Source organism: Crocodylus siamensis, chromosome 3, assembly GCF_052110815.1.
Source record: "Crocodylus siamensis isolate JL-2025a chromosome 3, ASM5211081v1, whole genome shotgun sequence".
Classification (NCBI taxonomy): Eukaryota; Metazoa; Chordata; order Crocodylia; family Crocodylidae; genus Crocodylus; species Crocodylus siamensis.
The window spans coordinates 35,519,383-35,573,028 of record NC_143397.1 but is presented as its reverse complement, the minus strand read 5'-3'; the positions used below and the strand labels follow the sequence as shown (position 1 = coordinate 35,573,028).

The following is a 53,646-nucleotide window of genomic DNA, read 5'->3' as shown; positions in this document are numbered from 1 at the left end:
ATATGGGTGGCAAATTGCCTGATGGGATGCACCCAGAGAGTGGTGGTGGATGGGTCAGTAGCAACCTGGAAGGATGTGGGCAGTGTTGTTCCCTAGAGCTCGGTCCTTGGGTCAGTGCTGTTCAACACTTCATCAAATCTTCATCAGTGATTTGGACACGGGTGTAGTGAACACACTGTTCTAGTTTGCAGATGACACCAAATTATGGGGCAAAGCAGACACACTAGAGGGCAGGGAGTGGATTCAGGTGGATTTGGACAAGCTGAAAAAGTGGGCAGACCAAAATAAGATGCAGTTTAACAAGGGTAAGTGCAGAGTACTGCACCTCAGGAGAAGGAATCATCAACACACACAAAGATTGGGGGATGACTTTCTAAGCAGCACAGCAGCAGAAAGGGATCTCAGAGTCGTAGTTGACTCAAAGATGAATGTGAGTTGACAATGTGACAAACTGATCAATAGAGCTAACTGTACTCCATCATGCATGGATAGGTGCATTGCAAACAGGTCTGGGGGGTGATACTTCCCTCTATGAGGCACTGGTAAGGCCACAGCTGGACTTCTGCAGACTGTTTTGGGCGCTGCACTTCAAGAAGGACGTGGATAGCTTTCAGAGGATCCAGAGGAGGGCCACTTATATGATTAGGGGCCTGTAGGATAGTCCTGTGAGGAGAGGTTGAGGGACCTGGATCTTTTTAGCCTCCGCAGGAGAAGGCTGAGAGGGGATTTGGTAGCCATCTACAAATTTGTGGGGGAGGGGGGACAAGCAAGGAATAGGAGATACTCTGTTTACAAAGGTGCCCCTTGGAGAAACTAGAAACAACAGCCACAAACTGGCAGAGAGCAAATTTAGACTAGACATAAGGAAGAACTTCTTTATGGTAAGGGTTACCAGAATCTGGAATGGGCTTTCAAGGGAGGTGGTACTCTCCCCTACCTTGGGGGTCTTTAAGAAGAGGCTGGACAAACAGCTGGCTGCAGTCATCTGACCCCAGTGCTCTTTCCTGCCCACGGCAGGGGGTCAGACTCCATGATCTGCTGAGGTCCCTTCTGACCCTGAAATCTATGAAGATCAGTACTGTCAGCACATGTCTGCGTGGTCAGACTAGCAGAGATAAAGAGCACTTGTAGTTCCTTTCTTTTTCAATGGAAGCTGTGGTTAGTTTCAAGGTTAGACGTCTAAATTTGAGTGTAGGAAATCCTATAGCTACTTCATCTGGATTAGCTTTCCTGCATCGTGGCTTTGTTAGACCTCTCAAATCAAATGTGATTTCTCTATCTAACCTTCCTCTCCACTGCCTGCCCCCCTTTGCTATTTATTTGTATCACTATACCACATAGAAGTGGTAAGTGTGGACCAGGACATGATTTGAGAGGATATACTATGTTTACTCAAATCTAAGATAAGATAACCCTCCAATAATTATAAACCTTTGATGTACAGAATCTAATTATTGGAGACTCATCTTTAATTCATCCCTCCCACTGCTGCAGAGGGGCAGGCAGTGGGGAAGCAGGTCATGTGGAGAGGTCAAGCAGCTTGCCTCCTGCCACATCTGCCCTGTGCCTCTGCTCTGTGCCAGCAGGCTCTGTCCCCATTCTAGCCTGGGATACTGAGTGGGGCCCAGGCCTGGGGCCCCATAGCAGCCATGTGGGATATGTACTGCTGCTATGGAGCCAGGCTGGGAATGTGCCACTGCTTAGTGCCCTAGGCTGCAGCATGTATAGAGTTTGCTGGCATAGAGCAAGAGTAATGGGGGAAGAAGAGGAGCAGGCAGGAAACCAGAGGCTGTGTGGCGGAAGGCTGGGGAGAGGCTGCAGGGGAGAGATGGCAGGCCACAGCAGCTCTCTTCTCTCCCCTCCCCCTCGTCCCCTCCCCCCACTCTGTTCTAAGACAAGAGTCTTCCTCCTCCTTCGGAGGGGGGGGACACTGACTACAACCTCATCTTTGTATCGAGTAATATGGTATAAATGGAACAAAAGATAGTGTCAGTCTTTCAGCTGAGGACTATAAAGGGATCCAGACAGGGGAATACAAGGATAGTACTGGGCAGTGTGACAGATGGTAAATTGCAGTCATACTGAGACTACCTACAACAACCCCCTAATTCTGGGATTTAAAGGATAGTGAAAGGATTGCAATTGGTTATAATTGGCACCTGGGGGCAGCATGAGAGGAACTAAATTTGAAACTGGTAAGTGGGCAATGGAGGCTGGTAACATGAGCCAAATGGACATGTGAGGTTAGTATCTTGATACAGAATAAGTGATGAGAAGTAAAGTAAGTAGCTTATGCTTAATGGAGTCAGTGGAGGAGCTCCAGTAGAGGGGTGATGCTGCCGAAGTCATAGCAATAGGGTAGGAGGATAATCTTTGAAGCATCATTGTAAAATAGATATCACCTTGCCAATATACATGTTAAGGCCATAGAGAATGTTGCAGTAGTGATACCCCGCTCTGCCAGGCTTGAGATCCATGATTACATATGAGTGAGGCAGGCCACAATGGAGAAGCAAGCTGAGGTCCCCTGGTACTATCTAGCTTTATGATTACATTTAAACATGGTCTGACATTCAGATCTGTTTCGGGAAGTGATCATGAAGTGACACAGTAAGGTTCTGTTCATATTACTTGTCCAAACAATGATTTCCATATCAATTGTGCTTCAGGTACAAGTAAAAACATGTTTTAATTACCAGTCAGGAAGTTTCAGTTGGGATCTAGTCCAACTAAGGTCTTTGCTTCTCCTGTGTCACATAAGAAGCTTTACAGGTCAAAGTAGACCTGCAGTTACTGCACAACAGCCATTAGATTAGCCCCCCCCGCAGTGATGCCTGTGGAGTGATACTGCTTAGGTATGAGTAACTGGAACTTGATACAGAATGGTGCTGACGGTGCATGGAATGGAATAAAATCTATCTTGTATCTTAACTGTTGGCTCTGGAGCTGTACTGCTCTAAGAGTGGTAAAAATAAACCTCTCATTTGAGTTGCTCAAGTGAGCAGATCCACCTCTGAGGATGGAAACAGAAGTTGCCTTTCCTTGTCTTTTGAGCTGCCATACATTTTTTTAATGGCAGCATAAAGGTGAAATAGATCAGACTCTTTGTTGCTCCATAAATGCCCAGAATTCATGACTGTGACAAAGGTAGTAATAGCTTGTGTTGCTTTATTGCAGTAGATGTCTGTTTGCTTGGCAGTGGGAGAGCATGTGCAGTCAGAGTTGCCTGCCCCCGCTACAGTCTGATCTTACACACCCCAGGGAATTCTGTGTAGGATTGGGCCCTTCAAGCTCCTGGAGTGCCTTCCTGACTTTCCTCTCTTACAGAGACATGCCCTGGGGAATCTTGGGGTGCATGTCTGTAAGCAGGGAAAGCCAGGGTTTCTCTGCCTACTGAGACATACTCTTGGACCTCCCAGGCATGTTACCATAAGCAGGCAAAGCCCAGGATTCCCTGCTTAAGGAAACATGCTGGGGAAAGCCTAAAGTTACCTGCTTATGGAGGTGCATCCCCGGGATATCCCAGCATGCCTCCATAAGTGTGGAATCCTGGACTTTCCCATTTAGAGAGATGCCCCTGGGAGGCATGGGGAAGCACAGGATCTGAGGGACCCCCACCTCCCTGTGCCTCCGAGTTGGAACCTGTCCCATGCTGATCCATGCTTCACATGGAGACACAGGTCAGTGGGGGTCCTCATGTGGAAGCACACAGGAGGTAGGGACTTGCATTCACATGTCACCTTCCTCAGACCTGTCCCATATCCCCCCACAGCTGATCTACTTCAGTTTGACAATGTCTGTTTCTGCCCTGAGTACATAAAGAGAGTGGATCTGATAAATTGGTGAGTATCATTTGTACAGTAAACTTTTTCACAGCAGAACCATAGTACCACAATCACACTGCTGTCCAACAAAGTTTGGCCTTATCTATGCAGCCAGTGAACCCGTGTTGTTATAGAGGTCCCAAAGGAGTCATTCTGTCTTGTATAAACACACAGTGGGAGTGCTCCAGCTATCATACAATCTAAGGTCCTGATCTACAGAGTGACACATGAATGTAGTGTTTGCAAGATTAGGACCAATAACAGTTGAAGTGAGGTAGGTGGATGTAATGAATTCACAGAGCAGCAGGCATGTGGTATGGGAATTTCAACTTTTTGTTAATGCATTTTCTTTTTGTTCCTGGGGCAGATGACAGGAGAAAAGGATACTGGCAAAATGCATGTTAGTGTCAGATTGATTGTCAGATTGTCTGTCCCCCATCTGTTTGTTCTGCAGTGCTCAGATGGCAGATCTAAAAGCAGCTGGGAAGCTATCTGGTGTAGGAAAAATCCTGGATGGAGTAAAACCAGCATATCTAGCTCTCTGCCACCAGCCCTCTTCCGCTCCTACTCTTCAGCAGGCAGAGGGAACATATTGAGGGTAGCACAGGGATACAGAATCCCATGGTTCAATGTCTTATGCTTGAGTAATTTGGAGCCAGTTGCTCTGGTTGGTAGAACTTGCAGGTCCTGGGATCTGGTGGAGTAGAGTCACCCTCCCCCACCTTCAAGCTCTGCAACCAGCATAATTCAGTCAGATTCACTGACCTGGCTTAGTATTTATGCATTTTAAAATACGGATCTACTCTGGCCTCTCACATGAACACTGTATTAGGTAGATCTTTGGCATGTTTCTTTCTCAGAAATCTCTGTGTTTCAGTACTTTTCTGCATTACTTCTCCAAGCTTGTATTCAGTCTGTTTTAGCACAGTTGTGACTTAACCATTCCTACCTGAAGTATAAAATATTATTTACTAGACACCATCAAAATATGTAGATTTTTAAAATGTTTCTTTGAAAATGTCAAGTTTGCATGAATTTTCAGTCTCATTAGAAAATATGGCAGACATGACAGGTCCGTTATGTTGACAAGCTGTAAACTATGCTTCAAGGTGGACTTGAGAGTTCAAAGCCATGTCTGTTAATGAAGAAAACCAAGCAAATACATTCTGAACACATATGGACCTACTTGAAACATCATCATGATTTCACATGATCAAAAAATTTCATTCAGAAACTTCTTTGGAGACATTATCAATGAGGTCTAGTTAAAATTATATTAACTGTTCAGGGGAGGCTTTCCACTGTTAATATTAAACAGCTGTGGGTATGAAACAGACTCCAGAAAAAAATTAGTTTGATGCTGAATACTTCCATTCTACAAAAGAAATATATTTAGCCAGACATGGCCTAACTACAACAAATGTGAGATGCAAATGTTTATCACACTGAGCCCACGTTTGCTTTTTCTGAGCCTGCACTGGAAGTCTGGATAAGGGCTGGCACATCAAACAAGCCAGTGGCATGCATGACAGCCAGCTGATAGCGTGTTAGAAGGTTTATTTCCTTTCATGCCATCATATGATATGACACATCATATGCACAAGAAAATAACTGGGCTTTGAAGACACAGTATGCATAGCTTCCAGCTTTGGGCTGTGTTTTGCATCAACAAAATAAAAAGGCTGAAACGTCATGGAAACTTGCTGGCTGTGAGAAGCTGTTATTCAGCTGGGCTCTCACCTCTTGAGCTCATGACCTTCGGTGCAGCTGTGCCACATAATCAGTTAATCCAAGTAACCCACCCTGAATGCTCGGAATTCTATCTCCAGGTTTCAGATAATCCAGGATTCCTCTGCTGTGGCTAGGAACTAGCTAGCCTGTTTCCCCAGGAATCTCGTGAACTGTACAAATGTCTAGGCAAAACTAAAGTGCTATAATTCACCACCTCTGCCTTTTTGGTGGTGCATCCACTTTGCATCCCAAACTCCTTGTTTTTTTCTTCTGCTAAGCTTTGCAACTATTCCCAAATCCTGTCTTGTGTGCTCAAGTGACTTTCTTAGTACTTGTCTGCCGAAGACAGACTCATGCTTGGCAGCTCTGTATGCCTAAGGACTTGCTAGTTTAATTTGCTTAACAAATCAACCTCCACTGAAAGATCTAGTTAGGCATCATCCTTAGAAATAATTCCTGCTAGTATCTTTGATCATTAAAATTCCAAGCAACTGAATTCTTAATTTGCCTGGTTAATACATTCAGTGACAAACCATGGGATGGACTTCCTGCAAGCTGATGTGCTATGCAGCAGGAGCTGAAGGCAAGTGGAACCATCATAACAATACTAATTATGATCAGTCTAGTGACAGGCTGTGTCTATACTCCATGGCTTTAAGTTGAAGAAATAAATAAGGCCCCGCCCACAATGGCCAAAGAAACTGGAATATCCCTAACCAGTTTTCCAGTGTGGAAAGAGTGAAAAATGTAATCCATCTTCACAGTAAGGGTAATCATTGACCTTTTCATATTTTTTCCCTTGTCACTAAGACTAAAAACTCTTTTGACATGTACTATGGCATCATTGGTTTGTGGTTTGGCTATAGCAGCACATGGGAACTAATTGCCAATTAAATGTCTAACATTTTGCAAGAAAAACAGATTGCCTCGGATTGAGGAAAATGACTTCTTTCAGTGGAGATAACAGCCATGATCCATGCTGCTTCCTGCAAAATGTTAGACTTTTTCAAAAATAGAAACAATAAAATACCTGTCTTCAGTTGTTAACATATGCTCTGAGTTAACTGCATGGTCACAGGACTATGCTTGAAATAATCTTAAGGTTATTAAAAGAATGTTAGCAATGATGTAGCACAGGGGTTTTCAAACTTTGTAAAGGAGTGTACTCTTGGGTACACGTCTGACAGAGTGGGGGGTGTGGGGTGGCAACGACTGGATGCCAAGCAGAGGGGGGCTTGCATGTGGCAGCACAGGGTGGTGGATGGCAGCAGCCGCAGCGGTGTGTGAACTCCACCCCCTCCCCACCCAGCCAGCCTGACAGCGCATGCGCAGCCCATCAAGAGGAGCCGCTCCCCTCGCCTCCCCCCTCCCCCAGCCGTGTTCCTGGGAGGTGGCAGTGCTCCATCCCTGCCCACCCATGTGAGTGCCCATCCCTTTCTATGTACCCCTGAGGATACACGTACCTCTAGTTGACAAGCCCTGATGTAGTATATTAAAAAAAATCACCATTTCACTGGAATAAAAAATTAGTCCTGGTTTGTCTTGGCTAAAAAGGTCACATTATCAGTGGCATTGTTGCTTCATGCCAGTTTCCCTCTGTAGAGTGTGCTTAAGGTGAGTCTTTGGTTTGCACGAAGTCACCAGGATGGGGAATAGGCAGGTTTCAAGCCTGGCTTGTAGCTTTCTGGGGTTGGTACCAAACAATCTCCTCCTCAATATTTAATGGCCGATTTGTGTTCTGTAGAGATTAGTAATTGGAATGTTTTTTTGTTCATGGATACCATTTGCATGCAGAAACCAGAACATTTCTACGTGGGAAGTACCTACAGAATTCAAGAATGCCCTTCACATCTTACTTTTAGGGGCAAAATCTACATCCGCTGGCAAGGATGAGTGCTTTTGTCTTCCATTGGGGATGTCAGGAAACTAGGTAGTCCTGATGCTATTCCCAGTGCTGCCAAGTTCCCAGTGGCTCTCTTTAAATCCATCTCTTGGAGGGGAAGGAAAAGGAGGATTAATAGTGCTGAATGCTGACAGGTTCAGAAACATCTTAGGGGAAATGTGCAGAGGGCTAAAGAGGGATGGAGCTGTAGGACAGATCTTCCATGCTCATTCACATCTCACCAAAACCAAGTATCAAACGTGTCGTAGAGAGGATGCTATGGAACAAATGTCATGTGGCTGCTACAGACTGGAAGCCTGATAGAACAGGTGCTGAAGGAGGGAAGGGAAGGAGACTGGGATTTGGGAGGCTGTTATAAAGATTCAGGGTGGCTTGACAGATTGTGCCAAGCTAGGAGTAGGTGAGGGAAGGACATAAAAGGCATAGGTGGGTGTAACAATTGTATCACTATTGAAAGATCCCAATACAAGCTATTGGGATATAACTGTTAGGTCTGTGTGAGCCTGTAGGGAATACAAATGAAGCAGAACAGCTTCAACTTTAACTTTGCTTCATTCAGGGTCAAAGTAAGTGATTTATCTCACTAGTATTGTTATGGATATAACATTAGGATTGTGACAGCTGCCGCATGCTCCCCAGTTGCAGCTCCCTTTTCCCTTTTAAAGCAGTTAAAATGTACACTGGTCTATATTCATAGGAAACCAATTGTGCATTGTCTCTAGCTTCAGAGATCTAGTTGACTTCAAAAGGAGCTGGAGCATACCTTCAGGTTACTGCACATCTCTAATGCCCAGACCTTAGAGGTATGTGCCAGAGGTAACATACAGTACTATGGTGCCTTGCAATTGGAAATGGTGCGTTTTTTCTCACTAATCTCACTCTGTTGGTACCGCTTCTTTTCTGATTGGGTTCCCACTCCCTCTGCCCTCCATTAGTCACTGCAGTAAGATGCTTCTGGATTTCAGAAAAGCTACTAGATTTTTCTCTTCTGAAGAAACTCTTCCCCTGAAGACTTCCTGCTTTGATGTAAAACAGTGTATTATGAACTGATCCAAAAAGGACAGGTCTTCTATTTAAAAGGCTAACAACTAAAGTGTTTTATTTAACAACTAAAAGTATTGTTTGCTTTTTATCTTGCCATTGCCTCAGCCCTTTCTCAGTACTGTCACCCCTTTCTTTAATCACAAGCCACAGAAGTGACTAGTTAGAGTATCATTAGCTCTTTAAATGAAATAGAAGGTACACCTGTTAGGTTTCACCTTCAAGCTGATAGAATTAGTGGCATCTTCGTTTATACCTCATACAAACAAGAATTAGGATTTTGTGCAGGTCATTGGCTGTCATGGTGGTGCCAGGCAGGTGGGCTGAGCTTGTGTGTTGAAGTCACAGTGTCTGAGTTACCCTGAAGTTTCCAGTGTCTTCTTGGTCTGCTCTGCTGGATGGGGAGGTAAGCCTGAATCCTGCCTCAGGCAGGCTACAGCTGAGGAAGCCAAAGAGTCTGGTGACAAGTTGAGGCCATCAGACCCTTGACTCCACTGCAGGCCAGAGTCACCATTCTGGCGCTGCTGGAGCCAGAGCCAGGAAACGGTCAGCCCATAACGGGAGTTGGCTGGAAAGCTGACAGTGTTCTCTTGGAACCCTGATGGTGTTTTACTGGAAGCTGGTCAAAGCAATAGTGAAATATTTTCAGCTCAACAGATTAGCATTTTCCAACTAAACCAAAACCAGATGATTCCCCTATAATCAACCACTTTCTCCTTCACCATATCCCAACTATTAGGAAAACCTGGAGTCTGACCTTGTAAAACCAGCACTGTTTGGATCTAGGGTTTTGGCTCCATAAATCCATGGAGTTTGAATCCCAAACTGAAATTCAAATCTATCCTTTAAAAAATAGCTTGTCTTTTTTTAAGCTGTGAACCAAAAATACTTGTCTTGAGATGTACTGTTGTAGTGGAATCTTAGTCTGAAGAAAACATGATGGACCTTGGGCAAAATTAGCTTTGGTACAGAGGTTTTTTATGGTAGCATTTTAGTGATTTAACCCTTTCAGTCCTTTCCTTGGTTATTTGATGGTCCTGTAGGATTCTGCTAGGGCAATAGAAGCTTAAGGACTTTAGCTGTACTTATCAACATATATTTGAAGAAAAATGTTTTTACCTTGAAACTGAACCTGAAAATATGGAATCATCTTACATGCAGGGTCAACTTATAATCAGCAATAAGGGAGATAATGGTCATAGAATAAACTAAGTGCCAATTGAAGAGTAAAATGAAAGGTGAAACAGCTATTTAATGTTTGGACTTTAAGTCCTTTTTTAAATACACAGGGGGCAAAAAGAAGGTCCCGGGTAACGTGGGGCCCTTGCAGGACGCGTTGGGAAATTTGGTCTTCACACCAGATGACAAAGCTAACATGTTTAATGATTTCTTTGCCTCTGTCTTCCTAAGTAGGGACCAGAACAGCCACCTCCCTGCTGGGCCCCCTTGGGCCCCAGGGGAGGCACACCTGGGCCAAAGGTTAGCGTGGAACTAGTTAGGGGGCTTCTGGAGGGGCTGGACATGTTCAAGTCAGCCAGCCCGGACGATCTCCATCCTACAGTCCTAAAGGAATTGGCCGAGGTCATTGCAGGACTTCTGGCACAGCTTTACAAGCACTCATGGTGCTCTGGTGTGGTCCCGGAGGACTGGAAGAGGGCCAACGTGGTTCCCATCTTCAAAAAGGGGAGGAAGGAGGACTCAGGGAACTATAGGCCAGTTAGTCTTACCTCGATCCTAGGCAAGCTGTTTGAGAACATTATGCTGGCACACAGCCACGAGAGGCCAGCAGGAGACTGCATGCTTAGGGGCAACCAACACAGGTTCATCAGTGGCAGGTCCTATCAGACCAACCTGGTGGCCTTCTATGATAAGATTACCAGATCATTAGATGCAGGGGTAGCAGTGGACATAGTCTTCGTGGACTTCTGAAAGGCATTCAACACTGTCTCTCACCCCGTTCTCATTAAGAAACTGGGGGACTGTGGTGTCGATGCCCACACAGTCAACTGGGTCACCAACTGGCTGGAGGGCCGCACCCAGAGGGTGGTAGTGGATGGGTCCTTCTCAACCTGGAAGGACGTGGGCAGTGGGGTTCTGCAGGGCTCGGTCCTCAGGCCCGCACTGTTCAACATCTTCATCAGCGATTTGGATGAGGGGGTAAAAAGCACCCTGTTCAAATTTGCTGACGACACTAAGATGTGGGGGGGATGTTTACACACTAGAAGGAAGCATCAGGCTTCAATCAGACCTAGACAGGCTACAAGGGTGGGTGGATGTGAATAGGATGGGTTTCAACACAGACAAGTGCAAGGTGATGCACCTGGGGAGGAACAACCGGCACCATACCTACTGGTTGGGGAACTCCCCTCTTGTCAGCACGGAGGTGGAAAAGGATCTTGGAGTCATCATTGACTCCAAGATGAACATGGGCCGGCAGTGTGGGGAGGCAGTCAGGAAGGCCAACCTTACCTTGTCATGCATCCACAGATGCATCTCAAGCAGGTCCAAGGAGGTGATCCTCCCCCTCTATGTGATGCTAGTCAGGCCGCAGCTGGAGTACTGCGTCTAGTTCTGGGCACTGCACTTCAAGAAGGATGTGGACAGCATGGAGAGGGTCCAGAGGAGGGCCACTCGCATGATCAGGGGACAGCAGGGCAGGCCTTACGAGGAGAGGCTACAGGACCTGAACCTGTTCAGCCTCCACAAGAGAAGGCTGAGGGGGGATCTAGTGGCCTGTTATAAACTAGTCAGGGGGGGATCAGCAGGCATTGGGGGAATCACTATTCCCCCGTGCATTGCCAGGAGTGACCAGGAATAATGGTCACAAGCTGGCAGAGGGCAGGTTTAGGTTAGATATCAGGAAGCGCTACTTCATGGTCAGGGCGGCTAGGATCTGGAACCAACTTCCAAGAGAAGTGGTGCTGGCTCCTACCCTGGGGGTTTTTAAGAGGAGGTTGGATGAACATCTTGCTGGGGTCGTTTGACCCCAGCATTATTTCCTGCCATGGCGGGGTGTCGGACTAGATGATCTACTCAGGTCCCTTCCAATCGTAGAAACTATGAAACTATAAATGCTGACATTTGTAGAAGATAAAATCACGAGGGAATATTTTTGCTGCTTGATGCATATTTCTATATTTACATGGAATACTACAGAAGTGAAGCAGCTGACTCAGACATTACTGTATTTTTTCACATACATCATATACCTCCCCCAAATCAGCCCTCCCCACATTGAGGTGCTTGTATTAAGCAAGGAAGCTTTCTGCCCAGGGTTGCAAGTACTCTGGTTTGATTCCTGCTTGAGAGTGCAACAGCTGTGGTATTACTTTTCAGGCAGCTGAGGGAGTACTTAACAATCCAATTACCTTACAGTTCCCAGGAATCTTCTTGGTCTGCTCTGCTGAAGAGGGAAGTAGGATGATCATCCACAGGTGGACTGTGTTAAGTATGGTTTAATTTACTTAATCTGCATGGACTACAGATTCTTATCCCATTCTCTGGATTACCTTTTGTGACCTGTTTGTTCCTATGGGTTCTTCGCTTGTATGCCTCGCAGCACTCCCCTTTCTGCTTTCCCATCTACTCTAATCACTCACTCCACTTTATACTCTGCTCTGTGCTGTTGTTTCACAGCATGTGATGAAGTGAACTTGGGTTCATAAAAGTTTGTGCTCACACTCTGTTTTATTTAGTTTATAAATGTGTTATTTACCCTACCTTTTGACTAACCTCAGACTAACATGGCTAACTACCTCTCACACACAACATTACTGAAGTTCCAGTGTAAGTTAGGGAAAAGAATTCAAGTCCAAATCTAGAGAACTGTTAAAATTCTCCTATCTTAATTTCATTTACTTTGAAACAAAGAAATCAAGATTTTATCTTTCCACACCCTTTATTCTGAGGCCCAGCTTCTGTTTTTCATGTTATTTCATCAGATACAATTTCAGTATTAATTTCAACCTGTTAATTTATTTAAGATTTCCAATAACAATGGACACTAAACATAAGGTAACACTGTGCTGGGAATAAAGACTGTCGTTTACCTTTCCAGTAGCTGTAGCTTTTTGAATTGTTGTTCTGTATATGTGGATCCAACTCATGTTGCACAGATACTCCGTGTATAGAGTATTTATGCCATCAGTGTCTGCTGGCGGTCATGAATGTACAGTAAAAGCTCTGTTGTCTGGCATCACCCAGGAATGAGGGATGCCAGATAACAAAATATGCTGGTTAATTGAGTGGCCCTGGATGCTGCTTCTCCTGCTGCTTCTCCTGCTGCTTCTCCTGCTGCATCTGGGGTGTCCCTCTGTCCCTCCTACAGCATTGCCGCCTCTCCCGCAGGCCCTGTGGGACAGAGAGGCGGGCCCTGCACAGCATGTTATGCCCCTGGGCTGTGCGGGCTCAGATAAACCAAAGTGCCACAGCAGGCACTTCCAGTTTCACTTTATCTTACAAGTCGGCATGCTGGTTAGTAGAGCATGCCAGCTAACAGAACTTTTACTGTACTTTACAAACGCAACCATCACCCAGTTCTTTCTCTGCTCAGAGTTCAAATGACAAAACTTCAAGGTGTGAGGAGAAAGGGTATGTATTCTACAATCCGCTCTATGGAATATCTTTAAGGACTAGCTGTGTTAAAGGGTGACAGATTTTTTTTTTTAGTTGAGTCTCCAACACCTGGCATTTACAGTAGTGTAATGGTGGGGCGAGGGGGCGGGGTGCGAAGGAATCGAAGCAGCAGCTTTCTGTATTAGGACTGCAGAACTTCTGCTCTGAGCTGTGCAGTTCCAAAGCATGGGGATTAATATGTGTGATCAAAGCAGTTACCAAAGCATGGGGATTAATATGTGTGATCAGCTCTCCATTGTCACTTCTCAACATATTTTGGCTACAGGGTCTCTACTACAATGTGCTGACAATATTACTTGCACTCTGGTTAAATAAGCTACAGCAGCAGATTGTTCTTATGTAATAAGTAACCTGTCTCCTCTAACTGGAAAGCCTTTGCACTGAAACAAGAGTTTTTCTGGATCTGTCACTATATGCCACAAAGGGAAAGTGATTTGCATGTCTGTTGTTTTAGTATCAGAATAGCCCCTAACAACTAAGGTGTGTACCATCACTTTCCCAAAGGCATGAAATCTTGGAAAAAATACTGGTAAGGGCACTTAGGGCATGCCCATATTGCAGGCTTATTGCATTACATGAGACCAAGCTGAACACAGTGTAGTATCTGCCAAAACATAACTAGTGTTGCTGTGTGAGTGTGGCACAGCTGTGCGACTGTGAGAGAGAAATGTTAAACAGCAGATTAATTAGAGCAACAGCAATGCCACACACAGATGGCAGTGCTACTTCCTGTTTGGGAAGAAGTATGCACAGATCCTCCTCAAATTCATGGCATTTATTACTTTTTGCTACCAGGCTACCAAAATGCTTTATAACAACTACTACCTACAGTATAAATTAACTATAAAAGGTAAGCTATGCCAAGGACACTGGAGATATTCTGATTCCTTACCAAAGCAGAGTAAAAAGGAAGGGAATGGTGATGGGGTCACTTTGCTCTGTATGTGCCCTTGGGTTTGGGAGGAACATGACAGATGCAGAGTGCAGGGATAACTCCTTTTGTAGTCCGTTGGTTTAAACAGTCTGAACTCTTATGTGGAGGATGTGTAAGCACCAGGAGAGGGCTGTACATATACAGGTACTTGAACTGTGTCACGGGGGCACTTGGGTGCCCTGTGTCTGGGAAGAAGTAAGGGCAGCTGCTACACTTTAAGGCCGCCCAGGTGCCGGTTGCTGGGGCAACCAGGCAGTCATGTGACCAGAAGGGGACAGGGATGGGCCTTTATAAACAGCCCAGGCTGGAGCCTAGAGGGCAGTTCTCTTCTGGCAGCTGCAGGAGCTTTGTGGGAGAGCTGAGCAGACACTGTTGATGGTTGCAGCCTGAGCACCCAGACTGGCTGCATGAGGATATGGGGTAGGGAGGGCCCTAAAGGAGGTATGGTAGAGAGCCAGCATGGCACAGAGTTGACACTATAAGCCAGGAGGCTTCTTGCTGTTATGTTGCAGCTGTTTGGCTCATGGTTTAGTTATGGTTACACCGGAGGACCAGGTGAGGCTGTAGGGGTGTGAGGAGGCCTCACGGGAGCTCCCCAATAATCTGGGGGTTCCTGGTGCCCAGTGGGGCACAGTGAGCGGTGCTGGGTGGGCACAGCTTTTTTGCGCCAGTAGGGTGCATGTTGGGGGGGGGTGTTGACCCCTGCCCTGTGGGGTGAGTTGGGGAGAAGCCATAGTAGGGCAAGTGACCCAGATGGTGGTCCAGGCACAGCTGCGGCCACCTGAGCCCCAACTGGGTGTAGGACCAGAAAAGGGTCCCGGAGGGCCCCGCAGTGCTGGGGACTCTAAAAGGGCAAAAAGGGGTCAAGTAAGGCTTAGGCTGCCTGAGCCCCACTGTGACTTGTCTGTACCCCTGGTGGGGTTTCAATCGAGGAAGGATCCCAGAGAGGCTCCACAGCAGTGGGAACCTCAAGGGGCCAAAGGAGCCAGGTAAGGCTTAGGCCGCCTAAGCCTAATTGGGCACAGATTGTTGACAGGAGCCTAGAGGGGCCAGGTAAGGCTCAGGCTGCCTGAGCCTAATTGATACAGCCCAATCAATACAAGTGGTGGATGGGAACCCAAAGGCGTAAGCCACTGGCCCAGTGGGAGGAATACTGTTAGTAAGCCTGATAGGGCTAATCAGCAGCCCGGGGGCGCCAGAGAGGGGCGCAGGAGGTTAAGGACTGGATAATGTCCAGAAAGAGCTGCGAGGCTTGGGGTGTGCTAAAGGGGAAGTAGGAGGCACGCAAAGCCCTTAAGGCTGGGGTGCACTGAGTCACCCCATATGGAGCAGAGGTAGCTCAGCTCATACTGTATATTAGGGGATAAAAGGTAGCCTCCCTAATTGAACCAAATATCATCAAAGATGTGGTGGGTGAGGATTGAGGGTGCTGGATTTGCCTAACTGAGATGGGGGGCGGGGGGCGCTAGAGGGATCACAGCTACCCCTAGGCCCCACACCGTGACAAACTGAAATGTCTTAAGATTCTGTTTCAAAAGGTTACTACTTTGTGCAAACATAAAGAGCTACATTTCCTGCTTCTGAATCTAGACTGGACAAAGAGGAGAGGGATCCCCTCAGGAAGCCAGTTCTCAGTACCCATTTTTCTTCCCACCTAAATGCTGCTGTAATTTGCAATAGATCATGATAGATTCCCCAGGGAACTAGACCATCCATTGGCTGAGCATAGCTAGAATGCAGTGTACTAGCTACTCTTTCTTCCCTTGCTGAAATCCCTTGTGCTTTAGGAGTAAAGTCTGCTGAGTTTTAAGATTTCTGGGATTCCTTTATACTGGGAGATTCCCTAGCTAGGGTGAATATTCCCTCTGAATTGCCTGACTGACACAAGCAAAGAATAGAATTTGCCCCAAAGATCTGAGGATCAAAAAAGAAACAAATTACCAAAAAGCATTAAATGAATATCTAATTATCTCTTTTAAAACAATAAGTAATTCAACCCACCAATACCCCACTTCAAATTTAATTGGACAAATGCAGAAATTTGATAGTGTTTTAATTTTGACTGCAGAATATTCTGTAAACAACCACATTTTGCACAGTTTTATACTGTGAACAGTAAAGGAGCTAGTTATTTATGGTAATACACCTAAAAAAAAAATCTCAACAAATTCTGTATGTGGATATAATATTAACAGCGCAATTGGGTGGAATGCTATGTACAATTCATCTACTACATTTAACATCAACATTTATATGACTATACATATCTATGCAGAAGGGTTGCATGCAACATAACAATATTAACTTACATTTTCTTTTAAAGTTACATAAAATACAGTTAAAAAAGTTTCAATCATCACAGACTTCTATGAACACCAATGAGATACATGAAGAAACATGTATTAAAATCTTATTAAAACCAGCAAAAATGTTGACTGAGGTAAAGTTAAGAGTAAACAAGCATTTACCACATGACTGTGGGGATTATAAAGCTGTCCAAATCTTCAGGAAGAGAACAATGTTTCTATTTGTAACAGGCTGTTACTCCTTGATACTCTGAAGGAGTCTCAATAAATGAGACTCAATGACCTGTTGAACTAAAGTGGAGGAATCTGGTTAAGTAGTTCCCAATGATTTCCAAGTCACTGTCTGTGTAGTATTATACTGGCAGATACCAACTTGTATATTTTGATTAGATTATTGTAGGGGATATGAAGTAATGTCTCATGAACAGTTCATTATGTGGTGCTCTTATGTTAACTTGATAAATATGCTGACAGAAGGCCAATATGCAGAGACAGGGTATGAACACAGGCAGTTTATGGTCTACTACAGGGTGTTGAACTTATTTGCCCCTCCCTCTGGCTGGATCCAGACTGTGGGGCTTCTTGTGGGCTGGATCCACACCCTACTATCATAGCACAGCGGGCGGCAGCAGCAATAGCAAGAGACGTGTCTGGGAGCTGTGGGAGTTAATTCAGCCATTGCTCACCCAACCACCAAAGTGCATCCCCAAAAGGACTCCATATCCCAGAATTTGGTGATAGGCCTCACTCACCCCTGTTAATATAGTCCCCACCCCCTGGAATCCCAGCCGCTCCTGGAGCCCAGTGGGTCTGATGCGGGCCATACATCTGACACCCCTGCTCTACTGTAAATGTCAATGGCTTATTTTATGGCAGGGCATGAAGGTTTCTGGCTCACTAGATCTAGAGTAGGAGGAAAAGTCACATTTGGTAGGAAGCTCAGCAACAATTTCCTTGTTTAGCCTCCAAAGATTGAACCACCTGCATTTAATTCATTCATATAGTTATGAACTCCACCACAGGCCTGGAGGCTTGCAAAAGCCATACATGGCACTGTTTACAGTTCTTTGATTCAATTCATTATCTAAACCAGTGGTTCTTAACCTTTTTAAACTCCAAGGCAGCTCTCCATAGCAAATGTGAATTGAGTGGCACCCCTTTTCAAAAACTAAATTTGTTACAGGGTTTGAGGGGCTGGGCCATGGAGCGGGGCAGCCAGGGAGGGAGAGCCTGAGCCTGCCCATATTTCCTCACACTTTGCTTTATTTTATTATACTTTCTGTAGCACCCTTCAAAGGATCTCTTCAAAGGTGCCCTGTCATCCTGACTGGCAATCACTGGTCTAAACAGACAAAGATTTCACATGATTCAGAGGCTATATTTTGCCAGGAAGAACCAATGGAGAAAGCCTTTTTTTTTTTTTTTTTTTAAACTCTCCATACCACATTAGCAGGAGTGAAGGAATTGTCCACATGCATCAGAAAATGTTTATGGTTTCAGTTGAAATGCTATTTAGAATAATTCATAAAAGCTGACTTGAACTACATTTTAAGTCCAAGTTAATTGTCACTAGTGTGACAGTGGAGATCTTGCCTGGAAACTAAAGCAATGGAGTACCCCACCCTCAAAGAATGTTGGACCCAGGCTGAAAGTCTAAGTGATTTGGGAGATCTCCAAGGCAGCTTCAGCCAATAGGATCTTATGCACTACAGGACAGATTTTAAAACTTCTCCCCTGGCAAAACCCTTGAGAAAGCACAGGAAGTATCACTGTCAGCCCTCCTCTAGGAAAATTCCTGCCTACAGTACAGCTACAGCCATGTGGGCCTGCATGAGTCTACAAATTATATTCACCTGCAAACATGGATCAGGCTTGCTGATATTCTCTCACTATTGACCCGGGTTCATGAACTCCCTTCCCAGTGCCAGGCCTTGTAAGCATCTGTCTGGCTCTCTAATTTATGTTTTAAGATGCATATAATAGCACACGGTGTTACGCTTAATATTTTATTGGATTTTAAAAGCACAAGTCAAGCCAACAGTGTGCATTTGAAAAGGTAAAGGTTATTGGCTAATCTGTAATGAACAGAAAATAACATCCTAACAGACTCAGTGATCTGAAGGCCATTTGGGATAGCAACATTGTTTTGTAAACAAGGAGCAATAAAAGTAATCAAAGTGAAGTTGTCCTAAATACTCACCACTCCGATGGCCCAAAGCAACAGCTAAATCCATCGAATTGTAGCCAGAATCTGTCTCAATAGTTGGGTCGGCGCCATTTTCTATGTAAAACAGGCAGAAAATCAATTAAGTTATGTCAACAGTTAACAGAACCACATGAGCAGCAATTGGGTACTTAGGGGTTTCATAGCCTAAAGTTACTTTACCCAACAGGATTTTTACACACTTCACGTGGTTTCCATGCACAGCATACAGCAGAGGTGTGCCTCCATTCTGCAAGAGAGGGAAAATGTCTCATAATTCTTAGTAAAAGAACACTGAACAGTTCTATAAAAAATAAAAATAAAAATGTGTAAGTGTTGGTTGTGAGCCCTGGCTGATACAAAGTAGCTTGCATATATCTATGAGACTCTTGAGTACAAGTAATCATATGCAGGTCACCAGCATTTTCCTAACTCAAGTTCTATATGAATTTTATAGAACTCCCAGAGTAGTCCTGTGAAAAGTCCCCCCCTGAAATAAGAACTTCTGCACAGAAAAGAAGCCTCTCATGGTTCAGGCAGCACGACCAAGATCTGTGTTTGTAAATATTTCATGGCAGATGAAGAAAAGGGACCACTGTAATTTGGACTTCAGGGGATTTCCAGGGAAAGCCTGAAACTTAGCATTTCTCTGAAAGCCCTGGAAAACTGCAGTTTGGCTGGAAATGGCCTGAATCCATGTGGAGGGTGGAGAAAACAAAATGTAAGGAAAATAATAGTAATAAAAAAAAAACCAATCTTACCTGAGCTGCAGAGAAGAAAGGCAGCAGAGCCCTAGGAACACTGTGGAAGCCCCACTTGTTTCCAGGGGCAGCCTAGTACAGGCTGCCAGGGCTCAGTTGATTAGGTTGTTCGATTTCCCCATTTGGCTGGGAGTTTAAAAGTCCTGCCAGAGCAGAGCAGGTGAGTACTCCCTGTCCTAGGGACTGTGGGCATTGGCATCCTGGGTGCCTGATCCCACAGCCAGGCATGGGGTACAGGGTGCTCCCACTGCAGGGGCTTTCCCCCTCACCTAGCATGGCTCTTCCTAGCCTTGCTTTGTTTTGGGAGCATGGCTGCTCCATGCTCGCTTTCAATCATTAACATGGATTTTGCAGCAGTGGATTTTGCCTGAGGGTTGGCGTTCCATAAAAGTTAGCATTCAATAAAAGTTGTTTAATAAAGTTTGTTTTATTATGGTTTCATTAAGAATTTTAAGTGGTAAACTTGACTTAAAACGGTGAGCTTTACTTTCTTAAAACAGCTGAAGAACAGGCCCCTGGCCCTTGCACTGGGAAAAGCCTGGTACAGCCCTGGCCCCAGCCCAGTGGCAGCTGTCCCCCCCACCTTGGACGAGCCACGATTCCATCCTGTGCCTGCCCTACCCCAGCTGGGCAGCCCCAGCCCCACTCTCTCCCTCACCACGGGGGGGCCTTGATCTGCCCTCCCCCCTTCCCTCCCCCATGCCTTCCACCACAACAGACTTACCAGCTGCATGCAGCTCTCCAAGCTGCAGGGCTGTACTCCTCACTGCCTGTGCTGCGCTGCAGCTGTGTGCATGCGTGGGCATTTATCGGCTACATCTGGCCGATTTCTGATACAGTAATTTTTTTTAAAAATTGGTGCTGATCTGATTATAGTATTGGTGTACCTCTACTTTCTGTAATGGGGGCGCCAAAACTGGACACAGTACTCCACATTTGGTCTCAGCAGTGCAGAATACAGGGGTATAATTACTTCCATCCATCTGCTAGCAATGCTTCTACTAATGCAGCCCAGTATGCTGTTAGTTTTATTTATTCCATGATTTGGAGAAGGTCCTCAGTCTGCATGGCCCAGTTCTTCCTTGCTCCTATGGTAGTAGTGCAGTGTCTGTGCACCTGGCTATTCCTGCAACAGCAATGCCGTGGGACTGCTTCTGTTACTGAATTGCAGGCTCTGTGGGGGTGGGAGCACCATTCTGGTGCTCCTGCCAAGTTAGCACCTGGGGCCAGGTGCCTTTCTCAAGTTTTGCTCCTGTTTACTATAAAGAACAGTTTTCTGTAGCTAGAATTGCAGATAGTGAATATACTAGCCAGCTTTGAAAAGAACAAGCAACCCCACTCCCTATTTTAAGCACTGGGGTCCTCAGAACAACAGTCTTTGACTGTGCAAAGATTCACAGCCAATAAGTGAGACCAGGATTAAGCTCGCTTGCTTTTCCTCAAGACTTCCAGAATTTACTAAGAGGGCCTACAATGAGCTTTCACTACCCTTCCCATTAAGAGGTTTGTCACAGAGGCCTGGACAAACTTTCTCAGTCCTGCACAGCACAATCCTCCTGTTGTCCACACACAAAGCAGACTCCGAAATCTAAGGTATTTCTGAAGTTACCATAGTTCTAAATCTTGGAGCGAATTTCTTGACAGAGGCACACTAAGGTCATAGCACGTGAATTCTAGTCAGATACTTACCCAGTCATACTCATTCACATCAACTCCACAATCAAGCAGCATTTTGACAATATCCGTGTATCCCTTACTACAGGCCAATGACAGGGCACTCTCTCGCCCCTTCCCCAGAATTTGAGGGTCTGCACCCTGAAATTAAAAGAAACAGTGTTAATTGTGCATTCCCCACTCAGAAAATGTACCTTTTATTTCCCTAGCTCAGAATAATTAATATTGAGACTTTTACAGATGAACAAACATTTGTAAACTTATCAATATAAGAAGAACTAAGAAGTAGATGAAGAACTGTGAGGAAAAAACAGTATTTTCTCCTTACATTTTGAAGCAGAAATTCTACAACTGCTATCTGTCCATGAGCTGCAGCCCACATCAGGGGGGTAAATCCTTCTTCATCCTTATGGTTGATTACGTTTTCTGTTTAAAGGAAGGCATATAGTTCAATTACCTTCTTTACCACTGTGCTGTCTGTGCCACCAGAATATGTATTTTATCATCATTTTCATTATGACTAGCTGGGATTGTACATCTACTTTAAGATCCCTTTGGCTTGACATCTACACAGAAAATTTCATTAATTCACTAATTTATACAGAGAATAAAAGAAATTAAACCTGATAGTCTGTTGTGCTTTTTGCCTTCTTACAAATAAAGCTTTATTTCTGTAGTGAAAATCTGCAGGTCTTTTGTATATAATGTGGACTATGAGTATGTTTAGAAGGAAGGATCCACTGCTTAAAAAGTAATAAAAAAGTTTATTTTACATGTGTGATAATGCATTACACAATCTAAAAGTGTGCTATCCTAAGACAGCAAGCCATTCTGATCTCTTGAATAAATAACTTTTAGAGCCACCTGAATAGCATAAAAGTTCTGCAAATTCAGAGAGCTGAAAGATTTTTTTGTGGAAAGGGTTATGGGCAGATTCCTAGAGATGACAAATGGGTGAAAAAGAGCATTTTTTTGTGGATGGTTAGATGAGATGAGTGGGACTAACTTGTTCCTATTGGCTGTCTGTTTGCTGTTTTAAAAAAAAGAAGGTTTCATAGTTTCATAGGTGTTAGTGCTTGTAGTTTTTAGGTGCATCATTTTTACCAGAGGTGTACCGATACATTGGTCCCATATTGGATCAGCACCGATATAAGGACAATTGACGGTATCAGCCATTCTTTTTTTGGCTGATGTGGCCCAGTAGTGTGGCTGTTGAATGTGCAGCCGCAGCGCAGCAGGCAGGTGGCCAGGAGCACAGTCCAGCAGTGTGGAGAGCAGCCAGGTCTGGGTGGTAAGTCTGTGAGGGACGAGGCGTGGGGGGGGCGGGGTGCAGATTGAGGCCCCCGTGGCAAGGGACGGAGTAGGGCTGAGGCAGGGACAGGTGCTGCATAGCCAGGGCAGGTCACAGGACAAAGTTGCGAGCATCTTGTCCGGGGGTTTGGCTCCTGCTGCTGCACGCACTCCGGCAGGGCATGAGGGGTGTGTGCCCCCAGATCTGCATATGAGGCGAGGGACCAGATCTGCTGCAGGCTGGGACCAGGGCTGCACCAGACTCTTCCTGAGTAGGCGGAACTGGGATGGGGAGCTTTGGTGAATACTGGAGTGGCTACCAACCCCCTGGTAGCCCCCTTCCCAGTATCAGTACCACTGCTGCCTGCCAATGTTCACTCTAAGGTGTAGTGCTCCACGAGCATGCCGTTCAGTCTGTTCCCAAATTGGTTCCACCTCTCCCTTTTGGTATGTGCCACTTTGGTCCACCCCACAATTGGTTCCCCCCCACCCATGCTGCAGCTGGCAGGTAGGTGCCCATGAGTCCCCTGTTGTTTCGTGGCATGATTTTTTATTGTGGTATGTGCACAGCTTAGAGGGAATACTGCTGCCTGCCCCAAGCACAGTCTGGCCCAGCCCCAGCCGGGAAGACCCTGGCAGAGCCCCAGCCCCCAGTGGCAGCCCATGCTCAACCCATGTGCAAATCTGGGGGTGCACACCCTCTATGTCCTCCCAGGGTGAGTGCAGCAGCAGGAGTTGCCCCCTCCCTCCCAGATGAGTCGCTTGCAGCTCCCCTGTGCTCCGCCCCAGCTGTGCAGTCCCTGGCCCAGGCCCAGCCCCACTCCCTTCCTTCCCCCGGGGGCCTGAGTTTGCCCCCCCTGCCACACCCCTTCTCTTCCCCCAAAACAGACTTAGCAGATGGACCTGCATATTGACAACTGGACTGTTATCGGCTGATATGGCTTGTTAAAAATCAGCCATCAGTATCAGCCCCAAAAATCTATTGGTGCATCCCTAATTTTTACCATTATTCAGCTCTATGATTTCCATGATTTTGTTTACTCTGTCTTCCCTTGCCTTTTTATTTGCTTTAGTTGCATTTGATCATTTTACTACCATGAAAATAAATTTTAGACTTATATGTTCATGTATAATAAGAGCTTAGTTTGGTGTTTGGCAATGCTGGTTATAGCTACCCATGTGAGTCAGATTCAGATCAAAGACATTGAACCAAGCTTGTATGTTGTGTCGAGCCAGCCAGTCATTCTCAGATCTCTGTGATTAGTTAGAAGAAAGGATGCACAGTTGATTGGAAGCTATCTGTTAGTTTGGTTATTTTTCAGGATATTGCAATAACCATTGCAATGCGCCATTACACTGTAGGATTTTGTACTCTTCATGGATTTGGAATACTAGCCAGTGAGAACCTGGTTGAAACTACAATTGATTGCTGCACATGTTAACAGGTACATTAGAATTAAAGACATTTATTTGAGTGGGAACCGGTTTCAAACTAAAAATGAAATAAACACAAAGATGCTTTAACAGGGTGGATTTGATTTAAATCAAATATATTTAAATCACTGGTCAGGAAGCCTCAATTTAATCATTGTTTTCTACAAAAAGTGTATTCTTGTTGATATCCTTTATTCATTTAACTTCTTGAAACTTTACACTGTTAGAGAAAGGTAAGGGTTTGACTGTGTACACAAAATTGCAGAGAGACAAGAACGCTGATGAGCATGTAGTCAGGTCTGTCATCTCTCATCTCCATATACTGCTGTTAACAAGGATGTTATCTCTGGAGATACTTCTGGATTTGTATCACAGAGATGCTTAATGGGATCTTCTAGACCAGGTTTGTCTAACATATGGCCCATGGGCCGCCATGCGGCAAGCTGTTTTCTGAGGCCCAAGGTGCTGTGACGGGAAACTAAAGTAAACATTGTACTTTTGTTTCGGGGTGGGGAGGGGGGTGATGTGATGTGATACCACTTCCTGTGAGGTCTTTGAATATGGTTCACTGGCCCGCTGGGTGGTGATAAAAAGTTCATGATCTGGCCCCACATTCAGAAAAGGCTGGACGCCCCTGTTCTAGATCGAGCGCTGAGTCCCATTGGATAAAGCAGTTTTCTTTAATCTTTACTAATCACTAAAGAAGACTCTGGGACTCCCATAAGATTGGGCCCCTAATGTAGTCAATGGCCTGTTGTGACCTATTTATAAAACTTTTCTAAAAGGTCACATGAATATATTGTCTCAAATAGTATACAATTAAAAGTTATAATCCCTATTTCATGATGATATATTTGAGCTTTAACGTATCTTAAATTAAAACTATTTTTATATATGTTTGTTTTTTTAAAAGGCATCTTAAAAAAAGATTAAAAATACAGTTAAATTAAAAAATCTGATTTAAATAAAAAAATCATTTTTTTTAATAATTGATTTTTATCCACCCTGCTTTGATCATCTCCATACTGAGATGTGCAGGTTCTCATCCATCTTGCTTCTGTAGATTACTCCTCCTGTAAGGTTGTTAAGTCTTTGATGCATGCAACTCTCACGAACACTAATGGTTTTTGTTTACATCCAAGCTATAATGATGGTAGAACACACTGCTTGAAATGTACCATGGATCCAGAAAGAATAGATATCAGGAGTGAATGCGGTTTGTGACAGACTGGGGGTGTGAACTTTCTATGCAATAGATGCCTGCTAGTGAATATAAACATACTTTTACAAGGTTATAAATCCTCCACACAAAAAAGAAAGTTAAAAGTTCCTCAGACTCTCACCTTGTTCAATTCGTGTGGCCAAATATAACATTTCCCCCTGGGCAGCCAACTGGTGAACAGACAGAGCTGAAAAGAGAGCACAATAAATGAATTAACATTTATAAATAAACATAAAGCCTGGTCCTGTTCTAGCTGGAGTAACTAAGCTCCTACTGGCTTCCAGGTTTCATTTCATATTGATTTCAGCTTACTTTCAGAATTGGAAAAGCAGTCTTTAAAAGTGATTCTAACAAAGGGAATCATGTATCTTAATGGTTTTCCACCAAGTATCATAACATACTAGGACACCAAAAATACTTTCTCCTCTGGCTTGGAAACATTTTACTGTGATGTCCAGGTTACCATAAAATGGTTTTTTTCAGCTTCGCCTATAACTTAAAAGTCCCACTGCCTTTGAGAGATACTGCTTCAAGGACGTTTATCACATGAAAAGAAATACATTTTTGATAAACCAAAAACACAGTCTTTTTCATTTCTAAACTATTTTGCGTTTTCTCCTGCATTTTACTTAATTTTTAAGCTTTTCTCATTTTACTGAACTAACTTAATAGAGAGAGAGACCAACTGGCAATTGTTAGACATAAGCAATGCTTCCTCCTTTGCCTTTTGTAAATGCTTGCGCTTAAGATCAATGTACACTGACTGAACACCAACTTGTTCAATATCCAAAGTATTCCATGAAGGGTGCTACCCAGTGAAGTCAGTGGCAGGACTCCCATCTGCTACAGTGGGCACTGGACCAGGCCTTTAATAAGTTTACATAATATGACCTATTTTTCCAGTGGGGTGGAAAATGTTTCCATTTCTCAAAAAAAAAAAAAATGGGGGGGAAGAGTTACAACAAAGTGCTTGAATAACAGTAAATACATCTCAATCCTGAAATAGGGTCTATACAGGTGCAGCTCTGCCTGTTCGGAGCTCATTCTGAGATGGGGCCTGAAGGTGTTCTGGGGAAGTATCATATGGCCAGGTCTTATTCCACCTATTAGGCATCTATAGGCAAAATCCTATTTCACTCTACACACCTAAATAGTAGTTTTCAAGGCACATAATTGACAATTGTGGCACTTACACACAGTTTTCAATCCTACGCAGTGGCTCTGTACACATATACACTGAACAAGTGTAAGACACAAAATTCTATTGGTCAAAAGCCCAGGATTAGCAGGTGTTACATTGCACAGAGAGAGAGGCATCCCATATTTTAGCTGCAATAGCCGAGTGGTTAGGGCATTTTCATAGGAAATGGAAGACCTGGGTTTTAGGTCCCCCCCATCATAGATTTCATAGACATGAGATCATTGGGTCCAGCCCCCTGCCCAAGGGACAGGAAGTCAGCTGGGGTCGAAACACCTCAGCTAGGTAAGCATCCAAAAGGGATTTGGGATCATCCAGAAGGGAGTTTTTACAGCTGATCCCTGGAAGCCATTAAAGAGAGATATGTGCGACCTGGAAGATGTAAATGAACTAATGGGTGTGTGGCCCGGTAAGCTGGATACAACTATGAAAAGGAACATGTCCTGGGTTCTAGCCTGGTTCCTTGATCCCAGAAGGGTATACATTTCCCTGTGCTCCACATTCATTTTATCCAGGAACTGCAAGATGCAGTGGGAGCTCAGCTTCAAGAGGACTGGAAGAGAGGTTTAGCGAGTATCTGGCATGTGGTGCGCCTGTCACTTCATTCTGCTGGGAAGTCAGACAGTGTAACAGATTCAAACCCCCTCTCAGCACTGGCAAGAAGGTGATCTAGCAGCAAGGCTACCTGTTATCAGGGCTATAGCATGACAGGCTCTCATCCCAGTTTTTGACATAGTGGGAATTTTGACAATGTTTATCAGGTTCTGTGGGTGAATCTGATATCTTTTGTTAGACCAAGTTAAATAGCTGGAAAAAATTTTTTTTAGCAAGCTTTCGGGTTTAAAAACCCTTCGCCAGGCTGAGGAAGTCTCTGCAGTTGGTGTGTGCTCTTCCTGGATGGAATGAATAGTAAAGAAGCCAGAGACTGGGCTGGTATGCATGCAAGACAGGCAGTCAATGAAGATGTAAATATGCCCCCATAGGTAACTGGGTATTCTTATCTAGCCAATTACCTGTGGGGGCACATTTCTCACAAGAAAATCACTCTCCCTCCAATCTCTGTTCTAATCATCAAAGGGAACTTAAAAAACACTTTTCACAGACAAGCCTATGAACTTCACTTCAATCTCCTGGATACAAAAAAATCATGGACTAAATATAGACATTTGATTTATGACATTATAAACTGCCTGACATCTGACTCCCCAGGTACCTCTCCACTATTTACCTGCTACATTCATCCCCCTTCTCTCTTTCCACCCTCACCCAGCCTGCCTCTCACCCACTGACTCTTCAATTTACATCTTCACTGACTGCCTATCTTGCATGTATACCAGCCCAGCCTCTTGCTTCTTTACTGTTCATTTAATCCAGGAGGAGCACACACTGACTGAAGAGGCTTTTAAATGTTGGCATTTAATTTGGGTTTTATTAATCATGGAAAAATCAGAGCTCCTCCTGCCCCCTTCACTCACCAGGACATAGGTCCAGCTGCAGCTGTCCCTCCTGCCACTTTGTGGTGCTGAGCAGTGCTGATATGCTGCTGCCTTGCCCCACTTATGCCAGTGCCCCTTGCTCCCAACCCACAGCCCTGCCCCCCCAAGTATGCAAGGAAAGGGGTGGGTTGGTAGGAAAGGTGGGGAGGGGCCACAGGCAACACTATGGGGGGTGGCACAGCTGATGCAGGGGTGGGGCATGTGGCCCACCAGATTTCTGCACCCACAGTGGGTGTGTGGGGCTGCAGCCAGGCCGGAGCAGCTCCAAGCAGGAGCTGCCTCAGCGGTCCAGTGGGCAGGACCTGGCATGGGAAGCAGCACCATGGCCGCCAAACTGAGGTATGGCAGCAGTGGTGTGGAGTTGTGACCTCCACTGTTGCTGGGTGGGTAGGGGGCACCTCAGCATGGCAGCCACAGCACTGTGGAACTCCCTCTTATGCCAAATTCTGCCTGCTAGGCCACGGAGGCAGCTCCTGCCCAGAGGTGGTCCAGCTCAGCTGCAGCCCCACACCCCACTGTGGACACAGAAGTCTGCAGGGGGCAGTGTCACTCTGGCCCTCTCCCCAGGCAGTGTCTCCCAGCCACCCTGCCCAACTCCTGAGAGTACAGGCACCAGCCTCTCCTGCCCCCCCCCCCCAAACCTGCCTATTTCCCCAATGAAGAGGCAGGTGTCTCTGAGCAGACCCTACTGGTAACATCACAGAGCCAGGCTTATCAGCAGCACTGAGCACAACCCCAGCACCTGGACACCTTCCCCCAGTCTGGCAGGCACCCATCCCCCACCCCCCCCCGCCACCCCCCCAGCCCCCTGTGCAGTCCCCAAGCCCTGGCCCTCCAACCACAGCCCCCTAGACTTAGCTATATCCAGTTGCTGGGGCTGTTCCCACCACCCTCCCTGGCTGTATGCTGGCCACGTGTGTATATGTGCATGTGGTGCCACCTGCTTCCAACTGCCCTCCTGCTCCTGCCAGCCCCAAACAGGCTCCTTGCAGGCTGGAAGCTTGCAAGAGAAACCCACCGTTTCCCCTTTAAAGAGGAAAATCCAGTTTTCTACAGCCAACAGAAAACCTAGATCCCTGGTTACAACAATGAACTTTTAGGGTGCCTGTATACAAGCCTGTATAGTGCGTTGCAGCAGACTCGATTGATTGATTGTTTAATCAAGTCTGCTGGAGTGCAGTAACTATCCTGATGCAGCCAGCCTCTGCATCTCGTGTATCAGAGTTCCTGCACTTCAGAATGGTGCCAGGATTGCTTTAACTAAAGCTCGTTGACCAAGCTTTATATAAAAGCACCCCACCAACATTTTGGAGCGCAGCTCCAGGAGCGGCTCTAGTTAAAGCACTTCTACCCCACCCCACAAAGCACATGCGAAAATGCCCTTAGCGGTTATTGGTGACTGCCATTCACTAGGTTATTGTTTAGTTCCAGATTCTTTAAACATTATATTCAGAGCCGTCCCTAGGAGTATGCGGGCGTGGGCCATATAGATTTCATAGACATTAGAACTGGAAGGGACCTTGGAAGATTGAGTCCAGCCCCCTGCCCCAGGGGCAGGAAGTCAGCAGGGATCATAGGATCCCAGCAAGATAAACATCCAGATGTCTCTTGAAGGTGTTCAAAGTAGGTGCTTGAATCACCTCTGGCGGCAGTCTATTCCAAACCTTGGGGGCTTGGACAGTAAAGAAGTTCTTTCTTATGTCCAGCCTGAAAGTCATGCAGGAGTTTGTGAACATTCGACCTTGTCATCCCTTGGGCCGCTCTGGTGAACAGACATTCCCCCAGATCCTGGTAAGCACCCCTGGTAAACTTATAGGTGGCTACCAGATCACCCCTGAGCCTGTGCTTTTCCAGGCTGAAGTCCCTTGGCTCTCAGCCTCTCTTCATAAAATCTGTTTTCCTGACCTCTGATCATGCGCGTGGCTCTCCTGTGCACCCTCTCAAGCTTCTCCACATCCTTTTTGAACTGTGTAGCCCAAAACTGAATGCACTACTCCAGCTGTGGCCTCACCAAGGCTGAGTACAACAGGAGAATGATGTCTTGGGATTTGCCTGAGAAGCATCTGTGGATGCAAGCCAGTGTTTTGCTTGCTTTACTAGGAGCAGTATCACATTGAAGGCTTATATTTATCTTGTGGTCAATCATGACCCCCCAGTCCCTTTCGTCTGTAGTGCTAGCCAGCATAGCACTACCGAGCGTATAAGGATGCTGCAGGTTTTTCTTCCCAAGGTGGAGAACCTTGCATTTTTCGGTGTTAAACACCATCAGGTTCTCATCCACCCATTTCCTGAGCCTGTCAAGGTCAGCCTAGATCACCCTTCTGTCCTCAGGTGTGGAGGCTTTATCCCAGAATTTGGTGTCATCGGTGAACTTGACCAGTCCACTTCTGACTCCAATGTCCACATCATTAATGAAGACATTAAATAGTATAGACCCAAAGACAGAGCCTTGCTGGACCCCAGTGGTCACACGGCACCACAACTATTGACTTCTGTCCACCACCAACCTCTGGGTCCTAGTGCAGAGCCAATTCCCCATCCAGCGGATCATGGTGAGGCTGAGACTGCAGTTAGCCAGTTTTGCTAAGAGATGATCATGGGATAACAGATCAAAGGCTTTTTTAAAGTCAAGATATACAACATCAATCTCCTCTCCCTTGTTCAGGTGATAGGTCACCTGGTCAAAGAAGGAAATGAGATTGGTCAAGAAAGACCTACCCACAACAAACCCATGCTGGCTATCCCTTAGGATGTTGACTTTGGCCAGCCTGTTAAGAATGGCCTCTCTGACAATCTTTTCTAAGACCTTCCCTAGGATAGCGGTCAGGCTGATGGGCCTGTAGTTTGCTGGATCCACTTTCCTCCCTTTCTTGTAGATAGGCACCACATTGGCCTTCTTCCAACCATCAGGCACTTCACCAGAGCACCAGGAGTTATTGAAGATCCATGCCAGGGGCTGAGCTATGATGCTAGCCAGGTCCTTGAGTACCCTGGGGTGTAAACTATCAGGGCCGGCTGACTTGAAGGTGTCCAGCCTCTCAAGATGTTCCTTCACAAGGTCAGCATCGATGGGGAGGGTAAGGAATCTCCCTCACCCAGGCCTCCTTGTCCGCTAATGGGCTGGAGTGTCCCATGGGACTGGTGAAAGACTGACGCAAAGTACCCATTTAGCAAGTTGGCTTTTTCCTGGGCATTGGTTGTCAGTTGTCCCATCTACTTTAACAGGGGCCCAATGTTGCCCTGGCTTTTCCTCTTGCTCCCCACGTATCTAAAAAAGGACTTTTTATTATCTTTGATACTTGAAGCTAATTGGAGCTCTGTTGCAGCCTTGGCTTTCCTGGTTCGCTCCCTGCAGGTCCAGACTAGTGCAGAGTATTCCTCCTTGGAGGTGGATCAAATCCTCCATCCTTTTTAGGTCTTTCTTTTTAGACACAGGAGGTCCACTAGTTCCCTGGGGAGCCAAGGGGCCTGCTGTGCCCTTTTGCTGTCTTTCCTCGGAGATGGGATAGATTTTGCTTGCACATCCAGGATCGCTCCTTTGAGGAGCGACCACTCATCCTGAACTCCCCTCCCCTTTGGGTTGTGGCCCTTTAGGGCCTCCTTGACAAGCCTCCTGAGCTTGTCAAAGTCAGGTTTCCTGATGTCAAGGACTTCTGTATTGCTGACTGACTTGTCAGCTTTACGGCAGATGGTAAAGGTGATCAGCTCACGATCAGTCACCCAGCTTCCCTTTGATCATTAGGTCACTGATTAGGTCATTCCCCATTGCCAGGACCAGGTTGAGCAGTGCTTTACCTCTCATCGGCCCATTGACTTCTCATGTCAGAGATCATTCATGCTCGACAGAAAGCTTTGTGACCGCTCGGATTTAGCCGAGTGCTCTTCCCACAAGATGTCTGGGTAGTTGAAGTCTCCCATGACAACCATGCACTGGGGGTACGTGGCCTCAGCCAATTGCCTGACGAACTCCTAGTCAAGCTCTTGATCCTGGGCAGGAGGTCTGTAGTAGACTCCCACCATTGTGTCCCCTGTGCCATGTTCCCCATGGATTTTAACCCAGAGGGTCTCCAGTTGTCCATCGTGGGCACCAATGTCAGCTTGCAGGGACGCATAGTTTTCCTTGATGGAGAGCTACACCCCCGCTACTTTTGTCCACTCAATCACACTTGTACAGGGTACAGCCATCTATACCTGTGGCCCAGTCATGGGTGGAGTCCCACCAGGTCTCAGTTATTCCTATGACATCATAGTTATTTGCATTAAGCAGGAGGACAAGTTCCTTCTGTTTATTCCCCAAGCTCCTGGTATTTGTGCATAGGCAGGCAAGTGTCGCTTTGGCGGCTCTTGCCTTGCCCACATCTTGCTCCAGGGCTGGGGCAGGGGTAGGCTCCCTTAAGCCATATCAGCTTATGTGGGGGTGGCGAGCTGCTGAAGTGCGTAGCTTGCAGTGCGTGGCAGGGCCTGTACGCACCCCCCGTCTTCCCTCCCAGGGATGGACAAGGAATAGTCCTCTCCTATGTTGATATGAATGAGAAAATGTCGTTGCTGAACTTGCCAGTTTCAGTGATGTACGCTTGACATTTCTAATAAGAGTCTTTTGTAGGACAAAAATTATTAGCTTAAATTTTTTAAAGTTAATTCACATGATGCTTTCCCCTGAGTCTCTAAGCATCTCTCTCCCCATCCATTCTCCTGCTTATAACTTTCTAGAGTAGGGACTGGCTTGATATTTGTTTTTGTACAACATCTAGGACAACACTAATTAATTCAACCTGCTGAACTAAAATTGAAAAAAAAATTAACAGTTATTTTCAAATCAAATGCCTGCCTTAAGAGATTAAAAATAATAAGAAAAGTCTTCTGTGGTCTCCTTCAAATGGAAGGCTTAGAAGCCTTTCTGGAAAATACACTTTAGTCAAGTACAAATTACTGAGCTCACTCCAGGATGCTTCTAGTTTTAAGAATATGTGAATAGTCACAAAGAAAAATGTCAAAACCAATCTGACAAAGTTATTAATTTACAATTCATAAAATAATCATTTACTAAACCTCAGAGGAATACTTACAATTTACAAGCAGAGGTGTGGTGGAGACCTCATTTCCCCTATGCTTGTTAGTTAAGGTAGTTGATTGTTTTATGGGTGAAAAGTGTTTAGTTGTCGATGGAGTGTAGACATGTCTTACTTGAATTCCTGGGGAAGGGGAAGTATGGATGTTGCATTCGGCTAAGTCAAACAGAAAGAAAAAAAAAACAGTTTTAGTAGTTGTAAAAACACTAGAAGGAAAGCTGTTGATTTTAAGACAACCTAGGAGGCACTGAAGTAACAGAATATTTTAAACATGGATTAAATATTCTGTGATGTGAATCCCTTCTAGTATTTACTGTCTGAGCAGGAAAATAATGTAAGGCCATATTCATCCTCAGATCAGTGTTGTGCTACCTAATGCTGAGTATAGCCTAGATCATCTAAAGACAAATGAACCACAATGCACATTTTCTCTCTCACATCTAAGTAAGGTAAACAGTGGCTCTCAACCTTTTTTGTACCGGGACCCATTTGTAAACATCAATGGCCAGTTCTGAGGCAGTGCCCCTCAGTCCTGACCTGCTGCCATGAGGCCCCAGCCCCCTAGCGTGTGGGGCAGGAAGAACCCCAAGCAGCCCCTTACAGGCTGGAACTCTTGATAGCCTGCAAGAGAAAAGCTACAGTTTACCATGTTTTTCTCCTTCAAGGAGAATACACTTTAAAGCTTGTTTGCAATCCTTTCATATATTCTTGGGATCCACTTTTGGGTTGCAACCCACACGTTGACAAACACTGGTCTAGAGTTAACAATGTACGCGATTTCTTTGCTGGCAGTTTTGCCCTTGCTTTGGCAAAACTATACCTCCATTGTGAATGTCTCAGGAATGTTTTTCTAACAGGAATGGAGACCTTCCAAATTAAACTGCATACGCCACAACAGCTAGGCAACAGTTAGACTTCAAAAGGTCATTCTACATAGTATCTTTGCTAACCTTCCTACTTTCCCTCTGGGTAACAATAATGGAAGAATGCATACGTTCTTGCTGTACATGATATATGCATTACCACTTACAAGTTGAAGGAAATGGAAAAAAAGCAACTGCTTATGTGCAAGAAACTCACAGTAAAGTTAAGCATTAATGGCCAAATTGATTTGACATTCGTATGCCCTACCAATTAAATTATTTGAAATTACTGTGTGCAGTAATCCTGGATTCATACACTAAAGAACTCTGTGGCTGGAAATCTATGGGCGAAATTCAAGAGGGGAACTGATTAAAAAAAGTTTGACCATGGGGTAAAAGTAATTAAAACAAAATTATAATTTGCTTGTCAAATAAGTGCAGCTAAATGCCCCAAGCTGTTGGCTGAACTGCGGCCAAATAATAAGAGTTAAAGTAAAGAGAAAGCTGTACGACAGGGGCAGGCAATTATTTCGGGTGGAGGGCCGCTTACTGAGTTTTAACAAGCCATTGAAGGCTGCATGACAGGCAGCCAGGGCAGATAAATATTACTTTTCTAAATTTTTTAGGGGCCCCATGGGCCATATTTTGCCCACCCCTGCTGTAAGAGGTCTAAGCTTATATTCATTAAAGAACTAATTGACTCAGAACCATGACAAGATCAATCACTTGACGCTTCAAAATATTTTTAAAAAGTGAAAAGTAAGTTTACAGGTGAAACTATAAAGAGGAAACAGAAATAAGTTCCAATTTCTACAATTTGTTCGTGTGGGCAGCCAAACCTGCATAAATTTCTGCTATCTTCAATAGTAGTGTACATCTGTGTTAAAGTTTGCCTACAGGGAACAACTCAGAGGCTATGAACCATACTCACTTCTAGAAATAGGTGAAAGTGACCCAGTGAAGCAATCACAGCAATGTGCAGAATAACAGTGTCATATTGATAAAACAAGATCAAAGGGCCATTATCAATTATATAAACTATGTTATTGTATTATCAGTATTAGTGAAGGGGAAAGAACACTTAAAGCCCAGACATTAAAAAGGATATTGATCCCATGTGCTGCAAGGACACATGGGTCCCCTTAGGGCCGTGCTGCACAGTTTGAGACCACGCTAGCCAAAACGAGTACTGTATTTTCTCCAAAAATGTGAGAGGTTCAGTACCTTCATTTAGGACCATTCTCTGCCTGCTACTTTCACTCTTTAAAAATTACTTTATAATTTCTAAGAACTGTGGGGGGCAAACTCAGAGATAAATTATTTTTTCAGTAATAAACCATAGTTAGAGATGTAAGAAAAATGCTACGGAAATAAGTTGTAAAACATAATTGCTGACAGTATTACTGATAAAATACAGAAAGATGAAGGAAAGTATTTTTACAAGTCAGCTTTCACTGAGGATAGAGCCTGCGTTATGCACCCAATATGTCTGCTGTAATTAATGGGAGATTTGGGTGCATGAGGAATACATGAATGGAAACTACTTATATTTTTCTCCTTTCAAATGGAAAACAATAGTATAATCACCCTAAACCTTGGTTTTTAAATTTTAAAACAACTGGAATCACAGGAAACAAAAATTACATGCTCTACAGTCTTAGGGATAAGTGAAGAAAATACTGAAAAGAACAAATCCGAAAGGGGGAACATTTGTTGTCCAAGCACAGCAACTTGTACCATAAACTTAGTTCAACCTTTGAATAAGACAGAAGCCACTTCGAGGTCAGAGTTAACCTGGTCTTGAATATTTTTACTATCTTCTTCATTCAAAGACTTTACAAATCGAGAGCAGACGTTCATATCAAATCTATTGGGCAAAATAAATTTCATTCCCATGGCAACGCCCTGAGCTGGGCCTTCCTCTGGGTTAGAGTCAAGTTGGTGCTCTACTTTAATGTCTGGCATATGTGACAGACTGTAGCTGTTGGTACACTCTTCCACAATTAACTGGGCCCCAACATCTAGGCTTGCTGAAGATGCCATGATTTCCAGTCTTAGTTATGTAAAATGTTTCTTCATGGTTTCCAGTTGACAGTGGCTTTCCAATGAAAATACAAATGAACCAGCCAAGCTCTCTTTGAAGAGGTCTGGGTTTTAGAACAACCTACAATTGAACACAAAAAATTTTAGGTTTGTATACAATGTCATCATCTTAGGATAAAACTGAAGAAATGTATTAGTAATACATATTTTAAGCTACCTGCAACTATTTCACTAACCCCTCTGCCACCTTCCCCTGCAAAAAAACAACTCTCCCCATAATAAAGAACCTGCAAAATTGGGTAAAAGCTTTGGACCAAATTCTAAAATCTGCACACAGAGTCAGCTCAATCTCCATTAAAAAAAAAACAACTTCCCATTGAAGCCAATCCCAACTAAGGATTCAAGGTTAGATCCTTCTGTTTCTAAGGTAGCAGGCTGGTACAAAGAAATAAGACAGTAATCTTGCTAACAAGGCACAAATGACTTTGCTTTTTGCTATCACTAAGCCACTCCCAGCTACTATGATTAGAAAATGGTTAGAAAAAGCACTGAAAATGTGTCCTCTGACAACTCTAATCTGTTACTATAGTATTGAAACACCCTATACTTTCAGTAACACTGGTCTGCCTGTCTGGAAAGGATCCAATAGGCTTATAGCTCATGGACAGAGATATATCCCACATCAGCCACAAGGGACTCTGACCCTGACTGTGCAGTCCTGAGATAGATGTAGTCCTATCTACTGAGGAGACTAGATCTGAATTCAGTTATTACCAAGTTTTGTATTAATACAAGCCACCACCCCAGGAAGGACATTAATTTTCAAGCATTTGGCACCTTACAGAGTAAAGGACCCAGTAGAGTTGTTATGGGCAACATGGTATGAAAGGGACATTTCATCATACTTGGGAAAAACCCTTCTTCAGCTAATTTGCTCTAAAAGAATTGTCACTTATAGGGATTTGAATTGTTTCCAAGTATGCTATAACTGTTGCCTAATTCAAATTCCAGCTAAGTCAAAACCAGATATGAGTTCAGGACTCTGTTCTTGGAGAAGATTAAGTGTTTGACTGATGAGGAAAGGAAGAATGGCCTAGTACATGGGGTGGGGGGCAACATTGCGACAAGCATGCCACAAATTAGCCTCACTTCCTTGCGATTCCCAGGCTCCAGAGGCAGCATCTCAACTGCCCTCAGGTCTCCTCAGGGAGCAATCGATACTGGGGGTTGGGGGAAACGGGGTGGGCTCACCTAAGCCGCGCCGCTGTCAACACTCCTTCACTGATTAATGCTGGTAACCACCCCGCTCTCCTAACGTCACTTCCCTTTTTGGTTCCAGACTGGCTCGCGTGTGCCCCTCCCCCGTTACGCCACCACGGCCGCCGTTTCCCATTGGTCCTGCTGGCCTCTTCCCCTCCCACCCGAACACGGTCGCCCATAGGGGTAGGGGAGTGATGCCGATGACGTATTTTTCCTACGACGCGCGTATTTGCGTGCGGCTTATTTTTGCGTATTTTTCCTACAGCACGTGTATTTGCGCGCCGCCTATTTGCGCGTATTTGCGTGATTGCGTGCCGCTGAGGGACCCCGGGCCCGCCTCGGGCCTGAGGCAGCGATGGCCAGTTACAAGCCCGTGGCGGTGCTGCCCTTCCCCAGGTTGGGCGAGAAGGTCACGCAGGACACTCTCTACTGGAAGGGCTACAAGGTAGGGGCCGGGCCGGGCCGGGCCGGGCCGGGGGCGGTCTCCTCCCCCTTCTTGTGCCGCTCCCGGGCAGGGGTGGGGGCGCTTCTGTCCCTTGTGTTGTGTGGGCTCCGCCCGGGACCGAAACTTCTTTTCCCACCGCGGGCCCAAGCTGAGCCCAGCAGGGAACTTTCCTCAATCGGAGCTTCCTAGACCTCAAATGCCGGAGACTTCAAGTGAGGGAGGAGCAGGGGAAAAGCCCTGGTCGTGTTCTATCCTCTCTGCGCTTGGCGTCTGCTTCCTGCGGGGGTGCGGAAGACCAGGCAAGAGGCAACGATGGCAGTTGTTAGGACAAGCGCTCGCCTTTCCCCAGCGGCGGCCGCAGCAGGTGGAGGAAGGAGTGGGGAGGGAAGTGGTCTTGCCTCTGAGCAGGCAGGACAAAGGAGTGGACTTCTTACCTGCTTTGGGGACTTAACTACTGCTTCCACAGGGTAGTCAGGGGTGCAGCCACCTCGGCAGCATCGCTTCCTTTTCTCTCAGCCCATGGTGTAAAATCCTTGATTTGCTTTTTCATGGGAGAATATGTGGGGGAGGGTGTCATGTAGGTTGTAGCCCACTTTGTGTGAAGGCTGGATCCTGGGTTGGCTTTCTGCTGCACTGTAAATGGCTAAAATTCAACCCCAGAGATGTCTCTGATGCCTCACACCCCAGTGTAAATGCCTTGCTTCATGGGTTTTATAAAGTAACAAAAAGCATCACTAGAACTGGTAGCCGGGCAATATTCTTTCAAAAGGTATTTAACTTGTTTAATGAACATTCTTGCAATAAAATATATCCTCCTCCCCTTCCTTTATTTTAGTGGTGATAATGACATTAAAGTAGACTTGTAAAAAGATGAAGTTTTTTTTTGTTTTAAATTTCATTTATTGGACAGTATGGTTATAACTTAAATATGGGTATTTAAAAATCCATAAGGCTACACTGCAAGTATGTTCTGCATTCCTGCATATCTCCCTATTAATATAAATTCATGCTAAAGCCTAAAATTAGAAACAACAATATTTAAATTAAAGCAAAAAAGAAAATTAGAAGTAAATGTAGAGGGGAAAAATTAAGTTGGTGGTGTTTTTTAACAACCCATTGTTGTTTTTATCCATTTGATATTGTTTTTGAAATTCCTGTGATTGCTGTTACATGAATTTTACTTTCTTTATGTCCAGCTTTCACTTTTTTGTAAGCCTGCTGCTAACAACATACTTTATTTATTAAAAAGATATTCTAATTTCATTCTAATTTCTTCAGACTCCAGTTCAGATAAAGGAATTTGGTGCAGTGAATAAAATCCACTTCTCTCCAATTCCTCCACATAACTATGCTGTCACAGCCTCTTCAAGGGTAAGTTTGCATAATAGATTGTATATTGCTATTCACTGATGATCTTTAAGAATTTATTTATCTAAAAATCATTCTCTTTTTAGATCCATATTTATGGTCGATATTCTCAGGAGCCGATCAAAACATTCTCTCGCTTCAAAGATGCTGCTTACTGTGCTACTTATAGAGATGATGGCAAGCTGCTTGTTGCTGGCAGTGAAGAAGGTAGTGTTCGACTTTTTGATATCAGTGGAAGAGCAGCACTGAGACAGTTTGATGGTCACACAAAGTAAGCCACGCGATTTTATTTCTGTATGTTTGTATATCTGTGTGCTACTATATGTGTTTGATTATGGGGAAAACTGTATTTGCTCTTTAGCAAAGGAGCTTTATCAAACTCTGAAGCCATACAGAAGTTGCAAGGGTGTGCAAGGGCCACATATAAAAATAAATGTGAAAACTGATAGTTTAGTGATACTGGAAAAAAGTGAAAGAAATGGTTTGGTAGTGTTAGGGATATAAGGTTCTTTCAAAACAGATGGTCTTGCTGTTGGACACTAGAGGAATTGTCTAATTAAAACAAAAATGTAATGATCAGAACATTTTATCTAGCAAAACCATGGTCACAAGCGAGAGACTAGCACCTGGGATGCATGGTATGTAGGAATATCTCAAGACTTGTAGTCTTCAAAAATGAGTCCTCAGGAGAATTGATGATTGCAGCCTCTCCTCTTCAGACAGCAAAACTAGCTTCCATTTTCATGATGATAGCCTCATGATAACTAGTAGTTTACTTAACATAAATAAAAAAAAAGTTCTAAAACCAGATTATGCCAAAGGAGCAAAAGAATCGTAAAACTAACATGCAGTTTAATAAATGGAAAGAGCAAATGTTACAAAAATGTGGATTTTAATTCTAGAGGCCAGAAGCCTAAGGTTCAGTTTATAGAGATCGGTGTTTTTTCATCTGAGAAACTCCTTGTTCAGTGCAGTGTACAGAGCTAGCACAAGTTTGCTTTCATCTTTTTTTTCACAACCAACCTGACTCTTTAAAATAAATAAATAAAATGGACCTTTGTACTGACTCTTTCTAGGCATAAATCCTTAAAGTTGTTTATAAACTTAAATATGCAATTACAGTTGGTCAAAAATCTAAAAAAAATATTTTTAGAGGTAGACCAGTACATTGATCTGTTATTGGATTGGTATCAATCTAAAGAAAATTGGCTGTATCAGAAACCAGCGTAATGCAACCAATAATTTGGTCAGTAAGTGCCTGTGCATGCACACAGCTGCAATGTGGTATGCAGGCAAGGAGTAGTACAGCCTGGCAGCTTGGAGAGCTGGTAACTCTGCTGTGGGGGAAGAGGTATAGGGGGGGCAGATCAAGGCCCCCTGCTATGGGGGAGGGGCGGGGGCTGTAGCAGGTGTTGTCCAGCTGGGGTGGGGTGGGGTGTGGGACTGAGTCATGGCTCGTGGGGGGGTGCCTGTGTGCCCCTGGATCTGCATGGGGTAGGCTGCAGCTGTGGGCTGGAGCCAGGGCTGTGCCAGGCTTCTTGGTGGGGGCTGGGCTCAGGGAGGGGGGCTATGGAGGGGGTTGCAGCCACCCCAAATTTCACTGTAGCCTCCCCATAACCCCCTCCCAGTGTCACCACCACCTGTCTCGAGCCCAGCCCCAGGTCAATGCCCTGCCTCCACCCATGTGCCAGGAACAGCCAGGGCTGCACGGAGACAGTTATGGCAAAATTTGGGGTGGCTGCAGCCCCCTCTGTAGCTCCCTCCTAGTACTGCGGCTTCCTGGCCTAAGCCCAGCTCCCACCTAGAAATGCTCAGTGCAGCCCCAGCTGCAGCCTGCCCCACGCAGATCTGGGGGCACATGCATTTAACTGGTACAAGCAGTCTTGTGTACATGCACCCCTTCAAGCAAGCATAAACAATAATAGAATTTCTTACAGCTGGAAAGAATCTTGTGCTTGTTCATGTGCAAAATAGGATTGCAGTTAGTAGGGATTGCCTCTGTGCTTGTACTAGGAAACCAAATGATGTTTTCCAACTTTGGCATTTTGTATTTTGAATTGAATGAGTTAGACTTGCATGGCACTATAATTTCCTAGAATAGGTACTTCCTCTTCCTGCTTGTTATCTGCCAACTTCAGATTATTGCAAGAAACCATAACTTTTTAAAGTCTGTGCTCAAAATTTGAAGATACTTGAAACTAGTAACTTTAGATATTGTATCTTTTGGTTTCCAGAGCAGCACATGTAGTGGACTTTCTGTCTGATAAATATCGTATATTTTCTGGTGCTGATGATTATACTTCAAAGTTATGGGATATTCCAAGCTCATCAGAAATTGTGTCATACAGCGAGCATACGGACTATGTGAGATGTGGCTGTACAAGTAAACTGAATGCAGATCTCTTTGTCACAGGTTTGTTTTCTTTGCTAAAATATTTCTTTGTCTTGAATTTATCCAGAGGGGTTAGTCCCACTAATCTGGGCTCTGTCTGGAGATGAAGGACTTACGTTTGTGCTGCTGCCTTTTTATGTTTCATGTTTGAATATGACTTGTACAGTTAAATAGTGGGCTTGCTGCTTATGCTTATTTTTGTTCTATTATTGCCCTTTTTATCAGAGAACATCATTTAAGGGCAATGGGACGGCTTAAAATGTTCATTAGATTTTCTTGAATCTTTCATGAATAAGTAGGACATTACAACAACTAGCCAAGAAGAAACCATAAAGTCATTTGCTTTAAGAAAAGAGTGGACCATTTAACAGATCTTTTTTGTTTGTGTAGCTTAATAAAGCCTTTCCATTTTAAGAATGAACAAACAAATATAGCTTAAGATGTTCTTAGGACCAACTGTTAATTTAAGAAGTGTCATATTAATCATATGACACTTCTTAAATAGAACTTTTTATTTCTGGTGTTATCCATTAAGTAGAATTACAGTAATACTTTTTGTGCCATGGGAAAGGTGGTATTTGAACTTTTTTTAGATGTAATAAATGTTGTTTCTGTCTCTAATACTTCCTGTGATTTCTGCCTGTAAAATCACCTGTACATTTGGATGGGGGAGGCAAAGAGGCGATTTGCGTGACATCATTTTAAAGATTCACACTGCCAATGGAACCAGAACAGAAGCTTCTCTTCTGTGAAAGCTAGTGATTCCAGTACATCAGAGACATGTTGGAATACATTTGACATATTGGAATTTAAATTCTGTAATTTGCTACTTTTTCTCCTCAGTAAATAACTCTTTTTGGATACTGGTTCATGACTGATCATATTTTGGATGTATTTTATAACTTTCAACTTATACAGCTAAAACTGTTTGGGGGTCTCTTTCAGGTTCATATGATCACACTGTAAAATTATTTGATGCACGGACAGAAAAGAGTGCCTTGACAATAGAGCATGGCCACCCTGTGGAGAGTGTGCTCCTCTTCCCCTCTGGGGGTCTTCTAGTCTCTGCAGGTACTTCAGCAAATTGAACTCTCTGTACTAACTCTCTGCCAAACAGAGTTGTTTCTCATCTATTGAGAGAGAAATGCTCAAACTTCACTTTCCCTGCAGTGAAGCGATATAGTGATTTCTCTTGTCCGTCTCTCCTTAAATGGCCCAGTACCTGGATTTCTGTGGCATCTCATTGCAGCAGCAGCCTCAGCATATGGACACATGCAACACTTAGACTAGTTTCAGTGAAATTTAAACCTGAGACAGACAGACATACCAGCCTGTTGAAGTGATTTAAAGCTGCCTGGAATGGTTCAGAAACTGTACTTAGAAAAATCAAGTACTTTTTTTTTTTAATTGGTTCACTGTAAACTGGGTCAATATTGTGGGTGGACACCACACATGATGTGACACAGTTATGGTTGGTCCTTGAGACATGCCGCACTGCACTTCAACGCCGTGACTGTTTTACCTGAAATGCTAGGCCACTGTAAGTGTGGACACCTGACCTGTGACAACTGTGAGCCAGTTCCCAGTTGGTGACACTTGGAAATGTTTTGGTTTTTAAGTGTCAACATCCTCAATCTGGAATGAGCTTGTCTGTCCTAAGATGTTGAACCTGGGCAGTAGGAAGGTTACAGAGTCTTCAGTACTAGAAATTGACTCTTAGTGGTCCAGTGCCAGATCATAGAAGAATGAGAGAATGTTCATCCTTTGCAGAGTGTCTCCTTAGATGAGACTTCTCTTCTCCTGACCTGTTGAAAAATTCTAAGGCCATTTGTTCTCAGTCGGTCTCCCCTTGCTTCAGCCATGAAATACTTCAATCAGAGGGGGTGGGGATGGAAATAGAAAACATGGTGTTTTAAAGGAAGCTGTGACATGTCTGTTCTTATGTGCATCTTCTTTATGTGTAATTCTCAATTTAAACACTTTTGCTAAGAGTTTAATTGTGTATATATGGCAATACAACATTTTTGTGTTCTATTTATAGGGGGCCGGTATGTTAAAGTCTGGGATATTTTAAAAGGAGGTCACTTATTGGTTTCACTTAAAAATCACCACAAAACTGTAACCTGTTTATGCCTGAGCAGCTCTGGGCAGAGATTACTCTCAGGATCCTTAGACAGGTCAGTATCTTTCATTGCTTTACCTTGATTTATCTTCTTGAACTGTTTGTTTTCAGTTTGGAAACATTTCATTGCCATTTCTTACATCAAGGTTGTAGACTTGGAAAAATATTAGAATAAAGTAGCAAGAAATTCCTTGTTTCATGTCCTGGCATTTCAGTCAAGAGGGGTAGAAATAGTTTTGAAATGCATGTAGGCCCCATTTTAGGTACATATGTGCTTGGCCACTGACCTGCATGCATTATTCTGGGGAAAGAACTGTGACCATTGATTTACTATAGGTTCCTGAATCTCCAAACCTAAATTCTTTATCCAACTTGCTTATGGTCCTTGTTCAATAGCAAAATGCAGATCTTCTTATTAACAACTAATTTTCTTTCCTTTAGTCCAGAGTCCGCTTCTGCTAGTTGCCTTCCCTTGCACCATATGTAAAACTTGTCTAGCTCCACTTCACTTTGCATCCATCCTATCCCCTGTTTGCTGTCCTCAGAAGTAGCTGGTCTGGCCTTGTCTGGCCATTGCAACACAGATCACCTCAGTTTTGGTGATCTATGAATTCTGTCTTCTCTTAGTACTTCCTCCTCCAAGTACTTTCTTCTGAACTGCTAGTCAGGGGTCTGTAAATTTTACATGAACAAGGAACTGTGGTCTGTTGGTTTCCAGATTCTTTTTGTTCATTGCACTGAATGCAAGTGAAATGGACTTCCCTCATCTGAAATATTGGTGCTTGTATAGAGCAAAATGTTAATTTTGTCTTGTAATTCCAGTTATGTGTTTATTTCTTACTCTTAAGTATACAGACCTTGCCTCTTCCACACTCCTCCCTGTGTCCTGCAGTAGTGCACTTGCTCAGTCTGTTTCCTGCTGGCCACTTGAGCACACAACTACCTCCACTTCTATTTTGCTTGGCTTCTCTTCCTTTCTTTGAGGAAGGTCTTTCATGCCATTAATATTCCTCTTGGTCGTCTTCTGAAAAAGGCTATTTGATGGTGAAATTCTCACAGAATCTTCTCTCCCACTTAAAGGCAATATTAGGGGCCTAAGTTCTAAATTTGTAAGACTGCATTTGTCAGATGCTGCAAAGCAATTTCTACAAGTAGCGTCCATCATGTAGCTGTGCGAGTAAAGGTGGATTAAAAAATATAAAGTATTTGCTTACAAAGGAGCATTGAGGTATATCCCAAGGTCTGATGCTGGGGTCAGACATGTTCTGTAGAGAGGCTGATGTTGGATTTCACTATGATCTCGCTGTGATCTCCAAGTGAATATGTGGATGTAAGGACCTATACTTTGTTCAGTAGTTTAATGGAAGTTCATCAGTGTCAGTGGGAAAGGTGTGCACAAAATGTAAAGGTAAAATATGGCCTTGTCATGGGTATTGCTGAAGTGCTTTAACATGCTTTCCTTATAAGCATCGGTATAGTGAGAAGTAGCTATGACTTATTTCTAGTTTCTGTTCTTTGTCCTTCTCCTTTCTTGTTGCATTCTTTTCTTGAAACATCTTACTCCTTTTCCACTCATTTTATCAGGCAGGATGGCGGTAAAAGTTAATGTTCTGGCCACACTTCAGAACTGATGTGGCAGGCTCATTCATGTCGTGGCCTTTGCATCCATGAGGACTGGAAGCTGACCTATTAAATTCTAAATGACAGGCAGATTCTGCAGAAACTAAGCTTTCATTTAAGCCACAAATATATTTTAGGTGCCATCCTCACTTTTCCTCTTTAATGGTGTGCTATAAATATGAAATCTTTCTGTAGTTTAGAGATATTAAGAAATTAATTAAACTTGAAGAAAACACTTTTTAAAAGAAAAAAAGATTTAATAAAACTTGTGGGGAAATATTATCTTTGTAAAATATCGGGGCTGAGGCCTGGGAACAAATAATAACTCAGTTGTGTGGGGTTTTTTGTCTTGTTTTTTTCTTCCCCCCACAGGCATGTAAAGATTTACAGTACAACTTCTTACAAAGTAGTCCATAGCTTTGATTATGCAGCGTCTATACTCAGTCTCGCATTGGCAGTAAGTATGTTAGAACTGTTCTTGGGCGTTCTGGAGAGGGGTATACTTTAAAAATGGTGGTCTAAGTAGTTTATTTTAGCTTTTGTTGCTATGTGAATTTCAAAAGGATGCATTGTGTACATGCACATATAGCAGAACCTGGACCCAGTTGCATCCAGGTGGTTTATAGCAGGTTGCTGAATTAAGGACAAACCACTCAGCTGTCTGTTAGAGCTCTTCAAAGGGTGCCACTTCTGCAATCAGCTGAACTATATCAGTTGTTCTGTGCCAGCTGATTGGGAAAGTGGCATACTTTGAAATAACAGCTGGAGCATGACAGTGGTCCCATGCAGTTGTTTTGCAGCCTTGTATCCCTGCAGATACTTTAGTAACCATCATCTTTGCACGGAAGGTTGCAGGAGCCTAACCCTTTAGAAGTATTCATGTTTTGCTGTATTACATGAAGATTTTAAATGCTTAACTGCTTTAAGCCCCTGAACTCTTATGCCAGTCTGATCTGCTGCCGCATGGCTGGAAAAGTGATGGCAGCATGTTTGGCCTGAGGAGTTGATGTAGAAAGGGAGCAGCTTTATTTTCTGAACTTCACTTTGTAAAGATGGTTACACTTGTATCTTCCTTATTGGGAAGCCCTCTGACATGGCAGATAGGGGTAGGAAACAGAACAGTTGTTAAAAGGAGGTATTCAGCTATCTGAGGTAGGGATCCCTGGGGGCTGCTATTATAGTATTTCATCACTAGGTGGTGTGGGAGTTCATAATGGCCCTATTGTATTGAGCAAATGGCTAGCCTAGAGTAACAGAATTAGCCTGGTGTTTGTTTACACTTATGTAAATACGCTTTGTGTCCAGGCTTTCTTTCCTAATACACTTTTGAATAGGTATTATTTATAACAGGTCATCATTGTGCATTTTTCATTATATCTAGTAAGTACATCCTTTTTTATATGCGAACTGAGCTGGTTACACATTATGCTAAATATTTGTGCATCATATTCAAAAGTGTTCAAAATCTCAAAACAGAAGAAAGTTAATGTATGCAGACAACTTCAATTCCTTCAGGTTTTAGCAGAGCTCTTTAGTGTGAAATATTACTATGAACTGAAATCCTGTGTTACGGAAAGCTTTACCAAAAAGAAGAACACTTTGCTCACTAATTTTGCTGCTACTTCATTTTAGCCTGAAGATGAAACCATTATTGTAGGCATGACCAACGGAGTACTAAATGTTAGACATCGAAAACATGAAGAAAACAAAGAAAGGATTCCTAAAAAGAGGCATCCAGCCTACAGGACCTTTGTAAAAGGAAGAAACTACATGCCAAAGCAGGTACAAGGGGGAGACTCCATGCTGGTTACATCTTGCATAGCCACATAACTGAAAACTGCAATTTTATGTTTGTGTAAGGGAGAATCTGGGGGGTAGGTTTTAAATATCCAGTTATTGGTATGAAGAACATTAAGAAAATGAAGCTGTTATTGCAGCTACTGAGAGAGTCATCATTAATGTTTCAAGTGCACTTTTTTTCCTTTAAAGTTGGTTATAGAACAGATTAAGGTGCATGAAACACCATTCCACCATCTGAAGAAGAGCATAAAGAAAGTGAAAAATAGTGTTAATGCCCCCCAAAAACTTGAAAAATGGCATTAAATATTTGCTACTTTATGTCCTGAACTGTTTTTCTGTTCTAGGAGGATTTCTTTGTCAGTAAACCAGTAAGAAATCACTTGAAAAAATATGATAAACTGCTGAAAAGCTTCCAGGTGTCCAAGGCTCTTGATGCGGTACTTGAGGTAAGACATTGCCATTTTGTTCACTGTTATTCAGTAAAATGATCTGAAATGGGGTCTCCCTAATATTCGGGTAGAAGGGGAGGGAATTATTTTTAAACGGACATGCATTTTGAAGGTGGTCTGCTACCACTAAACTCTTCTCATGTTTATATAGGTCCCCATCAGAGTATACACCCCTGAAATAACGGTTGCAGTCATGCAGGAACTAAGCCGCCGAGGAACACTGAAAAATGCACTTGCAGGGCGAGATGAAAAGCAGCTTGGTATCCTCCTTACCTTCTTGACAAGGTATTGTTACTCAGACTGTCTCTGACAAACCATTGTAAGGCAGCTGTTTCTTTTTGTCAGCTTCTGTCATGCTTACCTTTCAAGACCCATGGAATGAGGGTTTTATCCTAACATAAGTGAGCAGTACTTTTGCCACTGACTTCAGTGAGGGTAGAATTTCACCCTACCATCTAATCACCTGGTATTCTGAACAGATTTCTCCCTACATGTGTAAGTAGGTCACTACTAGGACTGGTGGTCTGTTGACCACTTGTCATCTGTGAGTGTGTGATAAGCATTTGTGGATTATTCTAGGTCTCAGCACTTTCATAGTTTTTATCAGTTAAGTTGGATATGTTGTGTGAAGGTTCATAAGAATCGTACATATTTGGAAGCCCTGTGACCCAAAAAGCTTGGTTACTTCAATTTATAAGGTGCATGTTGACTGGACTTGTTGCTTTTTCTGAGAGGAAGTGAGATGCACCAGCAGGAGTGTGTACTTACCCACTCAAACTTTGCTTTTTCCCCTTGTCACGTTACTTCTAACAGTAAGTGCTGTCTGTTTCATCTCTTACACAGCTCCTGTTTGGTCTTCCTGTACATGGTACTCCATTTATACGCATGCTGGATTTGCTTATAATTTGCTTACATGTGCAACATGATGTCATTCCCAGTTTGTCTGTTGCTCATGCAGTAATAAACTCTGGCTATCTGCATGTTGGTTAAGTGAATAAAGTGTTTTCACCCCCTCTCTCTATTTTGTGATCTAATTGTGCTCTTATCTAGTTGCATTGCTGGTAAAACTGAACTGTCAGTGTTCAAGACTTCCAAAGTAGTCCTCAACTGACTAGGTCTTATCAATATTAATTAAGTATGAAGCATAAAATGATCTACACAAAGAAATAAGACTTTGTGAGGTGTAAAATGTTTAGCAGTCTGTTCCTATTGTTAGTGAGCATTATGTATATTTGGCTTAAGTAAGTGCATAGTCTTTTTCAGTTTGCAGGCACTTAAAGGAGTACACTGTATTTAAAAGAATATCTCTCAGGTTTGAGTGCCTTCCCCACTGGTGATTTACAAACCCTTAGGGCTATTGTTGCTTAACTAGACAACTTTTATGAAAGTTCTATAAAAGTACTGGAAATTGTTCATAGATCCTGGAGAAACATAGGGGATAAATGCCAAATTATCTTAAGCTTGAACTTTGTTTTAATTTTGCAGGCATGTGGTTGAACCAAGATTTGCTCCTGTGCTGATAAACGTTGCAGAAATGATTATTGGTAAGTACAGTACAGAACCAAGTCTTGCATATTGGATTAAGCTTAACAAGGTGTTTAACGGATAAGGTTCAACATGTTGCTTAAACTGCCAAATAAGTTTTTTAAAAATCAGATGTAACTTCTAAAAACATAAGCCAATTTTTTTTGCCAAAGGACTTTGCCCAGATTGTATAAGATTTTATTTTATATTATATTATATAAAAATCTCATAAAATGATACATCTTAATGTATCAGGATTAATCAAAAGGAAGCACACAATTTTATAGTTTAAAGTATAAAATATTTTATATAAAAAAGAGCTCTGTTTCAGGCTCTGAGTGTCTTCAGTATCGTTTGTATTGCTTGCAGTATGAGATTTCCCTAGCTTCTTGTACTACAGAATATCTCAAAGTAAAAGCCTGACCTTCTCTAGATTTATTAGCTCCAACTACTACAAGAGAATACTAGTGTAATTTTTGGAAGGCTAATAAAGAATTCTCATCTTCCTGTTGAAAGACTTATATCAGGATCCTTATTTAGAAAAAGTGTGTGTATTATGTCATAATATACTTACAAAAATGTAACAAATAAGATTTTGACAGTGAGATGCATAAACTCTTAAGTGGTTTTCTTTCTTTCAGATATTTATCTCTCTGTGGCTGGACAATCTGCAGTTGTTGATAAACAATTCATGAGACTCCAAGAAGTCATAGAAAAAGAGATTGATTATCAGGGGGAATTACTAGAAACTTTAGGAATGATGGATGCACTGTTTGCTACTATGACAAGTAAAAAGGTCACGTCTCTCGAGAACAAAAGTAATGGTATTTCAAAGGTTGTGGAACAAGTTGCAAGTAATTAATTCCATCTTTACAAAATCTCTTGGACTGGACAAGGCAGTGCTTTTACCCAGAAAACTTTACCATAGCTGCTTTCAAAATCTCATTTCTCTGCAGGAATTATCTCCTGCAGGTTATGTTTTAGAGAGACCGGATTACTAATGATGGGAGAAAAGGACTATTGCAAGAAATATTTTCCATGTCTTTTTTTTTTTTTTTTTAGCTCCAGGATTTTAAAGTTTTATTACAAAGCTATTTAACTATGAAGAAGTACAAAGTCAGACTTTGCTTTAAAGGAACAATCTACAACTACAATTTTATAGTCCCAAAACCAACTCAGACTACTTAGTTTTTATAGGATGCTAAAAATGGTATTTCTCATATATCAACCACTTGGAAGCAGGAATAAAACAAAGTATGACTTTGACATAACTTGACTGTGGTGTATGTTCTTTACTCTTTTGTTCCTTACCTCAAACCTTTGGTATGAAACCAACTCAAATTCCTTTTCACTAATGATTAGAAAATATAGTGTACTGGAGTGACATGTGTTTAGTGGTAAAGGAAGGTGCTCTGCTTAGCATCTCCCTAGAAAGTTTTGCAGTACTGTATGTCTGTTTTTAATTAATCTAATGAATAGGGAGGAAATTCTCAGTTAACATTAGGTATCATTTTGCTTTTAAAATTCACTTTTTAAAATCTTGGATCCACCTATGTCTAGAAGATGACTGATCTTGTGGGATTCCACCCACCTGAGGGAGTGGATGTGGCCCTTACCTAGATGCAGCAAGTAAGGTAGATATTAGCACCAGAAATCAAATGAGAAATCTGGGCTGTTTTTCAAACTAGAGCCAGGCAGATGATACATCCTCTGTGTGTTTCTGAGTGGTGGAGTTTGTCAGGTGTATTGTAAAGCTAACTAAACAGTGAGAGAGTGAAATAATATTAAGGGACAGAGCTACAGTTGGGCTACAATATCAAATTTTTCTGGTGTCCTAAACAATTAATTTTACTACTGTAAATGCTAGTGAAAATATACTCTACCTGCCTCTTGGCTGCAAACAGTCATTGTACCATACACCTGAACCAGGCCACATTCTCTTAAGCCTTCCTCCAAGCTGAAAGCTCTGCTGGCACTGGCAGTTTTCTTGAGTCCTCTTCTTCCACTTACAAAAAGGTGCTCACATAATAATCGGGTTCTCCAGGTTGGGTTCATTTCAGTTTCCAGGGGGGATGCATTTCTTAACAGCTAATCATTTCATTATCTCGGGAGGGAAATTTATCAGCTGAAATAGGTGTCAACAGTAAAGAAATCTGGATATCTAAGGCTTTAGTCGAATATAATAAATCCCTATAGAATAATAAGACTAGGAGCTGTTAAGATGTAACTTTTACTTCTGGAGTCTCTTGTAGTAATACACTTAACAAAAACACTGTTAACATTTTAGCCCTGTTTTGCTTTCACTTATATAGCTATATTTTCATGTGGTAATTCCCATCCACTTTTTAAAAGCAGTTTAAAAGTATCTTTCCATAGTCTAAGCCAGACAGCTGTTTGGGAGTCTAAGATTCTCTGTTTTTTATGGATAGCAAGTGACAGGAAGCTCAGTTAAAAGGCTATAAATTAATTCACAATTTTATTTTTAGTCTGTCTCTGTCTGTCTTGTATCCTAACAGGTGAGCTAGCCAAGTTTAAAAGAGGGAAACAGCATAACTTAGAACTACGTGTTCGTCATTAAATAGAAGCGTAGCTCGTAGTGCTGCAGTACCATGTGTGGTTTCTTGGATTTGGCTTTCAGGTTGTGTAGAGTTTCTCCTAGGGAAAGTGGTGGGAATCTTTCAAGTGCATAGTCCCTGGTCTTGCAGGTCATTTCAGTATTTCCAAATTGATATGGTTTTCCTGCAGGTGAATTTGGGATTTCCAAATAGATATGTTTTTTGAAGTGAACAATTTTAATACACTTTTTCATTAGTGCTAGAGTTAGATGATATGTGATTTAAGGGAATCTTTGGATGAGGCTTTGGAGTGGCTTTTGTACCTCAGAATCCTATTAACCCTCCAGAGCATGGGTAGTGTGGAAAGATGCCAGAAGAGAGGTGTTTACTTCTGGGTGCATGGGAACGAATCCAGAGTTGTTAGTGGGAGATGTGTTTAAACTTTAATGTTTCCCTCTTTTTGGTTTTTAGTTATCTGAACTTTATGGGAAAAAATAGCTAGTAAGATCAGTGTATTTCATTGAAGAATTACTATTTTATATGAAGACTTCTGACCTCATTCTCACTTTTTTTTTTATTGCAGAGACTTTTTTAAAGCGTTTACTGCCATCACACTGGCTACATGTTCTAAAATTGGCTCTAGAACCAATGCATTAAAACGTCAGTTGGCACCCGTTGCAAGCTGTTGCATTAACATTTGTAATAGAACCAAGCTAATGTTTAAATAAAATAGTGAGCTTACCATATTGCATGAGAAAACAAATAAACATCTAATTTATTTGTGGTCTCTAAAGTTACTAGTAGGCTTTTAGAAGGCCACAGAAAATAAACCTATTAAAACGAGCTTCAGAAAACTTTTAAAATCGTTTTGCAAGTAAGTTCAAACTTATCACCACCATTTTATATAATCTGAGATCTTAAATTTTGGATTACACTCTTCTTCTCTCCCCCTGCCCCCCCCTCCAGCATTTGATACTGTATCTGGCTTGTATGGTACTTAAAAGGGGAAGGAAACAAAATCATTGCTATTCTACACCTAGGGAAACCAAAGCAGATATGAAGTGACTGGTCTGCTGTTGACCCTGAGCAACTGGCAGAGCTGGAAATAGAAATAGTGTCTCCTGAGTGCCTAGGCCAGGGGTGTCCAACCTTTTTGAATGTGGGGCCAGATCATGAACTTATCAGCCAGTGGGCTGGTGTGCCATATTCAAAGACCTCACAGGAAGTGGTATCACATCAGGAAGTGATGTCACGTGACCTTTGACACTAATGAAGTTGCAGGAAGTGACAATGAAATGGGTCTAACCAGTTTAAAACTCCCTCTTATAGCATCCACCTCTGCCACTGTTTAGGACAGGATACTGAGCAAGATGGACCATGGGGCTGACCAGGCACGGCACTTTATGCTCTTATGAGACTGACCGGCGCAAGCAGGGGGAAAAATGCAGCTCAGCTCCGGCTGGGCTCGTCCCATCCCAAGCGGCACACAGCTCCGCCGTTGCTTCTGCTGGCCGGTGCAGACCCGGCTGGGCTCCTCCTGTCCCCAGCAGCACGTGGGAAGCCGGCTTCAGCCTCGTGGGACGGACCCAGCTGGGTCAGCACTGGCCAGGAAAGGAGGCATGCAGCTGAAGCTGGCTTCCCACAAGCTGCTGGGGATGGGAGGAGCCCGGCCACATGGCTCCGCCGCCGCTTCTGCTGGCCAGGCTCCTCCTGTCCCCAGCAGCACGTGGGAAGCCGGCTTCAGCTGCATGCTGCTCCGGATGGGACAGACCTGCCCGGGTCGACACCAGCCAGCGGAGACGGTGGCGGAGCTGTGTGCCGCTCGGGACTGACCGGTGCAGGCAGGGGAAAGTGTAGCTCAGCTCTGGCTGGGCTTACCCTGTCCCGAGTGGCACACGGCTACTCCTCTTCCCACACGCGCTGTGTCAGCAATGTCAAGCTGACACGGTGCGTGTGGGAACCTTGTCCCTTCGCCAGCCCTTCAGCAGCCCTTAGCTGCTGAGGGGCTGGGGGAGGGACAAGGGGTGGGAACGAAAGTAAACGGTATTTACTTTCGTTTCCCGTCGCAGCACCTTGGGCTTCAGAAAGTGGCTTGGCACGCGGTGTGGCGGCCCGCGAGCCGTATGTTGGACAAGCCTGGCCTAGGCAGTGCTCTCTTCTGTGATCAGTGGTAACCCATATTATGAACTGACCTGTGATTTGGTTCATGGGATGCTTGCTGCTGGGAGTGGGGTGGCTATGGCTAGTTCACTGAGCTTCCTTTACTCATTTTTACCTACTAAATATTGATGAGGTAACTGAAACACTAGGTCAGGTTGCAGTGATCAAAAATGTAGTGTGACAGGTGGTTAGAGAAATCTTGGCTGTGAGTTTTAGCTATAATGAAAAACATGTCTTCACTACTTTTGGTAGAGAAATGGAGCAGAATGGTGATATTACCCAGTTGGCCTGAAATCCTGGGCTACAACTTCATCCTTTGCTTTA

The 53,646-nt window shown here is 43.7% G+C and overlaps 2 protein-coding genes across 3 annotated transcripts; one reads left to right on the top strand and one right to left on the bottom strand.

The window, feature by feature from the left end:
* Positions 1–16,072: 16,072 nt before the first annotated feature.
* Positions 16,073–36,999, bottom strand: ANKRA2 (ankyrin repeat family A member 2). Of its 2 annotated transcripts, none has more exons than XM_090038122.1 (9): positions 36,777–36,896; positions 35,339–35,748; positions 32,719–32,877; positions 25,080–25,145; positions 21,341–21,438; positions 21,028–21,153; positions 18,761–18,827; positions 18,575–18,655; positions 16,073–16,665 (listed from the first exon to the last, which is right to left on the bottom strand). In XM_090038122.1, exons 2-9 carry the CDS (start codon positions 35,625–35,627, stop codon positions 16,610–16,612), a joined length of 942 nt encoding a protein of 313 aa, XP_089894248.1. In that variant the 5' UTR covers positions 35,628–35,748; positions 36,777–36,896; the 3' UTR covers positions 16,073–16,609. The 2 variants fall into 2 exon arrangements, with proteins under 2 accessions (XP_089894248.1, XP_089894247.1); XM_090038121.1 differs by having other exon boundaries at positions 16,074–16,665; positions 36,879–36,999.
* An 83-nt stretch (positions 37,000–37,082) lies between these two features.
* Positions 37,083–49,864, top strand: UTP15 (UTP15 small subunit processome component). Its single transcript, XM_090038120.1, has 12 exons — positions 37,083–37,332; positions 38,611–38,703; positions 38,787–38,971; positions 40,935–41,113; positions 42,038–42,163; positions 43,134–43,269; positions 45,207–45,291; positions 46,467–46,616; positions 46,979–47,080; positions 47,235–47,368; positions 48,569–48,627; positions 49,249–49,864. Exons 1-12 carry the CDS (start codon positions 37,243–37,245, stop codon positions 49,467–49,469), a joined length of 1,560 nt encoding a protein of 519 aa, XP_089894246.1. The 5' UTR covers positions 37,083–37,242; the 3' UTR covers positions 49,470–49,864.
* Positions 49,865–53,646: the final 3,782 nt, after the last annotated feature.

Bases quoted from the DNA above. Each gene is read 5' to 3' on its own strand.
- ANKRA2 (XM_090038121.1), bottom strand. From the start codon at position 35,627: ATGGCATCTTCAGCAAGCCTAGATGTTGGGGCCCAGTTAATTGTGGAA. The intron at 25,146-32,718 runs GTAAGTATTCCT...CTCTCTTTTCAG, and splicing joins CACACCTCTGCTTGTAAATT to CTCTGTCTGTTCACCAGTTG. The intron at 21,439-25,079 runs GTGAGAGTCTGA...TCCTTTAAACAG, and splicing joins GGCCACACGAATTGAACAAG to AAAACGTAATCAACCATAAG.
- UTP15 (XM_090038120.1), top strand. From the start codon at position 37,243: ATGGCCAGTTACAAGCCCGTGGCGGTGCTGCCCTTCCCCAGGTTGGGC. The intron at 38,972-40,934 runs GTAAGCCACGCG...TTTGGTTTCCAG, and splicing joins CAGTTTGATGGTCACACAAA to AGCAGCACATGTAGTGGACT. The intron at 46,617-46,978 runs GTACAAGGGGGA...TTTCTGTTCTAG, and splicing joins GAAACTACATGCCAAAGCAG to GAGGATTTCTTTGTCAGTAA.